We start from the raw sequence: 72,089 nt of genomic DNA on the forward strand, positions 1-72,089 counted from the left end.
TAAGATGAGAGAGCCAGAGTCATGTCAACAAGACATTAGAGATCAAAAGTAGATAGATGGCATGAGTGAAAAAAACAATGCCATGAACCTCAACCGTACATGGTCTATAATGCCAAGACTACGTACCAAAATGTAGTTGGGAGCAAATGGGTAGACATGGTGAATTATAAATCAAATAAAAATATGAAAAGATACAAAACATGGCTTCTAAAAAAAGATAAACTAATATAGTATGGACTATGAGAAACTTCCAATCTTTAACTAGTCACAATGTGTGTGGTTTTATCACTTGCATTATCACTACATTGACCCTTATGTTCACTAAATGGTAAAAATATATTTTTTGCATAGAAAATTGAAGGAAATCGTGGACACCCAAGATTGGAATGAAAGATTTCTGAAAAGATGAGATCCGATCGACTTCCCTTTTTGTTTTTGAAAAATATTTTGAAAATAACTTCTAACTCACCTCCGTTTTGAAACATGAAGGGATCCCGCATGTACAAGCTGGGGCCCTTCCTCCTCCACTAACAAAGGATAGCTCTAGCAAGACTTGGGCTTCAAATTAGATCTGTATCTCAAACTTTTGTGCACCTGGGTGAGCTCTCTGTGGTGTGAGATACACCACCATTACTAAAAGTTGAGAAACATGAAGCATATAGAAATCTAGGGTGAAAAAATATCAAGTGAAACCTAAAAAAATAAAAAACTTAGACTTGATGTTTTAAAAAAGAATTTAAGAAAAACATTTAGGATTTTGAGAGAATTCTAAGAAATGTCAAAAAGACTTGGAAAATTTGGGATAGACAAATTTTAGGCAAATTTGAATTTTAGATCTAAATGAAAAGGCAAATGTTAGAAGATGCTAGAGATCCCTAAGTGCTAAAAAGCCTAAAAGTAGGAACATGAAATATCTTAAATGAGTACTTAGAGAAATGAAAAAGTTAAGCGCTTGGAAAAACATGAAACTACAACTTTAGAAATCTAGAGATTTAGAAAAGCCACATGAAAATCCCAAGACCGTAGGGGAAATGGAAAAAAGATCACAAAATCCTTGAACTTTCAAAATCCAAAGCTAGAGTTTTAGAAGCATGAAAGAAACTATGGTGAAAATTTAGGAAATGTATAAAAAAATTGAAAATTTAGGAACTTGCACTACAAGAAAAACAGCCATTAGTGTCGGCATTATGATCTTTACAGACAGAAATCTCTGTTGATAAAGGCTTTACCGGTATAGATTTACACTGACCAATACTTGATTCTGTTGGTATTGATCTCTATAACGGGGAAGACTGCTGTCAGTATTGATCTCTATACCGCCATTAAGGAGAGGAGAAAGAGGAGGGGAGGAGTTATAAGAAGAGGAAAAAAAAATAAGAGAGGAGGATCACACAGTTGCGAGACAAGCCCAATTGATGGTGCAGGAAGGAGCCCAACAAGTAGAACACCGATGACACAAATAGGAGCCCCAATCGACACCAGGCAAACACATGGAAAGAAGACAAAATGTGGGGTGAGAGCAAAAACTCAACAACACAGAGGGAGGGACTTTCACAGTTTTTTTAGCTTACTTTCTGGCATACTCTGGCGGAGAGTACACCAGTATAGAACACCAAGTCTTCGCCACGTCCTCTCCGTTGGTAAGCATAGTTTAAAAACTCACTGGGTCAACCGAGTAACTCAGTTTACTCAGCCTGGATCGCTCAGTGGTAAAAAATGAGTACAAACTTGTTTTGTACAAAACTCAGCCCAGTCACGGAGTTGACTGGGTTGAGTCATGGATGAGTCAAACGAGTCATGGGCGAGTCAGCTGAGTCATACTCAAGTTATGCATATATACACATATATAATATATTATATATAATGACATATATTATATGAAATCTAATATAAATATTATATATAAAAATATGGTTATACATATATTAATAAAATTATATATTAAATATATTATAAAAATATCATATATATATATATTGATAAAATATTGTAAAATATACAAAATATATACATATATTTATATATTTTATATAAAATATAAAGTAAACGTGACCTGACTGAGTCATGGGTCACTCAAAGATGAGCCAAGAAACCATGTTGGTAAGAGATTTTTTTTACCAGCGGACCCACCTGATCCGCCGGTATAAATTAAAACTAGAAAAAAACTCAAAGAAAATACTAAAATGCTACAATACGAAGAACTTGGAAAATCTTGAATGGCTAAATGAAAATATAAGAACTAGAAAAGAAATGAAAAGAAAATGATGATAGAAGACTTACCGCAGGCTTTGGTAGACCTAACTTGATGGTCTTGACGGGCACACACAAAACCAGTGGTTTCAAACTCTTTTGATACATTGGGATATGAGCCAAACAGGAACAAGGTTTTTCTATATTTTATGAGATTTAAGGGGTTTTATAAAGGTTTTTGAGGTGTGAAAATATGTGGACACAACTCAAGCATCTATAGTACGAAAATTGTGACACTGCTTGAGAAAATCTCTTGCGAATTTCATCAAGAGTTTTACATTGGTAATTGTGAAAGTCTGCCTTTCGATGCATAATTCATAAAAAGTTTGTGAAATTCACCGACTTTGACATGTTAACTTTCAGATATGTAAGATTTTGTTTTGGTGTACGAATTTGCCTGTATATATAGGTGATTAGAATATGAATTTTGTCAAAAGTTTCACGTTGGTGGTTGCAAAAGTTTACTTTTAATGCAAAATTCATAAAAAATTTGTAGAATTCATAGACTTTTGCATGATGTGGATGGACCCACAGAGCATAAGGCGTTCGATAGTGTATGAGAAAGAAAAGAAAAAGGGATTTGAGGTTTAAGGGAGGAAACAAAAAGAAGAAGAGATGGAGCTCTGCCGCGAGAAGATTGGACCCAAAAACATATATTTCCTATAACGGAAGTCTCAAACTGCCACTGTCTATCTATCGTAGATTCAAAATTGCCGCTGTAGGTAAGGGTATACTTAGCGGCAGTTTTGAAGTGCGCTGTAGGTACCTATAGTAGCTTCCCCAAATTGCCACTTTTCGCCCTAGCAGTGGCAATTTTTCCGATTAGCCGCAGTACAAATTGCCGCTGTTTCCTTTTTCGTTGTAGTGAGCATTGAAAAAGTAACATCTCAAGCCCACTTTAGTATGATAATAAATGGATGATATCGGTGAAAAAAAAGTTTGCGTCTTTGTGTGAGTGTCGCCGAGGTCATATTATCATTCGAACATGTCACTAACCATTTATTGCATAAAGTCAAACAAGTTAATAAGACCCCCATTAAGTGCCTTTTTGTAATCTCCCATACGTTTCCAAACTTCGAACCCAATCCGTTTTTATTATATCAAACCGGATCTGACCTGAATATGCAATCGGACATCAAATTTTATACCAAACCTGACCAAATGGATTCAGATCGATCAAATATCTGACCCAAACCCAGACCGTTGACATCCATAGAAGAGAGAGATCAGATGCATCCCACTCATCCGCAAGAACAGAGTAAGTCTGGAACTTTCATTAAGATGCAAAACACCCTTCAAGCGGGGCTAACTCAGGATGTTGTACCAAATGGTGGGATTTGAACCCATGTCAATTTCAAAGATGACCAATGACTTACCCGTTAAGGTAAAATCTTGTTCATATTATGAATATGAACGGAGCTTAATCGAGCTTACCGAACTTATCTGAGTTGGACCACTTGTTCAACCTCCGTTCATTTACGTGTATGGAACCTGGACCCTTATCAAGCTCGGCCCATTTGGTTTTTAGAAAGAGTTGGAGCCGAGCTTAAACGGGTCGAACCCGGACTAGCTGGGGTCGTTGTGCAACCCTACCAGTCCAGACAATTTGACTAAAATACACGACTCAAGGGGACATTTGAAAGATTCTCTCTCTCTTTCACAGAGCATTTTTGCTGGGAGAAGAAAGTAACGTGTGAACTTGGGGAAAATGGGCAGAAAGATAAAAAGCGCCCCATTCATGTCATTTCTGTTTAGGTTACGCCTCCCCTCCCCTCCCAATTTATCAGAATAAAAACAACATAACACCACAACCCCAATCCCCATTCTCGACTCCCAATTCATCAGAATAAAAACAACACCAGAAAAAAGCAAGAGCCCCCACTTTCAAGTTCATGCTCTCATTTCTCTCTCTCTAGGGTTAGGATTCCGACTACCACCCTGCCGGTAAACCGTTTTCCGGTAGGATTTGCCGTCCGAAACCGAAAGACGCCCTAACCCCTCACCCTGCGAGGCCCAAACCACCGACGCCACCAGCCACACTGAGACCCGCGCCGACGAATCCACCGGCCTCGATGAGCAAAAGCACCAAGCTCAGCCTCAACTCGACCGGCGCGTCCCGGCACTCGACCACGAGCACGTTCCGGGCCGCCCTCCCCGAGAAGCCAGTCCTCTACTCGATCGCCGAGCTCAGCCGGGCCACCCGCAACTTCCACTCCCCGAGAATCGGCGGCTACTCGTCTTGGAAATGCACCCTTAGGGACAAGCCCGTCGTCCTCACCCGCCGCGTGGCTTCCGTCGCGGCCGATTTCCCCTCCCTCCTTGCCGATCTCTGCAGCGTGCACCACGCCGGTGTGCTCAAACTCCTCGGTGGGTGCGCCGAGGGGGGCCACGTATACCTCGCCCACGACTTTCAACCCGGGTCCAACCTCGCCGACCTGCTCCGACCCACTCTCAACCCCAGCTACAGCCCGCTCTCGACGTGGCTCTCCCGGGTCCGGGTTGCGGTTGACGTCGCCAAGGCGCTCGAGTACGTCCACCACGACATCCCGATCCACTACGTCCACAAGCACCTCAAGTCCACCAGCATCCTCGTCACGGACCCGGACCTCCGGGCCAAGATCGCGCATTTCGGGTCTACCATTCTCATGGGCGAGACCCCCCTGCGAATCGAGTCGCCGACCCACTCCGAGATCGTCGAGGAGCGCTCCTCGGAGTTAGTCGCCGGGGTGCTCCGGCGATCGGGCTCAAAAAAGATCAGCGGGATCCAGGGGTACATGGCTCCGGAGTACGTATCCGATGGGACCCTGACCCAGAAGTACGACGTGTTCTCGTTCGGGGTGGTGATCTTGGAGATTCTGACCGGGTCGGAGCCGGTGAGATTCCTGGTCGAACCGGAAACCAAGGTTGTCAAGAAGATCTCCTTGGTGGAGGAAGTGAGATCCGTTCTGTCCGATCTGGGTGCGTTGCGGACCTGGATCGATCCGAGATTGAGGGATTCGTATCCGGTAGAATTAGCGGAGAAGATGGTGGAGGTGGCCAACGCATGCGTTGTTTCGGACCCCACAAGGAGGCCGGATATGAGGTGGGTTTCGGGTCAACTGTCTAGGGTCTGGATCAAGTCCAAGAAATGGGGAGACAGTATACAGGGTAGTAAGGGATTGACCGTCTCTTTTGAAGGTCGGTAGTTAGTCTGTCATCGGTGTGACATGCTAATGTTTGATTATTTTCTTGTGTAAAATGTTTAGATTATTGATATACGATTAATGTATTGATTGATATGTAAGCATCTTGATTTTAGCATGAATAAATACAGTCTTAGGAGGTTCCACTTGTATTCAGCTTGCTTTCTTCCGACCAATGTTGTTAAAATCGGTTCACTAGGTGAATCGGTTTCTTAAAAAAAATCTAAAAAACCGAATTGAGATGAATCGATCAACTTTTTATCAATAAATAGCCCGTGTTATTTAAAAATTTTAAAAATATTAATTTTTTTTAACCACCTCAAAAGATATTGAAAAAATGAATTGAATCGGCCCTTTTTGGATTGTCTTTGGGCTGATTTGATCTGAATCACCGATTCAGGCCATTTCATACAGTTTTTAACTACATTGCTTCCGACCCAGTGATCCTCAACTATTCAGTTAACGTAGATTTGATTTGAGCATATGAGATGATGTAACAGGCACAATTGCAATTAAACGGTGAAAAAAGATTTCCAGTTGGGAGCCAAATTAGACCTCAAAGACTTGCTCAGATGGCTTCGGGCTTGAAGATAGGAAGCTTTCTCCTTTCCCCAAGTTCGAACCCTCGTGTAGGAACCCCTTTCCGCAAGGCTCTAAGGGCCGAGAGGGGGCACATCAACGATTCATGAAAAGAAAAGGTTAGGACCAAGATTCAGACTGAGGTATAGCCTCTGAATTAGACTGTAAATAATGATGTAACGGTTTCATATTTGGCAGATATCTGATACGAATCTGATCCCTTTGACATCGAAATTCACTAGTTAGTGATGTAAAATTGAGAGGGCTTGCTTTACCATAAAATATATGCTAGGTTACTCTTATGCATAAAACCCGAGAAAAGCAAGGAAATATTGAAAATACTAAAAGAAATTGCATAAACTCAACAAAAACCATAATCTCATTCATCAACTCTCTTCATTGTTTTCTAAAAATCATTATAATGAGTATTTATAGGGAAACACAACAAACCCTAGGTCTACTTTGGATCTAAGATAAATATAGTACTAAATAAGAAATCCAAATAAAAAGCTCTAAACTGGATTAGATGGAAATGAATATTTATAAACTCGGGTCTTCTACTCGGCTCTTGCATCAGAGGTCCACACATTGAGTTGGATCTTCATGCTGAAAATATAATCCCAACCAGGACTCCTATCTAGATGACTGTACTAAATAAGGACTCCTCTCGCACAAGGCATCTGAAGAAAAGAAAGATTCTTTATCCAAAAAGAAATGTAAAAAGAAAATTTGTAATCACAAAGAGTCTAGTTGTAATTGGGTCTCCTTGTACGTGGAGACACCGATTGGGGTTTAGGGTTTAGGTTTAAGGATTTTGGGTTTTACTTCAATGACACAAATCAAGTTAACTTCTTAAATACAAATCGATTTCATTCACAAAGACATATCATTCTCACCGTAACATCGTAACTACAAATCTACATAATTTACAACCATATTCATGTACAAAAAATATTAGTATTTAGTTACAATACATCATGACCAATGGTTTGACTTAGATACAATACATGACCATCATCAAGAAAGAAAACATATATCATCACCAGTATGAAACCCACGTCCAAAATAGTGATGTGTTTCTAATGCAATCCTTGTGCGGGAATGTAAAAAGCTATTTGTGGGAGGACATTTCTATCAAACACATATCTATCTTTTAGAGACTCCCATTTTTACAGAAGAGATCAAAACATCCATAGCGTTCATCGTCGAGTTCATTTCCTGCTGCAAAGCGATTCTAGCGGATACATCCTTTCCAAGAAAATGAGCTCATTAGTAATGGCAGCCCACTGCACCATTTTCCTCAGACTGAGGCCAATGGAGACTCTAGCAATGGTGACCTTGACAATATGCTTCACAAACTTCAGCTCATGCACTGTCCCCTTGAAGAGCCTATGGGCTACATCATAAATCGCTTTTACGTATTTGTCATGAAGTATATCGAAGACAAATACGTAAAATCGATTTATGATGTAGCTTATCGGCTCCTTCAAGGGGACAACGCCTGAGCTGAAGTATGTGAAGCATATTGTCAAGAGTGTACCAATGCTAGAGTCTCTATCAGCCTCAGTTTGAGAAAAATGGTGCAATGGGCTGCCATTACTAACAAGCTCATTTTCTTGGAGAGGATGTATCCACAGCTGCACATAGAATAACTTTGCAGCAGAAAATAAACTCGTTGATGAACGCTATGGATGTTTTGGTGATCTCTTCTGTAAAAATCAGAGTCTCTAAAAGATAGATATGTGTTTGACGAAAATGTCGAAGAAGGAGAAGAAGAAGAAGAAGAAGAATAAGAATAAGAATAAGAAGAAGAAGAAGAAGAAGAAGAAGAAGAAGAAGAAGAAGAAGAAGAAGAAGACGAAGAAGAAAAAGAAGAAGAAGAAGAAGAAGAAGAAGAAGAAGAAGAAGAAGAAGAAGAGGCTACGCTGCCATAGAAACGAGGAAGAGAGGTTAAATAGACTATGGTTTTACACCTGGACAACGGGTCAGGTCGGGTAGAGTTTTATATATAACTATATTAGGGTTTTATATTTTACAAGGTTTTACACACGTCCCGATAATTACCTACTGGTGATGATATCTGTTTTTTTAATGATGATGGTCATGTATTTTATCTAAGCCAAACCATTGTGGTCAGGTAAAAAAATATGGGTTTTTCGTAATTGATTGTGGTTGTAAATCACATCGATTTATAGTTTTAAAGTTATCGCGGCAATGATATGTCTTTGTTAGTCTTTGTGAAGGAAATCATTTTTTATTTATGAAGTTACCGCAACAACGATATGTCTTTGTTAGTCTTTGTGAATGAAATTGATTTTTATTTATGAAGTTACCGCTACAACGATATGTCTTTGTTAGTCTTTGTGAACGATCGATTTGTATTTATAAAGTTACAGCGACAACGATGTCTTTGTTAGTCTTTATGAACGAAATTGATTTATATTTATGAAGTTACCGCAACAACGATGTCTTTGTTAGTCTTTGTGAACTAAATCGATTTGTATTTATGAAGTTACTGCAACAATGATATATCTTTGTTAGTGTTTATGAATGAAATCAAATTGTATTTATGATGTATTGTAACTAGATACTCATATTTTTGGTAAATGAATATGATTGTAAATAACGTCGTTTTATATTTAAGAAGCTACCGCGATAACGATATATCTTTGTTTGTCATTGTGAACGAAATCGATACTAAAAAACACATAATATCTTACAAATCGATATACATATCACATAATATATTATAAATTGATACAAAAATTCAGGATAATAGCTTACAAATTGACTCTACAAAACACATAAAATATTACAAATCGATGTACCTACGGTATCAAAATTGTAGCTCTGTAGGCTAGATTAGACAATGTTTTATACATGTAAATGATACATATTATAATGATTTATACATGTGAATGATACATATTACAATGATTTATACATGTGAATGATACATATTACAATGATTTATACATTGAATGATACATTATTAAGCAGAATTCACATGTCATTCCTGTGTTCCATAGCTTTTTGGATGAAGCCAAAATATTAATAATTCTATTTTTGTGGCTCATGATTCATGAAAATGGCTTCATTCAAAAACTCTTTCTTAATAGGACCATCCACTGTATAAGCATATTCACCTCCTATTTTGTTAAACTCTTAACAAATCTGACAATGTGGAAATCATGTCATGCAAAGAGGCATAACAACTAACTTTATGGGGAAACTTAAACAGAATCCACACGCAATTCCTGTGTTCTATAGCTCACTTTCGAATTGATCTAAGCATGTCATGAAAATGAACAATATAAAACACTACATTAAGTTTCACAAGAAATATAAACATCATTCCAACATTGATTACATACCAAAAGACTTGTAAAACTGAAATTATTGTTCCAGAAAAACTGGTCGAGAGGATTAAAGGTTAATATGTTGTAGTGCACGTCTGTAGGGTATTATTGTATGTTGGAAATTACACAAGCTAGATATTGATAAGTTGCACGTAATGCAATTTACATGAGAAGCAATATAATGTATTACATATCTGTTCATGCAAAGGGCTTGGTTGCTTTTGCTTAGAGCTTGGTTGTTTCTTAGACCTTTTTTTGCAAATCAATTCTAGTGCACCCTTTGTCCTTCGATGACTACGATCAAACACAAGTTTTCTTTTGATACCCTTCGCTAGGTGAATTTTTCCATCATAATCTACAACGTTCACTCCTGAATTGTTGAAGATGATGTTTATGCTTCGACGCAAATTCTCATTAGTGTCAAGGGAAGCATGATTTTTACCTACGATGTTCGCTCCCATTTTCTTAGATTGGTCTTCATGAGCTACAATAAACTGATGATGAATTAACTACACATTTTCAAGTAGCTTCCTTGACGCTTTTCTAATGCATACATAGGCTTCTTCACTTTTCGAGGCCAAATATGCAACATGCATAAATGACCTACACAGTTGTTGGTAACGAGAGACTATGTAACACTTCTCATCAACACCAGATTGACTGACATTATCTGTATCCAGCAATTCAATCTTTGCTTGTCTCCTCTATCTTCGCATTAAATATGACTCAGGTATTTCTTGTATCTTCTCTTGATTAAGTGTCTTTAATGCATGCTGACATAAAATACCTTTGAATTCATACTTTTTGCACGTGCATTCAACTATTTCGTTGTCAACATTATATGTGACATGTGCTTCTTTTCTTTTCTGATGCTCTTCGCCCTCTCATACAATATGGTATTTGTGCATATTCTTGGTTTGCACGCATCCTATATTGCAATTTATTACTTGTATAACCCCCTTAATCCATTTAAATACAGTTAGTGTATATAGATCTGCAGGTTACATCAATATTTTTATGCCCAAAGTTACAGGGCATGTATTGAAGCATTTCATATCATGTTCAAGCTCATTCTATCTAAGACTCTCTACAAATAATTTATATTGTTCCATGAAGTGAAACATTATTAAACATGAATACAGGGTTTTCTTCAGTGTGGCATACATAGATTCAGTTTTTTGTGTGCTTATCATACCTGCACAAAAGTATTGTCTTCCATATATTAATGCCCACTTCTTTTTTTCTGCATATAAATTTTGTAACCAGACAATCTTCAAGGTCGTATATCTGAATCATTTCCTCTCAATCAGACATAAAGGTGACCTCATCTACGCTCTCAAGTACACACCTTGTAAACTTTTTGTCAAACCCTGTCTTCAGATTAAATATGTGTCCCATGTTCTTTGCTGCATTTTGAAAGATATGCCACAAACATAGGCGATGATGTGCATCTGGCCATACATGAGACACTGCAGTAGCAATTGCATGATCACCATCTGTAAGTACAACTTCAAGTTGCTTCCCATTTATTGCCTATGTAAATACCCTAAACAACCACTCAAAGTTTTTCTTGATCTGGTCATACAAAAAAGCGCCGCCTAATATACAACTCTGTGAGTGATGGTTCACTCTGACAAATTGCGCAAATGGCTACTATTCAGTATTAATCTTTATTATCGTATAAAAAACAAGCATATCGTTGAAGCATTCATAATCTACTCTTGACTTTGAATCTGCCCAAAACATATTCACAACATATCCATCTTCATCCAGTTGCATTGCACTAAAGAAACCAAGGTTAATGCTTGATTTCTTCTGTAAGTAATCAACCAAATAACATATTTCTCTATTCTTCATGTTATCTGTCCTCTTCCTTCTCAAGTGATTTATTAGATTCATAGATGTGAATGATACATTCTCGCGACCACCATCTATGCGCATGCATAAATTATATGTCTTCCTTGGTGCAATGCCGACGCTATCAGCTATTTTAGCAATTGCAGCATGCGCTTCAGTTACTTTACGATGTGACCTTAACATAGGAGTCATAAATGAAGCTGCTAAATCATGGTTATGATCACTGATTAAAGTATGAACTACATATTTTCCATTCGAAAGTCTTCTTAACACCATTCTCGTTGGACATCCATATCTTGAATCTGGCTTGCTTCTTGTGGGATTTCCACTTGACTTCTTCCAACCTTCCTTAGAACAAATATATGTCTTTCTCACCATGACACCCTGTGCATTTTTTAACTAAGAAAACCTTCTAACACTGAAGCCAAGGTTTAAGGCATAATCATTGTAAAATTTATATGCAACTTCCTCATTCTTAAACTGCATTCCTTCTACAGAAACATAGTCAAGTGTACTATCATGTACATTCCTAGTGCTTGCACCTTTATCAAGTGTAGTGTCATGATCGTCTACCTCATTATCGAGTTGCATTTCTTCTACTGGAACATTCAAGTCAAAAGTGAATCCAATCCCTGCACCCTTCTTATCATGTGCATCATTAGTTCACATGTTCACTTCTTCAGGTGCGTCATTTGTACATATGTCCACTTCTCCATAACTTTCCAATGATTAAGATAAATCATTTTCACTATAACCAAATGATAAGCTCACCATTGTGATAAGCAAGATATCAATTTGCGTTAGCCAACACATACGTTTACTATGATTTAATCAAGATGCATATAACAACAGATACCGATAAGGTTAAGCAAGTCAAAGAAATGATTGAATGAATCACAATATAAAAGCAACAACGATTTGTTATTTGCTTATACTATGCATCGAGTTGTTACTTACCATGCCAATAAAAGAAACGATTTGTCGTATATGTGTGTTGACGATAGTGATTTAATTATATCTACAACGTTGTGAAGCAATTTCAATAGAAATCGCTAAATGAGCAGCGATTTGAATACGAAAATCATCACCGCAAGCGCGCAACAATGCATTTCCGCACGCACACATTTTAAAATTCTTTCTATAATATCTTATAAATTGATACTAGAAAACACATAATATTTTACAAATCGATATATATATATATCGCATAATAATATATTACAAATCGATACGGCAATTCAGCATAATAGCTTATAAATCGATATACATATCACAAAATATATTATAAATCGATATGAAATTCAACATTATAGCTTACAAATCGACACTATAAAACACAATATCTTACAAATCGATATACATATCACAAAATATATTTCAAATAGATACAAAAATTCAGCATAATAGCTTACAAATCGATATTAACAAATAAAACAATATCTCATAAATAAGTATTATGTTACTACAACCGCGATTTGCGATACATTGCAAATACTGAGTGAATGGATGATACCGGATGGGGTAGAGTCCCTTTCTCACATATGTAAACAAACATTCTTGTCAACAGGTTTTAGTGCATAAATATCTTTAATTTTCCAACCATCAAAAAGACAAGATCGACCTGCAATAAGAAAACAATGCTTAATGACACTTATGATGACATAGGTTCTTCAACAATAGCATGATGACATGGAAAGGTACTCACGATGCCTTAATGACACTTGTTGGAGTGTCTGTGCGTCATTGCTTTTTTTCATACTGCCTAACGAGAACGAAAAAGAAGAAAAGACTATAAAAAGAGATGGCCGACAATATGACGCCCACCAATGATCGAACTAGTCGATCGATTTATAGTTATCTCCATGAGGTAGAAACGAACCCGAGAATGTTTTATAACACAAGACAACAACGAGAATGTGTCAATGTGTTGTAACACAAGCTAAAAACCAAGGCGGGAACCTGGACTCGAGACGACAACAAAGGGTGCATTGACGACAACAGACGATGACAAAGGATGCTCTGGCGGCAGCAGACGACGACAAAGGGTGCTCCAACGGTAGCAGACGAAGGCAAATGTTGCTCCGGTGACAGCAGGCGATGGCAAAGGAGGGCTCGATGGCAGCAGACGATGACAAAGGGTGCGTCGTCAAAGGGAGCTCCTGTTACAACAGATGGTGCAAAAGTTTACTGCTTAGGGTTAAAACAGAACGTTTGGACTTTGAAGAGTTAACATCATTCTCAAACCGGTGTTTCACTTTTCTAGATGTTCTTTTCTCATACCGTCGTTTCCCTTTTTTGGATGAAGGACATTTTTGTCCTTTTCTTGAACCATTGTTTCATGGCGAGAATAGCAGGAAAGGGTACTTAAATCTTTGCAACTACACCCGGACTCCGATGCTAATTGATGCTGACAAACACGGGAATACAAGCCCCACATGCTTATATACATGGCACTCATTCAGACCCCCGAACACGCACTGTAGCAAACAGTGCGTCTTTGGGGGAGAACACACAACACCCTCCCTGATCCATTCAGAGTAGATTTTGCACGTTTATTGAAAATTGCCTGATTTCATGGAAAACAAAGAAGCAATCAATTGTCTCCCATTCTTCCATTAAAGTAGAATATCGTTCCATGCCATCTGCATGCTCCAAGCTCACATGGCTCAAGTACCTTTTAACGGACCTTGGCATTATGCATAAACAACTGATTAAGTTGTTCTGTAGGTGCCAATCCCATATTCCATGAATGCACTAAACACATTGATATTAACTGCCATGTAGTGCCTGACAAAATTCAAGATGTGACTATCCAAACTCGGTATGTAAAAACTTCTCGGTGTGCAGATATCTTTACCAATTCAGGCTTTAGGTAAAGATCAGTTTTTACAACTCACAAACAAGTTGAGTGTGATAATATAAGTAACCGTTTGTTTGTGTGTGTATATATAAAATGCAAATTAATATTGTGAGTCATCTTACTTGCCATTTTAGTAATCAGAGGAGATTAGGATGAATAGGTTGTTGTTATTGCTAGAAGTTCCATATCTTGGAGATTCAGGAAAGTAGGATAATATATATGTTTTCATGGGATTTGATCTCCCTTAAATTATATCTGTATATATTTTTCTGTATTGGAATGAAACAGACAAGGTTCGCCTTCTTTCATCATGTTTCTTCTCACAACCCCTTTTACCATCAGATGACGTGTTATTAAAAAATAAAAAATGTTAATCTTTTAACCCCTTTAAAAATATAAAAGAAAAGAATTGAATCAACCTTGAATAGACCCTTTTTGAATTGTCTTTGGGCCACTTCGTTCTAAATACGCCAATTCACCGACTTTGACAACATTGGTATGCACTGCACTGGAGTTTCAACTTTCAATACAACCACCGCTGTTGTTACCCATGTGGTCAGCAGATCAAATCCCGGGTGCATGGGGCCGCCATTGCTTTATAATGGTTGGGGCACATAGGGCTTGGTGGTTGTGTCCTCAACCCGGAGTTTTACCTTGCAGGAATGCAGGTCCATTAAGTGAGCCGATTCTCAATGATAGAGCTTGGTGTTTGGTCGTAGATAGGAAGAAACACACAGATAGGCGAAGCAGGTTATGTTCCCCCCCCCCGAACAGGGCCGGTACTCCATCTCATGTTCGGGTGTTCCCAAAGAGCGCCACGTATAAGATGCACCCGAACACAGACGTGGGATTCAGTGAATCATCGGGGGCCAACATACACCACCCTCTCCACATAGGACCCACAAAAGGCTGACCCTCTGTATTAGTTAATTTCAAATTGTTAGGCAAAAACTTTTGTTATTTTCTTACAAAAAATGACATCTTGTTTGCCTGGTCTTTGGGGGCACCAGTCTTGTCATTCCAAATATTCTGTACTGTAAGGTCACGCGACCCTCACTGTACCCTTAGAACCCCTTTTATTTATTTACTTATTTGTCAACACTACTATTTCATGAGGTTTCTACTTCAAGCTTTTAGCTTTGCAAAGTTTGCGTGTGACTCACTTTCCTTACACTCTATTTCATGCTTTCACACCAACAAACAAGGAGTTGAAAAACTATTAATGCACAGAAAAGGTGCCGTTTCAACGTTAGCACCATGGAAGGCCTTGCCATTGTTAGCGCCAACAAGAAAGTATGCGTCACGGTGGCATCATGATATCTTGCTTCCTGACTTGTTAAGCAACTGCTTCAATCAGGATACATTGTCATGGTGTTGGAAATTTTACCAACTTTAGTGGTCAGGCAAATGAGATCAGTGAACTCGGAGGCACGCGTAAATCCGCTGTTTTTCAAGCGATAGTTGTCCCACTTAGGATCAAGTCCTCAGTGCAATGGGTACTCATGCAACTATGCTTTAAGGATACAATCAGGCTTTTGCCTATTCACAAAAATTTGGTCAATACCTTGGGTGAGATCAATAACCTCGACACAAACCACCTAGAACAACCTTTTAACTAGGACAAAAAGATCTAGGTTCAAATTTGATATGGATCCTGGGTTTAGATATGAGTATGAATCTAAACTATCAATGGGTATGAATCCAAACAACAACTGGATTGAGATCTTAGTAACGAATTGGAATATCAACTGGGTCTGGATAGCATATGGATCTGGATCTGAATAATAAATGGATCTAGATTTAAACTGGATCTAGATTCAAACAAAAATGGATCTAAATCTGAACTACATCTGGATCCAAATAATTGAATCTAGATCTGAATCCAAATAACAACTGAATTTAGATTCAAACTGGATCTAGATCCGAACTGAATTGAATCTGAATCTTAGATAGGGATTCGAACTACAACTCCGAAATCAAAGAGAGAGAGAGAAAACACAGTTCGTGGGAAAGCACTAGAGAGAGAAATGAGAGAGAAGAGAGCTGAGGATGGAATGATAGAAATGGGAGAGGGCTGGGGTTTATATAGGCTCTAGCCCAAGGCCACCCATAAAGGCCATAAAAGGCCTTTAAGAGGCAAAAACAATAAAAAATAATGGGCTATGGCTGGCCAAAATGACCATCCATAAAAGCCAGAACCGTTATACATAGAGGGGAATAAAAAAGGGTCTAAAATGACCTTGAAAAAGCTAAGAATGACCTTGATCGAGTCAACATGTCAACGATCAAACCAAGTTGAGGATAAGATGTAAAACCCATGAATTTTAAGGAATTTTCAAAGAAATAAAAACGTGTGTTTATGTGACATAATATGGTTTATGAAATATTCAATGTGATTTTGAGGCTTGCGGGCCAGTAGAGCAAACCCGGTAACGAATACTAGAAAGGGTACTTGGATCCGGATTTTAGCGAGATCCGATGATCCAACCCGGTTCACGTGGCCAAGTAGAGAAATCCGATGGTTTCGAGATAATAGCGTGAGATTCGAAGCACATTTATGGTGAGAGAGTGCAAGTTTAGAACCAACGGGTGAAAAATCTACTTGAAAATGGAAGAAATCCATCAACAAGGAAAAACGTCCAAATATGACATAAAAGGAATTTTCTTGCAAAAGTAAACACCAAGTGATGGTGTGGTGTAGTGGTAGGGCACATAGTTGTTTGGAGCTACAACCCAAGTTCAAAACTCATGGTGTGCCCACATAGAAGTAAAAAACATTATTTTTTTATGAAATCCGGAACGAAATCGAAAGGTTTATATACAAATTAATCCACACACTTTTCAACAAAAAATAATGTAGCACAAGTGGTGGGGCTCTTTATCCCATAGGTTGAAGACCTTGGTTCAAAACCCCTTATGCATGGATTTTTCCTTTTGCACTAGAAAAGTGATGATTTTTACTTAAAAAAAAAACCTCTACCTCATAACCACCTCCAACCAAAAACGTGTTGGAGTGGTTTTAGCTCCTCTTTTTCAAGAAACAAGAAAAAATCCCACCAAATGGGGGAGGGTACCACTAAAAGAAAAAAAAAATTGAAGTTTGAATAATTTTGCTAATAAGAGGGAGGAGTAGTTTTGGAAATTCCAATCACCCACTAAAAAGGTGGGCTAGAAGTTGAGTTTTTGAAAAACCAAAACTCCCCTACGAAGGGAGAGAAAGAATTAAAGGTTGAGGAGGAGAAAACGTTTCAGATTTCTCTCTCTCTCTCTCTCTCTCTCTCTCTCTCTCTCTCTCTGTGGTGGTCGACCATAGTGTTGGACGGGTGGACCTCCGTTGCCGACGTGGGTGCCGTTTCAACAAAGGAAACGAGGTGCGGTTGTGCCGTCTCGGAACTTCAAAAAGGTAAGAAGTATTTTCATTTTTATGTGAGTGATCGACGCTCTGTGGCATAAATAAGCTGCAGCACTGCAGCACCATCGATTTGATATGAGGAGAAAACAAAAAAATAACAAATATAAAAGTTTATAAGTTTTATGATTTTGCTAAGAATAATAGAGATTATGAAAGTATCGATCAGAGTATGGCAGATATGCATATTTATACCATTCACCCATGAACCGGCGTGCTCATGCATTTCCCAAATCTGGTGGTAATGTGTAAAAAAAAAATGATGAATATGCCAATATCTTTCTTTCTTTTCTCTGTATTGTGCGAAAGCCAATGAATAAGGGGGTACAAGTGATTGACCTACCCAACGAAAAAAAAAAAAACTAACTATGAATCTGAGAGTAATGTTGTACGTATGAGTGTTGGATGTGGTTTTTACTCATGTTGGTATTTATAAGAGTTATTTACTAGTTGTAGTCACATAAGCAACGTGATTACATCTTATAAATGTGCAGATTTGTACATACGACCTGCACACCCACCATTTCTAAATGCCCAACAAAATACCCAAACTATGTGCATCTCATTGAAAAAAAACAAACAGTGATTATTGACTGTATGACACTTCTATTGAATCACGAGGAGTGGTTTGTAAATGCTGTTTACTTTTTTTGAACTTGCATACACCAAAAACGTTAGTTATTGATTATTACTAAACCTTATTAACTAGGTGGAAGCATATGTATTGACTCAACATCTTAATGAACCAAGAAGATATTTTGGTAGTATGCAGTTAAACATGTGAAGGGCTATATCTGAGTCGTTAGGTTGTACACACCACTTCAAATGATAAAAAAATCAATACAGCCTATAAAATATATATATATATATATATATATATATATATATATATATATATATATATATATATATATGCTTTATTGCTGATATTACGTTTCTAAGCACAAGTCTGACTATAGGGTTGAGTACATCTCATATAGATAATGGAAAATGTAAGATCCAGCATATAGATGCATAAATATATTTATGCATCTAGCCTCTTATGTGGAGAGTCTGCTGGGAGTATATCTTGGTCTTTACACAGGTGAAGGTCATGCCGCAGCATATGCATACTTATTATTAACGTGGATCTGTCATGTGAATTCATGACAATGATGCAACAATATATGCATATTTGCTATTAACGTAAATCTGTCATTGAATTTCATGTCGGTACCATTGCAGCATATGCAAGTTTGCTATTGTTACGAACCTACCGTTGAGGTCATGTAAGGCATACAACAACATATGTAGGTTTGCGATATATATGATCATGTCATTGTATTGGAGAATTAATACAAAATTGAGTTATGTGTGAGAATCAGTCATAGTACGTCGAGCTGTGAATAATATATATATATATATATATATATATATATATATATATATATATATATATATATATATATAAATTAAACCATGCCATGTGGATGACATAGTTCATGGGTACGCCATAGCTAAAAAAAAATGAATATTCAAATGTGGGCTCTAGGTCGAGCCGAGTTCTGAAGAATATACATAATTGGGCAATGCTTATGAGACGCCTCGAATGGTAAGATGCATAGTATGTGTTTGAACACAGTTGCGAGTTTGGGATTTTGAAAATCCCCGTGGTGCGATGGCTCGCACAAGAAAGCAAACAAAAAAGAAAATGAATGAAAAATCGAAAAAACAATTATGTGGTTCTGGGTATACCTGAAAGACGGTATATGCTACCGGACCACTGGTGCTGCGATAGATCGCACCTGGTTATAAAGAAAATGTAAAATGAAATATAAAACATAAAACTTTCGTGATTCTGGGTATACCTGAAAGGCGGTATATGTTATCGGATTCTCTGGTCTCTAGGTATACCTAAAAGACGATATATGTTACTGGACCCATTGATCTACCTTGGAGAGGGTCGGATACGATGTCGAATGCTTATGCGTACCCATAGGGTAATGGAAAGATAAACATAAAAAGTTTACATTGTTCTCGTAGATGTTTGTGAATAAATGTTGTAATCCTTGTAGTTGATCATGTAAATGATAAAAACACATAGTGCATGTAAGAATGAACACACACCTAGTATTTTCTTGTTTCATAGCAAAGTAGAAAGCATGTCTATTTCAGTAGAATTTTCCTTCTTAGCAAGTTATATTGTCTGAAACTTTACAATTATGATATTTGCAAATGTTGCACATATTTGTACACAAGACACTGAGCACAACATATAAATATAATACTTCTTATGCAGACAAGGGAGTCTGACCCTTTTGCATTAAAATTTTTCAGGTAACGCATAATTGGAGCATCGTGGCGTCACGTATGGAAGTAGTCAAGAGATCTCAGTTTTTCAGTGTTTCATGTTTAAACTCTGAATAGTTAAATTTGTATTTCCATTTATGAGATGTACTTAAAGCTTTAATAAATGAATGAAATGATTTCAGTACCTCTCTGGCTTACCTGTAACTCGCCCGACGCTTGGACTTGTCACTTCCGCTATTTAAAAAAAAAAAAAAATTTACTCCAAAATTTTTACTATGAAAAGTTGGGGTGTTACATAAGAGGTAGCTATAGACCATTTTGAACCTTTAATGTCCATGCAAAGTCATTGGGCAAGGTTGAAATGGATTCAAATAAGATCTAGAAAGATCTGAATATGATTCAATGCTAAGTCAAGGTCCATAAATGTACTGGTCAAAGATAATTTTAGACTTGAGCATTAAATTTGTCTCAAGTACTAAAAAGAAAGTCAAAGCCAAACCAGAACGAATGTAAGTTCAAGGGTTTTGAACCTTTAAAGAATCAAATGTCAAAAGTCAAAGATCAAGATTCAAGATTCAACGTTTAAGGTCCAAGGTCTAAGGTCCAAGAATAAAGTGATGCACAAGCCCAAGATCTAATGTTCTTGAGGGCCTTACCCTTTAAGGCACCACCCCTATATATAATGACAAGAGTTTTCCTAAAAACCTTCAATGTGAGACTAAACTTTTGTAGAGAACCCATTACCTACAAACTTAGGGAAAGATGAAAAAATTGAGGAAAACTTAGTGATAGTTTTGAGCCAAATTCCAGCAATTCCCTACATGGATCAAAACTATAGAAGAGGACTCAAGAGACTCTTTGTGAAGATTCAATGCATAAGTAAAGGTACTTTTTGAGTTTGAACCCGTACGTTAATGTTACTTAGTCTTAGTCAATCTGAGATCTCAATAGTAAGCTTTAAATTGAGAATCCTAATTGACCTTGCAAAGACCACAACACATACTTTCACTTCCGGTGGTCATATTGTGTCTACCAATATATAGAAACTGCACATTAAGGGTCTTGTGCTATATCTCAGTTTCATAAGTACTCTAGAAACAAAAGTCCAAGTCCTATAGAAGACAACCCCCACCTTCACACTCACATAGGTAAGTCTATCAAGGGTGTAAACTTGTTTGGAACACCCTATCCATAAGCCCTACGGATTTATTAAGAGTTTAATTCAAACTCAACCTCGTTACACAGGTTTCGAGAACTTGACATAAGGAATGAGAAAATTATTAAGTGCTAAATCCAATCACTTAGAGACTTGTTCTTCCCATTTAACTACTCGACATAATTTGACTCTTGTCATGTGGTTGGGTTTCCGTCAACGATTATTGCTTTTATAGACTTTAACTCCATTCTCCTCAATGTCTTAAATATGATATCTCGAGAAAGTTTCTTTATCAACAGATTCACTAATTTTTTACAAGATTTCATATATTCAATTGAGATTACTCCTTGCTTGAGTAAAATATTCACATAATTGTGATTTAAATTGATATGTCTAGATTTTTTACCATATATTATTTTTCATTTTGTATATCGCTGCTTGACTATAGCGACACATAATTATTAGGGGTACTGACTTATCGCCTAATGCAATCTCCATTAAGAGATTCTTTAGCCATTCCGCTTCCATACAAGCTGATACTAGCGATATCAACTATGCTTCCATTGTATAATGGGTTATCACAATTTGCTTCTTGGATCCTTAAGCAATTACTCCAGATCCAAGGGTAAATATCCAACCACTTGTGCATAATGGCTCATTGAAATCAGAATTCTAGTTTGCATCATTGTATCCTTTAAGTACAATGGGTTCTTGTAAACACCCCAAATTTTTACCCTCATTCAGTGTTAGCATTTCATATGTCACTGCATATCACTGCATGCATTTGACATATCATTTCATTGCATCGCATAGCAGTACATGTCATTGTATCTCATTATCGAGATCCAGAACTCTCGTTTTCAAAATATTAAATCCAGATTCAAGTTTTAAAAACTTTTCTTTCGAAATTAATTTCAAAACCTGGGTTTTAAATCAACATTTTTGCCATTTGCCAACCCCCAGGATCTTATATTTCGAAATGTTTTCCTCAAAAAATAATCTAGATTCATTTTAAACTCAATTTCAATTAATTCCAATTCTCAGATGAGACCCATTTAGGTGGTGTCGCTTCTGGATCCCTTTATTTATCAAAAATCTAAAAAATTTCAGAGTCTTAGTCAGATTAGGACTCTATATTTTCATCTTTTTGAATCTTTTTAAAACCTCATTCTGATTTTAAACCAGCTGTGGTCATATCCTTGCTCATTCTCATCGTTTTGGCCAAAATTTCAGAATCCCAATCTAATCAGGACTCTTTTTCCAGAATCCTAGTTGGATCAGGACTCTTTTTTCAGAGTTCTAGTCGGATCAGAACTCTACCTTTTACTACCCCTTTTACCTATTTTTGAGAAAGCCTATCAAAATCCTTTGTTTTGGCTAAAATTCTAGAGTCCCAGGTCGAATTAGGACTCTTTCTCAGAGTCCTAATTGAATCAGGACTCTATCCCGATTTTGTCTGTTACTTCTATTCTTCATTTGTTTTCAAAATCTTCTTATATGTCTTTCAAAATTTTCTATTTTAGCCAAAATTTTAGAGTTCTAACCGGATTGGGACTCTTTCTCGGAGTTCTAATCGAATCAGGACTCTATCTTTCATTGGTATTTTGCCTACTTTTAATTAAATCTTTTTAAAATCTTTCAAAATGAGTCAAAAACTCAGAGTTTTAGTTGAACCAGGACTCTGCTTGAAGAGTCTCAGTTAGATCAGGACTCTAACCCTGATTTCAATTTTGAAAGAATCTTTCAAAATTCCTTCTATTTATCTCTTCAAGAATCAAAATTGTTATACCTTTATCATGAACTTTCAAAATTTTAGGGATTTTATCCTAGAGTCCTGATCGAATTAGGATTCTATCCAAAGTTTGTTTTCTCACTTCATTTTCACTGGTTTTCAAAAGCTTTGTTTAAATCTCATCATTTGTTTCTCACAAAATCCAAAATTCTGAGAGTCCTAGTCCAATTAGGACTCTATCCCTAGAGTCCCAGTTGGATCAGAAGTCTATTTGATTTCAATACTTGTCGTTCTTTTTCCTATTTTTGCAAATTATTTCATTTGTTTTTCAGAAAATACCAAAAAAATCTAGAGTTTCAGTCCGATCAGGACTCTGTCTCAGAGTCCTAATCCAGTCAGGAGTCTATTCTTAAGTTTGTTTTACTTTTGTTTTCATTCCTTTTTATTTGCTTTTCAAAAAGTAGGTCATTTTGCAAAGTCTCGGTTGATTCATAACTCTATTTCAGAGTTTTTATTGAGTTAGGACTCTAACCCTGACTGCGTTTTCTGACTTATTTTACCAGTTTTGATGAAATCTTTCAAAAAACTTCTTCATTTAGCTTTTAAAATTCTAAAATCTCAGGGTCCCAATTGGTTCAGGACTCTGGTCCAGAGTTCTAGTTTACTTAGGACTCTATTTTCAAACCTTTGAATTCCATTTGTTGATTTTAACCCTTTTTCAAAGCCTTTTTGAGTCCTTATTTCAAATTTTCAAAACTTCAATGTGAGGCCCACTCAGTTGGCGCCATATTTGAAAGAGTTATGACCCAGTCAGGACTCTGTGCCATTTCAAAACTTTCAATTCCAAGTTTACTTTTGAAACTCTTTTGAAAAGCTGCTCGTTTTGAAGTTTTAAAATTGTTTTTAAAATTCAAGTGGGGCCCACTCGAGGTGGCACCACATTAGATAAAGTCAGGGTTAGACTAGGGTTAGTGAATGCCCTAGTTAGATTAGGAATCTAGAAGAGTCCAAACTTGATTTTAAAAGTCATATTTTTTTACTTTAGATTTTAACCTTGATTTTAAAGTTTTAAATTAGGGTTTTTTGAAAAATGCCAAGTGGAGCCAACTTTAGATTTTTTTTAGGGTTTTTTTAGAGTCTAATTAAGAGTCAATTAGGGTTATTTAATTAGAGTTATAGTTAGGTTAGAATCCTCTAGGAAAATTGTTGCTTCTTAGTGGATTTATTAGAAAGAGTCCGGGAAAAAAGAAAAACCTCTTAATTAACCCTAATTAAGTGACTTTTTGAAAACCTATAAAAGGGGGACTTCAAGAGGTCAAAAGAGGCTCTTTTCTCTCTCAAATTTGCGTGGTCTCTCTCCCTTCTCCATCACCTATTCTTCCTTCATTGAAGTTGCAGCCACCCAAGGTAAGATTTTTATATTTTCTTTCATGTTTTTATTAATTTTTTATGCCTTTTATCATGGATTTAACCATTATCGCCCTTTGTTCATAAATTTCAACCATGAGTTTCTTCCAAGAACACCAAAATCGACCCAAGAAGATGATCTAACTTAGTTGGAGGGTGATTTCTAGGATTTTAATCCATTAGAATCATTCAAGTTGCTGTTTTCTATGTTCTTAACCAATGAAATATGCGATTTACCCGTTAAATGAGTTAAATCTATGCTTTCAAAGGTAAAATTAATTTCAGCCATGGATTCACTGTTTTCTTTTTATTTTTTAGCATATTAGTGTTTATTGTAAATGTTTCAATATTAAAATAGATTTCGTTTTGCTGTTTAGGTATTTTTTTATTGTTTTTCATTGTTAAATCATGCTTTTTTTAAGGTTTTCTTAGATTTTCATGTGTTTGGATTTTAGATCTGTAGAAATCATGCTATTTCCTATTTAACTATTTGATAGAAATTTCTTAATTTTTTATATGTGATTCATGGATATGTCAGTGAATCTCTATAAAAAAATCAGAAGTTTTGGGATTTAGGAACCTTGTCATAAAAATACAAAGTCGAATCAAGATTTTTGTTGATTAAAATCGTTGTTCAAATTCAAGTATAACTTGTAGATGTGATATTTCATCCATACAGTATTCGATTCGAGATTCGTAAATTACAGTGACTTCATGTTAATGTCAACTATTTACTATAAAATTTTCATAATTTTTTATTACTGTTTGATATTTTTTCTTTGTCAAAAAGTCAGATCCATGTTTTAGAACTCGTTATGATTTATTAAAGCCCTAATTCAACTTGTTTTGATCATAGATCCTAAACCGTAGATTCAATTCATGATCTATAAAAAAGGAAGTTCATTATTTATATGTCTGTTATTCACTGCTAAAATCTCAGAATTTTTTGATTAAATCTGCTATTTTTCCTATATTTGCAGCCAGAAATACCTATTTTAATCAATTTTATATTTGTTAAATTCAAGTACAGATTCTCAGAACGATATCTCCCCAACCGGAGATGATTTTTCTGATCTGTAAAAAGAAGATTCTTTGTTTTTCTGTCTATTTTAATTTCAGGAATTTCCATGGTGAATTGACCCTTGATTTCGGTCTGACACCATGACTGATATATACCTGCGGGTAAAAATAACATATTTTAGGGGTTTAATGCAATTTTTGAATTGGAATAATGTCAAAAATACATTTTTCTGATTCCAATCTAATTTTAGGGTGATAATAAGTGCAAGTGCCAATTTGGATTGGAATAATCTATTCATATGTTTTCAACCATGCAAATCACATCCATATTGTTAGATTTGCCACAAAACATATCTAATATATAGATTTTGACCCACCTACATATTAGGGGAAAGTTGACCCCAAAGTCATTGAGAGCTGGCTTGAGGAGATTGAGCAGGCTTTTAGAGTCTTCCCTGTATCAAAGAATAGGCAAACAAATTTTGGCATTTGCTTCCTGAAGGGGATGCAAAAAAATATGGGCCACTACATGGGAGGTGAAGTTTGTCAAGGTCAACTGTATCTCCTAGGAGGCCTTTAGAGAGAGGTTTCTTGAGACCTACTTCTCTCCACACACTGAGGAAAGAAAGCAACAAGAATTCTGGAATGAGTCTATGACAACATGGGCTTGGTGGACTACACTACCAAGTTCAAAAGTCTGAAAAGGTATTGTCCACATTTGTTTACCATATACAAGGCCAGAGCATCCAAGTACGTCTGAGAACTAAAGGATGGGATGAGAGTAGGGGTGATGACAAGCTGCCCCAGTGACTTTCAATGATGCCATCGATGCAACTTCCGTTCTAAATAAAGAATGAGAGAGGTTTAAAGAAGATCGGTCTAAGAAACTTGATGATAGTGGCAATGGTGAAACTCATAAGCAGCTGTTTGCAAGGTGGCAATACATAGTAGATATAATTCAAGAAGCAAAGACCCAACATGGGAACTACCAAAACGGTCAGCAGCAACGGCGGCAGCTGCAACAGCCGAACACCCAACAACACTGTAGATAATGCAACAAGATCCATCCTCTGAGTGCATGCCCTCTTTTTTTAGGGGAAATTATTTTATATGTTGGCAGTAAGAATATATTACATAGTATTGCCGTAGAAACCAGGGACCAACACAAGCAACAACAACAATAACAACAACAACAACAACAACAACAACAATAGAGACCTCCACAACAACAAACATAAAGGAGGAAGAATGAGCGCATGTACGCCACTACAACCATAGAATGGAATGATTAGAATAGTTTGATCGAAGGTATTATTGTTGTCACTGATCACCTTGCTAGAGTTATGTTTGATTCTGGTGCCACACATTCATTTATGTCTATGAAATTCGCTAGTATACTGAATATATCATTGTCTAAGCTAGAAATTGGATTATAAGTTATGTCCTCTTTGCACGTATCATCTCGGTGTTTGAAATTCCTTCTTAAGATTATGGTGGTGATTGGCAGGCATGAGTTGTCTGCTAATCTAATCCTGCTCAATATTGTTGTTCATGTCATCATTTTGGATATGGATTAGCTAGCTCAATATGATGTGACTCTTCAGTGCTGGGGTAAGATGGTTATTTTAGAGTGACCCAACCAAGCAATGTTAGAGTTTCAGGTGATAGGCTCGGTTAGCGAAGTGAAGATCGTCTCAGTAGTGAAGATGGCCATATACTGTAAGCAAGGTTATGTCATGTTTTTGGCAAGTATGACAGCTACAAATATCCAGAAGTCATTGTTGGAGCAATTGTATGTGGTCCAAGAGTTTCCTGACGTGTTTTTGAATGAGTTACCAGGATTGCTGCTATAGTGTGAGATTGAATTCTCGATCGAGTTGATTCCTGGAATGATACCAGTGTCGAAAGCACTGTATCATGGTTGTAGAGTTGAAGAAGCAATTGCAAGAGCTTCTTGACAAGGGGTTTATCAAATTGAGCGTGTCACCATGTGGGGTGTACTAGTTTTGTTTGTCAAGAAGAATGACAGATCTATGAAGCTATGTATTGACTATCGGATGCTAAATTAGGCGACAGTAAAAAATAAGTATCATTTGACCAAGATCAATGATTTGTTCAACCAATTGTATACTGATAAGGTGTTTTTAAAGATCGACCTTCAGTTGGGGTATCATTAGTTACAAATTAAGGAGGAGAACGTCCAAAAGACCACTTTTAGATCTAAATATGGGCTTTGTGAGCTTCTAATGATAATTTTTAGGCTCACAAATGCCCTAGCAAAATTCATGGACTTGATGAATAATGTTTTAGGTCTTGGCTGGTTTAGCTTGTTATTGTTTTTATCGATGATATCTTGGTATTCTTGATGAGCAAAAAAGAACACAGAGCATTTGCAGATGATTTTAAAGACACTAAGGGAACATAAGTTGTATGCTAAATTTTTAAAGTGTGAATTCTCGCTAGACCAGGTCATATTCCTCGATCATGTCATTTCAAGTCAGGGAACTACGATAGATCTGGCTTAGATGGATGTAATTTTATCTTAGGAGTAGCCTAAGAGTGCAACTAAGATCAGGAGTTTCTTGGGATTGGCAGGATATTACTGGAGATTTGTACATGATTTCTCTCATATAGCTGCTCTAATGACCAAGTTATTGTAGAAAGATGCAAAATTTGTATGGATACAACAATATGAGGACAACTTCATGGAGATGAAGAAGAGGTTGATGCCAACTTCAGTGCTGACCCTACCTTCAGGATCAAAAGATTTTATAGTCTACAGTGATGCATCAGGAACCAGATTGGGTTGCGTTATGATACAACATGAGAAGGTGCATGAGAGAAACTATCTGATGGACGACTTGAAACTAACAACGATTGTGTTTGCACCAAAGATTTGGTGCCACTACTTATACGAGAAGAAATTTGGTGTCTTCTCAGATCATAAGAGTCTCAAATATATCTTCTCACAGAAGGACCTGAACTTGAAGCAACGCAGATGGTTAGACTTTCTCAAGGATTATAAATTTTTCATCTCATACCATCTGAGCAAGGCAAACATGGTGGCAGATGCGTTGAACAAAAAGTCATTAGTGACAACCGCCAACTTGATTTGTTAGAGTTGGAACCTCTTAGAAGAATTCATCAGGTGGCGGCTATTTACAGACAAGGCCAAACGAGTGTTTTGTGAAGGACTTAGAGCTCAAGTTAAGATCATAGAGCATATTGAGAGTATGCAAAAAGATGATCTAGAGTTTGAGAGAATGTGCGGGTTAGCATAGAAACTGGACTTCAAGTTTCGCCAAGCAAAAAATGAAACTATTAAGTTATGGGGGTTCCTACAACCCTCAAGGAGGAGTTGCTTGGTAAAGCCCATAGGTCTAAATATTTTTTTCTGTCCAGGAATCACAAAATGTTTGAGGATTTGTAGAGAACCGACTGGTGCAACACGATGTGGCCAACTTCGTAGCTACGTGTCTTACTTGTTGGAAGGTAAAGATTGAGCACTAGAGACCTGGAGGATTATTGCAGCCCTTATAGATTCTCAAATGGAAGTAGAAGGACATAATAATGGATTTCATAGTGGGACTACTGAAGACCCATTGTTAACATGATGCTATTTAGGTAGTAGTAGACCGATTGATAGTGTACACTTTCTACTCATTAGGACAAATCAGACCCTAGAGAGCCAGACAAAATTGATTATTGATGAGATAGTTAGTTGCATGGTGTGCCACTTTTAATGATGTCCGATTGAGATCCTCGGTTCACGTTGTAGTTCTGGAATCAATTGCAGAAGGCATTAGGAACCAAGTTAAAATTCAACACAACATTCCACCCATAGACTGATGGACAATCTGAGAGAACTATTTAGACTCTAAAAGATATGCTCAGAGTATATGCATTGGATTGGGACCAACATGTAAAGCTGCCAGAATTCTCATACAACAACTATCATGCTAGTATTGACATGACACCTTATGAAGCTCTATATGGTAAGCCTTGTAGATCTCATGTATGTTAGGATGATGTGAGTTCCAAAATAATAGAGTCCCTAGAGATAATTCAACACTACTCAAACAAAGTGCGGATGATTCGCTAGCGTTTGACCACAACGCAAAGCAGGCAAAAGAGTTATGCGGATTAGAGGTGCATAGAGCTTAGTTTTGCTGTAGTAGATCATGTCTTCGTTCGGATATCACCATCAAAGAGTGTTTTTATGTTCGGAAAGAAAGGAAAGCTTAGTTCTCGATACGTGAGACATTTTGAGATCTTCAAGTGAATTGGTGAGGCAGTTTATTGAGTGACACTTCTACCTCAATACTCTCACATCCATAATATTTTTTATATCTCGATGTTGAGAAAAGATGTACTAGATCCCTCATATGTTATTTAGTACGAGATGGTCGATGTACAAGAGAATTTGATGACAGATAAGAGACCGATAGAGATTGTGGATCATTGAGAGAAGGTGTTTCATGGTAAGACAATTATGTTGGTAAATGTTTGTTGGCAACATCACGAATTAAAAGAGTACACCTAGTAACCTGAGAACGACATGCACGAATGATATCCATAATTATTCGGTACATTCTAATTTCACAGACGAAATTCTTTTAAAGGGTAGGAATATAATGCCTAGCATTTTCGATATTTTAGAAATTAAATTTTAAATGAATTTAATAAAAGTTTTAATAATTAATTAATAATATTTAATTAATTAAATGGAGTTGAGTATCACATTGGATCATGGACTCTTTTGGATTGGATTCATAGTTCATTCTATTATCCATTACAATTAAGAATTGATTTTTAAAAAAAAAATTAGAAAACCTAACTAAGAGTTAATTAATTAAATATATTAAGATGGATAATATCCAGTGTTTAGAGTTTTCAAGAAGAGAGAGGGTGGGACGTTCTCTTGAGGGAGTCCACTTGGTGTTGGAGTCCCACCCAAGGTGGAATTGAAACTCTATGCAAGAGAGAGGGACGATTTTGGGAAGGAGTCTCCCACCAAGGAGGACTCCAACCCAAAGAACCCTCTCTCCTCTATATAAGAAGAGAAAGGGAACCTCCTACCTCTCACACTATTTTGGGAGAGGGAGCTAAGGAGGAGAAAGAAATAAGAGAAAGAAAAGGGAGAGAGAAAAAGAGAGAAGGAAAGAGAGAGAAGGAAAGGAAGAAGAAGAGGGGGGACAACCAACCTTGGAGGCCAAGATAAGCCTTCCTAAATTTTTAGTTTATTTTTACAATATGGTCTAATGCAAAGTCTGTATTTTGGCCTTAGACAACATTCACTTAAGCTTGGAGAGAGATCTATGGTCTTTTTTCGGGTTTCTATGTTATTTCGGTTGTTTCTGTTGCAATTTAATAATCATTCATGTGTTCATTGTGTTATTCATGAGTTTATGCATCAAAGGTATGATGATTCTCATTATTCAGCATGTTTAAGATTTATTATAGGTTGATCAAGAATAAACTCATGTTCCTATGGTTCGATTTATGTTATATTGATTTTTAAAACTGTAGTTTTTGGTTTTATATATTCATTTTTAATCATAGGCATGATTCAATATGTTCTCTGATGCAAGAACAATAAGGATTAATGTTTAAATTTATGTTTCATGTTAGATTTTATATTTGAAGTATGTTAGATATGTCCATGCCTAGATTTAATATAGTTTTGATGGATTAAAAATTTATTCGAAGGTTTTATAAACCTGATATCTTTTTGGGAATCGGTTTTAGAAAAACATGGATTATCTTACATAAACAAGATGGATATTATTTTTTATTCATGTTATGAATTAGACGTCTATATTTTCAACATATGTGGATGTGTACATGCATGTATATGATATTGTTATATTAAATTTAGATTATGGGATGCATGTTTTTAGTGTTTTATTTAGGAAAAGCATGGTATTATTTATGTATTTCTTAAAAATGCATGTTGTCCTTTTATTTTTGTTCTGACCAGTCTGAAAGAATTTATGGTTCTTCAAAATGATAAACCCAAAAATTCTCAAAATTTTGAAGGATGTTTCAAACATATAGGAGTAGTCACAAAAAAATGGGTTCATTTGAGGTCCAAATTGAGAGATTCGACCTCTATAAGTTCACATAAATTTTGTCCTAACAGAAATTTTGTAAATGTTGTATTTTTTTATTGATTTTATTTCTCTTAATTTATTTGACGTTTATGACCAAGATTTTTTATGTTAGTTTATATATAGAAGAACATACAATAAAAAATTTCAAAGTTTGTTCTAGAACCTAAAATTTCTGTAACATAGTCTGTCCAAAAACAGAAACAAACAATAGTGTATGAATTTTAATTCTCTGCTAGAATAGAGTTTAGATCTGATTTCTTTTGAAACATGTCTCAGACACATCTAACTAACTATAATAAAAATTACAAAATTTATTTCATTCTGTAAATTGGATAGCTGATGTTTTTTCGGAAAGACCAAACCAAACATGTCTATTTTACGAACAAAATATATGTTTTAGTAAAGTTTTTATTATTCTATGATGTAGAATGGGTTTGGATTTAGGTTTTTGCATGTAGATAGCTAACACATGTATCTATCTATAATAAAAATCTTAGAATTTATTTTATTTGATGTGAGGCACAACAAAATTTATATTGACTGAAAAGAATTATGATTTTATAGTTTTGCATCTAAACTGTTTTGGCCTAATTGCATATCATATGTTGATTTGCATGCATGTGAAAGTTTTAAATATGGACCAGACCTTATTTATGTAGCATGGTGGTAATGTACAACATGGTGTGATGTATATATGCTTATGTTGATCATGAGCAGCATGTGGTTATGATTTGTAGCTTGTGAATACCACATGAGGTAAATGCTTGCTTGAATGTGTGAAACGGTTCAAGAGATGAACCAAATTATATTGACTTATGAGTAAACTATATGTAAGCCAATTGATGGTTGTGTGTGCATATGGATGTATTGATTATATTGTGTTGTGATGCATATGATTAATTACACTTATTAACACAGAATAATACACTGTTATGATCGAACTGGGCGGTAGCTTAATCAGATGATGGATGACAATGTGTATGTTGTAGATGTGTGAATCCATTTTGTTCTTTTGGTAAGAACATATGATAATTTAAAAGAGGTAAAGAGACCTGAACAATGTGTTAATTTGATTTTTTGGTTGTTTGCTTATGGGTGAAATCCTTGGATGGTGACCATGGAAGACCGTGAGGATACTAAATGTCATAGAAATTGTTTGCCCCAAGAACCCTATATGCGAGTTCATGTTCCTAGCCATGGTTATAAGAAAATTTCTACCATTTTGCTGGGGGATGGTGAGGCTAGCTCAACTATAGCATATTGATATACCAAATAAGGTGGCGTTGGAGGATGTATACGACTCATCGTCTTGACATTGGGTAAAGGTACCCAAATGTTCCGATGGAAGGTGTGGATGCTCAAAGTTGGTTTTGGAACATGTATGGGATCCTAGTGCATAGTAAAATACAATTGTGTGTAATTAAAATATAGTTGAGATCTACTTTGAACCTTGAGATTTTTTCTGTTTCAATATTCACAATAACTGATCGAGATGAGAACTTAAATTGTATTGCATTAAACATGTACATGCATTCAAAAGCAAGTGTCAAAGATAAAAGCTATTCATACATCATAATTGTATCGGTTCATGCATTGTATATATAGTAGTACATGTATCATATACTTATTGATTACCGGATCATGTGATATTGTAAGTACATTTAAATTGAGTTATGATGCAAGCTTATTTGGATTGTGATGTATGCATAAATGTTTTCTAAATTTGATGTTTTGATGATTTATGCTTTATTCTTTACCTATTGTATAATGTGAGATTTCATACAAAAATTGTGAGTTCTCACCCATTAATTTAACATTTTTCAAATGGTGAGGCTCATGATTAACTTAACTGCGTGATGACGAAATTGGCTTGTTGGAGATGATGTGATTTATAATTGATTGTTGGGTTCTAAACATTTGGGATTGTCTTAAACTTTGTAAACTTATAGTGAAAGTTTATTAAGTTTAATAATGGTTTTAATAATTTCATTTTAAATTATGGTTTGAATGGTGGTATCAAATATGTGATGGACCCTAGATCCTCGATTTATATTCTACATTTCAAAAATAAAATAATGATTTGATTTTTTGACAAAAGATCTTGTCTTTAGTAATTTTATACTAGGAAGCTAAAACATGCTCACGCATACACTCATACGGGCCGTCTAGTGCTTGGTATGGTTGGAGCATGATCATAGATTAGTCCTAGATTCAATTTATTTTATTTTAAAAAATATATATTTCTTGAATTTTTGAAGGTGAATTTGGAGTCGTTTCAGACTATGCTCCAAATTTTATTAATAATGAATAAAATTACAATCGACCACCCTACAGAAGAGAGACAATATGTAGGCTTATCTTACCAAAATAATGAAAAATGATCACGTAATAACATAAAGCCCATTGCCATAGAATGCCCCCTATGAACAACTGAACCAATATCAAACCTAGATGACAAAAGATGGCAGCATGTCTTCCATGCCCTTGCTTCTTTAATACGAGTATACCAATTCCTGTTATTAGAAGCAATCAACACCTTTGATCCCTCTTGAATTACGTAAAAAAACTGACGACATTTATCTTCTAACAGCTGGCAGAACATGGAGCATCTCATACCACCAATGAAAGTAATTTATGCTGGTTAGAAACCACAAATACTACCATACCATGCTGGCCAAAGGAAGAAATGGCAAAGCTGAAAACGAGCATATCATCTTGGGGCTGAATTGGAGATTCGATTATTGGCCACCTTAAGTGAATAATTTAACCACCAAAACCATCTCAGTAGACCTTTTTTAACTTCATAAAGTTTTCTGCACACGCATGCCAAACCACTCTCAAAATCTTGTCCTTCAAACTGGGTACATCTTTAATATCATTTCTAATTTTCCAGGAGTTGCCGCAAAACAATATGAATGGTTGTTTCTCAGCATTTTTGAAGCCATGTCTGATTAAACTTTATTGAGAACCACCATGAGAGCTTCTTGATTCCACCTTCCATCTTAATTTGGCTAAAATAAAACATCCCAAGCTATCAAGTGAGGTCTCTTCTTAGCAACACCATTCTGATAGAAGAAATTATGGAACAAAGTTTCCAACATGTGAATAATCTTCTTAGGTAGCCTGAATGAAAGAAACAAAAACAATGGGATGCTACTTACGTATTCTGAATCAAGAGAATTCTACCCAAATAAGACATGAGCTTTGAGTTCCATGAATCATTTTTTTTTTTTTTTAACTTTAGCAACCACATGTAAGAGCATATCTAACTTCAATTTGCAAACAAATAGAGGTAAGCCCAGGTATTTAATCTGTTACTTGTCATAGTGCCATCTCAAAACCCCTTCAATTGGAAGCAATAAGGACTCACTAACATTTAAAGGAACCACAACAGATTTGTTATTATCTTTATGCCAGATGAAATCTCAAATTCCTTAAGAATTTTCTTGAGATAAGAAAGGCACCTCAAATCAGGTTTCGCAAAAAGCAACATATCATCAACGGAAAAGAAATGAGATATAATCTGATAAACATGCAAACAAGAAAAAGCTTCTAGCTGGTTATCCGTAATACCCATGGCCAGCCTTCTAGAAAGTCACTCGATGAGCACCAACCAAAAATAGGTAAGGAGAAATAGGATCCCCTTGCCTAATACCTCTACAGCATGATTCTCTGAACCCAAGTAGGATGAAAACCAAAATGCAACAACGAGCTCTCCAAGAAATTCCAATTTGATCTATCATAAGCTTTAGAGAGGTCTAGCTTAATAGTGCCATCTCATGCAATTTCATAATAAAGTCAAATATCTCATAAACAAATAATCCCTGATGTCCCTTTCTTTGAGAAAAACTCCTTGATTAAAAGAAATGATTCTAGACAGTATGCTTCTCATACGGTTAACCTTCACAATGATTTTATACAGAAAATTGCATAAAATGGGTCTAAAGTCACGAGCTCCATTGACCTTAGAGATGAGAACCACATAAGTAGAATTAATTTCCTTCACTATCTTACCTTTTACACACAAAAAAAATATTAACAGCTATAGAAACATTCGAACCCACAATAGTCCAAAACTTCTAGAAATAGTGTTACCGTTGATGAGAAGCCAATTAATGGAATTTCTTTGCCTTCTACTTAACTGAAACCATAAAAATCTTGTATTCTGATCACCTTTTTTTAGCCACTGAATTCTAGATTTATGCCTCCAAAACATTTCTTTCTGTGTAAGAAATTTCTCCAGTTGGTGCTTAAGATTAATTTCACTCTTAATATCATGTAGAGATGGCTGCGAAGAATCCATCTTAACTTGGAAGTAGATTTAGTTCCTCACGAATAAGAACCACCTTATCATCAGTGAAATGTGATTGCACACTTTTAGGGATGACGGGGCAAAACCTGGATCTGTTTGGGTGAAAAAAACTTGGTTTTCATGTTTTTGATCACCCAAAATAAAAAATAAAAAAATTAGAAAAAACAGCGATGTCCATTTTTCGTCTGGGAAATGGCCTGGCCGGTGTCACACATGTTCGGCGACACCAGCCAGATCATTTCTCGACCGGTCGCTGGCCGACCCTCATTGTTTTGGAAAAAAATGGTAGGCTGACTATTTTCTGGCCAGCCACCAAAAATAAAAAAAGAAAAGAAAATGGATGGCCATTTCCCGACCACCCACCGGCTGGGAAACAGCCGGATAACAAATTTTCAAACAAAAAACCCACCCATTTTTGACCAAAAAATGGCCAGATGACACCACCCTTGCCAGTCGATACCAGTCCGGCCACTTGCTGGCCGGTGACCGGTTGAAAATGACCGAAAATGGGTGTGGCTGAAGGGGGTGGTGGTGGACAAAATTGGGAAGGGGGTAAAAACACCCTCGATAGACCAGGTTTGCAACCTGAGGGACCTTGGCCTATGTAGCTGAGTCTGCTGGTTAATCGTCGCCCACCAAGCCATCACTAGTAGTCAAGATCCGACCATGAGGTGCGAGTATGCAAAAGTAAAAAAAAAAAAGAGATGAATGAGAAGAAGAAGAGTGGTATGAAGTTGATGGAGAATAAGAAAAGAGAGAGTGTAAAGATCAAAGCTAAGAAGAAGACGATGACGAGGACTCTCACATTGCTCGAGAAGGTGAATAATGAATGATTGCTAGAGTTATTTGTTCTTTTTCAAGAAGATAAAATAAAAATCAAATGAATAATTTGTCATCATAATCTTTCTTTAGGGCAATATAAAAAGTTGCAATTACATATTTGACCAGCCAACAATCTAATGCATGTGCATTAAAATGAGCATGTAATTATGTAATTATGAAAAGATGATAAGACCGACTGCCATAATTACATTTTGGACTAAAGACAGCGTAAAAAAAAAATTGCAATTACACACTGACCCTACCAAATATTATAATGCCCATAGATAAAATGTTATAATAAAAACATTTAATTAAGGTTAAAATCATAATTTTAAAATATTTATTTTCTCAAGAACATGTGTAATACTTACAAATTTTTTATAATTATTAAACAAATAAATGATAAAAATTAAACATCCAAAATCTTATCCATAGATAACCCCAACAAATGATAATGACTATTCTCGTATCGCAGGAGGATTGAGAGTCTTCTAGAAAGACTCAACCTAGGCGTTTCGATAGGTTAAAGAGTAATGAAAACATGACCCAGAGACCCACAGCCGAGTCAAGCAAGGCACTGCCTGCAAAAAAGGCCAAGGTGCAGCATGGTGGGACTAGTCACCCACACCAGACTGCCACAGTGTCCCCTATCTACAAGAAGACGCACGCAAGAATTTACCACATGGCATCAGGAGCGTGCCTAATGTGTAGAGAGATTTGACATTTCATCAAAAAATATCCAAAGAAGCTAGCACAGGAAGGAGCGAACGCCACACCTCATGGGCAGCAGCTGCAGCGACCACAATAGCCCTAGCAATTGCGGCAACAGCAGTCCCAGGCACAAGAACGGAAAAAGGTAACCGACAGAGTTTACGTGACTTCTGGAGAAGAGTTGCAAGAGGATGTTGATGTCATTGAAGGTACAATTTTCATCATCAAATTTGATGCTAGAGTATTGTTTGATACGTACGCTACACATTCTTTTGTGTTCACACGGTTTGCAAACATGATTGATATGACTCCTATCACCTTTGGATATGTTTTGAAAATCATCATACCTTCGAGCGATAAATTCATTGCTCACACTTATTTATCGAATGTGAAGGTAATTATTTCAAGGCAGAACCTCTCTACCAACCTGATAGTATTAGATATGGTTGGGTTTGATGTGATTATCGGTATAAATTGGATGTACGAGCACTATGCTTGTATGGTGTATCGTGAGCAATGAATCTGTTTTTGTAATCTTGATCAGCTTATATTTGAATACATGGCTAGTAAGAAAGAGAGTAAAGGGAGAATGATTTCAGCATTGAAGGCCCAACGTTGTATGGAGAAGGGTTGTGAGGCCTTCTTGGCTAGTGTTTCTTTGGTAGAACCCAACATGACCTCGATGAAGGACCTGAACATGGTTCGTGAATTCGCAGATGTGTTTCTTGATGACTTGTCAAGCCTACCACCTGTAAGGAAAATCAATTTTGCTATAGAGTTGGTGTTTGGTATGACCCCAATCTCTAGAGCTTCTTATCGCATGGCCCTTGCAGAATTGAAATAATTAAAGAAGCAACTTCAAGAGTTGATGGACAAGGGATTCATTAGGCTGAGTGTTTCGTCATGGGGTACTTCAGTGTTGTTCGTCAAGAAGAATGATGGGTCAATACGCTTGTGCATTGATTATCGCATGTTAAACCAGGTGATGAATAAGAATAAGTATCCTCTTCCACAAATCGACGACTTGTTTGATTAACTTCGGGATGCCAAGGTTTTCTCAAAGATAGAACTCTGATCTGAATATCACCAATTGCGGATCAAGGAGTCAGATATGAAGAAGATGACATTCAAGACGCGATATGGTCACTATGAGTTTTTGGTGATGCCTTTTGGGCAAACTAATGCTGCAACGACATTCATGGACTTGATGAACAAAATTTTTCTACCTTATCCGGATTTGTTTGTGATAGTCTTCATCGATGATATTTTGATCTATTCAGAGAGTGAGCAAGATCACATAGAGCACCTGATGATTGTTCTCGAGACACTTAGGCAACATAAGTTGTATGCAAAATTTTCTAAGTGCAAATTCTGGTTGAAGCAGGTGATGTTTTTGAGACGTGATCTTAAAAGACAGGGTGTCAGTGGACCCTGCTAAGGTAAATTCACTTTGATGGTTATGCTTTGAGGAATATTTGCCTTAGGATTTTTATCCCAACTTGTTTAAATCTTGTGTTTTTGAAATTGTATTAGGTGGAAGCAGTCTTAGACTGGAAACAACCAAGGAGTGTGTCAGATATACATAGTTTTCTTGGTCTTGTAGGATATTATATAAGGTTTATTAAGGACTTCTCTAAGATAGTGACACCGATGACCAAGCTACTTCACAAGCGGATAAAGTTCGTAAGAACTCAACAATGCAAAAAAAGCTTTTAGGAGCTAAAGAGAAGGCTTACTTCAGCTCCAGTGTTTACCCTACCTTCAGGCTATGGAGGATTTGTGGTCTATAGCGATGCATCATGTATAGGACTTAGATGCATATTGATGCAACATGACAAGGTCATAGCGTATAATTTACGCCAACTGAAAGTGCATGAACAAAACTATCACACACATGATTTGGAACTGGAAGCTGTAGTTTTTGCACTTGAAGTGTGACAACATTACTTGTATAGAGAGCAGTTCAAGTTTTCTTTAATTATAAAAGTCTCAAGTATATTTTCTCTCAGAAAGATTTAAATATAAGATAGAGACGATGGTTAGAGTTCCTGAAGGATTATGACTTTCTTATATCCTACCACCCAGGAAAAGCCAACATAGTGGCCGATGCATTGAGCAGAAAAGCAGGAAGCCATGCAAGCATGATCAACAGTGAGTGGAGACTACTCGAGGACCTGATTGGAAACCTTTTGACACAAATTCATGTCACATATAGATTGCAAGCCTAGTTGTATGAACCAAACTTATAGATCAGATTATTGCTCAACAAAAGGATGACCCAAGCTTTGCAAAGATGGTTGCAGCATGCAAGCAAAATGAAACTTTCCTACATCTAGAAGAAGATGGTAAGAGAGCTACTTGATAAGGCACATAAAACTAAGTATACTATACATCCAGGTAGCACCAAGATGTATAAGGATATATAGAGGAACTACTGGTAGAATGGCATGAAAAAAGATATCATAGAGTATGTGTTGAGATGTTTAGTATGCCAACAGGTCAAGATAGAACATCAGAGACCTAGAGGAATACTGCAAATGATAGAGATACCTCAGTGGAAGTGGAAAGATATTACCATAGACTTTATGGTAGGTCTACTCAGGACACGACACCAGTATGATACTATATGGGTCATAGTGGATCACCTTATGAAGTCAACACATTTCTTACCGACAAGGGCAAATCAAACTCTAGAGAGTCTAGCAAATTTGTATGTAGATGAGATTGTCAGGTTACATGGAGTACCTATCTCGATTATTTTCGATAGAGATCCGAGATTTACTTTCAAGTTTTGGGGACAACTTCAGAAAGCTTTGGGGACAAAGCTTAAGTTTAGCACAACTTTTTACTCGTAGAAGGATGAACAATCGAAGAGTACGATCCATACACTAGAGGACATGTTGCGCACTTGTGCGTTGGAATGGAAGGACAATTAGAGTAAACATTTGAAGCTAGCCGAGTTCGCCTACAATAACAATTACCATTCGAGCATCGATGTGGCTACATATGAGGCTTTATATAGGTGACCTTGTAGGTCTCCAATTTGTTAGAGTGAGGTTGGTGATCAATCGATCAAGTCACCAATAGTTCTGTCGCACTACACCGACTAAGTGCAGTTGATACGAAAGAGACTTATGACTGCTCAAAGCTATAAGAAAAGTTATGCAGATCCAAAGTGTCATGAAGTCACATTTGAAGTCGGGGATCATGTATTTGTTAAGGTATCACCAACCAAGAGTGTGTTTCGGTTTGGCAAGAAGAGTAAGCTAAGTCCAAAGTATGTAGGATCTTTCCCCATCCTCGAGAAGATTGGAGGCGCAACTTACAGATTGGCACTCATGCTATATTTCTCAAACATCCATGATGTTTTTCATGTGTCGATGTTGAAAAAATATGTGTCAGACCTGACACATATTATCCAACACGATAAAGTAAAAGTGCAAAAAGATCTCATAATCGAGGAGCATCCGATAGAGATTTTAGACCAATGAGAGTAAGTGTTGCGAAATAAAACGATTCCTTTAGTGAAGGTATGATGACAACACCATAGACTCAAAGAATGTTCATTGGAGCCAAAATAGAAGATGAAAGTGAAATATCCAAGCCTATTTGGTATATAACCTTAGCCAAACTTTGAGGACGAAATTTCTTTTAGGGGGTTGGATGTAATGCCCATGATTTTTCGAGGATTTTTCGTAAAATTTTGTGAATATTTCTATAAATGATAATTTGATAATGATAATATGTGTTATACAATATACACACATTAGGTCTTAGATTAGGACATAAAAAAAATAAAATAAAATATATTCAAAACGACAATGGGTCCTGTCGACCCTAGTGAAAATCATTTTCAAAATGCATTTTTAAAAAAATAGCATTTTTAGCAAAGAATTTAAATAAACTAGACAAATTGGTGTTTAAAAAGAATTTCATATGCATTTGAAAATAATTTGGTTTGTATTTAGAGTCATTTAATTTAAACTTAAAATATAGTTTTGAAAGAATTGAAATCCAAAATAATAAATAAAGTTACTTAGTAAAATAATTAAAATAGAATATAAAATTTAATTTAACTAAATTATATTAAATGGTAGAGGTCCATAGGTGAGCCGTCTCATCCTATGTGGCACCTCTTTGTTGACTTAAGAAAAAAAACTAAGTTAAAGTTTTAAATTGAAAGATTTTTTAAAAGTTACCAAAAACCAATTTTAAAAGCCAAAGTCAAAACTTACTAAAGCTAATAGAAAGACCTCCCAAGGGGAGAGCAGTCTCATCCTAGAAGATTCTAGGATGGGTTGGAAATTAAAGAAGAAAAAACAAAATACAATAAGGAAAGAAAGGAGGAAGGAAAGAAAAAATAAGAGAAAAAAAAGGAAAAGACTAAGTCAAACTTGCTTACCAAGCAAGCAAGTTTGCCTAGCCTTGGAATTAGAAAAGAAATACCCCATAAGGGGTGATGTCTAGCCTTGAATGACTATGCTTCATATAATGTACAACATAGTACATTATATGATTTTATAACCTAGGCTAATTAGGTAAAAAATATATATATATATATGGCAAATAAAAAATTTAATTAAGAAATTAAAAAAATTTAATTAAATAAAAATGAAAGAAAGAATGGGAAGATATAGTTCAAGGGATGAGATTTTTTCCAGCCCTTTGATCTAACATAAAGTATTATAAAAAGGGAAGAGGGGCTCATGCCCCCTCTATTTGGTACTTTTTGGTTTTCCTTCTTCTCTATCTTCTTATTTCCCATCCTCTCCTTTCTTCTTCCTCTCCTTCATTTTTTCTGGTTTTTCCTCTTTCACACAACCAAGAGGACTACACCACACGTTGAAAGGGGTTGAGCATCAAGTTGCAGCTACTACACGAAGCAGACAGGTTATTCACTTGAAAAGATTCTATTTTTCTGCTAAGAGGAGCGTTTTCATGAAAAAGATAGGGGGTTCTATTCACTATACGTAGATCAAAACTCATAGACATGAGTTTATTCTTATTTTTAATTAAGTGAACCTTGTACCGAACCTCTCATGCAAAGATTTGGTGTAGGGTTCATCAAAATTAGAATAGAGAGGGTTTTCAGAAGAAAACCCCTCTCAAAAATCGTTTTTTGCTAAAATCGGTTTTCTTAGAACCTATTTAAAAATTTGATTTCAATACCAATATGCGTGCATACACTTTAACTTAGAGTTGTACACATGCATATACATGTGAAGAAAACTATGACTTAAGCCCTAAATATATATATATATATATATATATATATATATATATATATATATATATATATATATATATATATATGTATATATATATATATGTATATATGAAATGACTATTGAGTTCGAATACGGGCACATTGGGCTTAGCCAATTAGCCTAGAATCAAAGTATTAAGATGGTTCAAATAAATAGTCTTCATCAAATTTGAATTAGGTTAGTAAAGAAGGGTTTGAAATGATTTCCCCAGAGGGATCGGTTCAACCCCTAGAGAGAATGTTTTACTTGAAATAAAAATGAAAAAAAAATGTATGCCGTGTGTTATGGTTTTTTTCATAAATAAGAACCGTTCTCGAAATACAATAGGGTAATATATATTGTTTTCTTATGAAAAGTTTAGTTACATTGTTTGATTCAATGTTCTTATTCATGGGTTATGTTGTTAATTGAGATTTTGTTATTTTTATCATAAAAAAATATATAACTCTATGCTTGAAATTGAGAAAACACCAAAAATATTTTTGAGAAAATAGTTTTCGGGAAAACAGATCAATTTTCTTGCCTAAGGATTGCGAAAATGAGATTTGAATATGAAGGAATATGTAAATATCATATATTGGGATTTTTGACATGTTATTGAATGATTTGTTGTTGAAATTTTTTGGAAATATGAATTCGGGTGGCCTATTTTGCTCACCCGAATGCGTATTACCCACTATTTTGTATTTCTGGCTTGATACCCAACCATTAAATCATTCATATCTTCCTCATCAAGAAGAGTTTTTATGAACGGTTTATTGTATTGAAAAGCTAACAAAATTTTGAGTTATGTTATCAGAATGAGCATTGAACTGTGATACTTGGAATAAAAAAGTATAGGCGTGCACTAAACCGATCATATCTCCCTTATGCAGAAGAATTTTTATGAATGATTTGTGGCATCGAAAAACTGACAAAATTTTGTAAGCCCGTCAAAATTTCAGCTCTGTCTGTAGACTGTGCACTTCTCTATAACAGTTGTAACAATTGAACAAATTTGAGGTCCGACAGATCCCGAACTGGCTAAGGGCCCGGTTAGCAATACATGCAATGTTTCTAAGGCATTCGAGTATGCTCTTGCGAATTGTATCACACTGCATATGTACTGCTAAAATAATTTTTATGCAAGGATTGGGTGCCCAACATGGGGCACAAAGTGAATGAGTGATTATGCACGAATTGGTGTTTATTGTCATTTACTATTGGACTGAATGAAATGAACATGTATTGAAATTGATTATGGATGCTTTAATTGTTATGAACCGCTACATGTTCATGGATGAATATTAAAGTTAAAATTTTATTGATGTATTGTTTTTGTCTCTCATTTGAACCACGTGCATTCATGAGCCCTGAAGAGGCCTGAATCTTGTAAATTTATTCAAATTGTGTGTTGCATGAAACCAACCAATTCAAAAGACTTAAACATATAACACTAAACATTGATGCTTATAAGGAGAGGGTAAGCGGTACTTATGGCTTCGTGAATATCGTATTTGAGCACAAAAGGTTGCTCTTTCTTAGCCACGAAGATAGAAAAACCCTCCACATTAGACTGCAATATAGAAGCTAGAATTTCATGAGTAAAGTATGATGCATTGGGATGCTGGAGTCAGGAGCTTCTTTTGCTTTAGCCGTCCCTCACCCGACACTAGTGAATGGTGCCTGGCCGTCCAAAGCCATAATTATTTGAAAACATTGCCTGTGCCATGGCTCTGGTCCAAATTACTGCTTGTTTTAGTATCCACAAGGCTAAGAACTGAAACCTAAAGTGAATATGCATTTAGCTAAGCATGGCAGACATCATTTAAAAAAAAAACTAATTAAAGATGTTAAAGCTACTCATGCATATAGTTCGAATTCAACAACTGTAAGTGCATGCATTATTAACAGTTCATGCATGTTTAAATGTTTAATTGCTTATGATTGAAAGAAATATGCTAATGTGTTTGATTGGGAAGGTTGTAAGCATTGCATCATATTTCGTTTTAAAGTGTTGTTTAAATTAAACATGTGTAATTATTGAAATAATCTCTTGTGTGCATGTTTTAATTTGTGTGTATTAAATAACACTTCTCTACTGAGGACTTATTAGTCTGACCCTATCATTATTAAATATTTTTGAGATAGCAAATAAAGAACCATGCGATGGTGGGAGGTTGCAGTGAAAACCGAGCCAGATCTTTCTCATTTTTTATTGTATTTTAGATTGCAAGCATTCACAAGTGCTCAAAGACTCTGATATTACTCAATTCAAAGTTTGTAATGAACATTTATTTATTTGTGAATGTTTAATTTATTTATCCCATTTGAATTTTTGCTGCAATTTCTAAAATTATTGAAAAAAAAGTTACATGATTTTTGAGACAAATTTTGGGGTGTTATAACATGATTTTTTCTAGTCATTTCAAGTATATTATTAAATTTCAAAGTTATGCAAGAAATCTGAGTGTAATTGCTATGAAAACCCTGCAAAATATCGCAAGAAATTACTTAAAAGTTAAAAACGATATTTTCAAATTTTCATGATTTTTCATTAGAAACATACATATCATGTTTTAGATGTGACATTTATGTTTTTATCGACTACTTATCATAAGAAAACATCATTTTATTTTATATTTTATATTTTATATTTTATATTTTATATTTTTAAGATTCTATTTCTGAAAATCTATTTTTTTTTGTTTTATATTTTTTGGTGTTTTTTTGTTTTAAGTTTTTTTTTAAACTCTATTTCTAAAAAATCTATTTTTTTCTGTTTTTTGGTTTTATATATATATATATATATATATATATATATATATATATATATATATATATATATATATATATATATATATATATATATATATATTATTTTTTTTCATTCCATTTCTGAAAATTATTATTTTTTTGTTTTATATTTTTTGTTGTTTTTCTATTTTTTTGATATTCTATTTTTTGATATTCTATTTTTTTCTATTTTTTATTGTTTTTCTGTTTTTTGCTTTTTTGATATTTCATATTTCTTTTGCCTTTAACCTTTGTAAAAGAAAAATATCATATTCTCATAATTGTTTTAAATATTTGAAAAGACAATTATGAAATTCACAAGTCCTCCCAAACAACTTCAAAATGAATTTGGTAAGTGGTTGTTAGAATTTTGATGGTGCTCCCAAACTTACCAAATTCATTCGACGCCAAAATTCCAAACAGAGATTAGAATATGATTAAGTGAAACTAAGTTTTTGGCATCCAAACATGTCAAAACCTTGCTAATAAGGTTTTCACCCCAAAACGGTACCTTAATGTGTTGTTCTACATAATCATCCACTATCTTTGGGGACGACAGATCAGGTGCAATCACATTGTTGTGCCGCGATCTGCCGTCCATCTTCCGTCGGGCGGCACACCCATAGTGTGTGCAATGTGATTGCACCTGGTGTGCCCTCATCTCGTCTTCGGGAATCACCCTCATTTTCGACGAGGTGGATCAATGTGAACCTTCTTCCTTGATCCCCACGAGCTGCATAAAAATTGTGCGCTATTTATTCAATTAGTTGGGCAAAGAAGTGTGCCGTTCTTATCGGGGTCAGCTCTGGTCAGTCAACAGAAAGCGATAGCGTGTCCCGTGGTGCAGTTCATTCATTGCTCCATAAAATAAAGAGAAGAGAAGAATCAGCCTCAGAGAGCAGGCCATTCAATTCATTCCAAACGGAACCGAAGATCACAGCAGCAAAAGCAATGGCATCCTCCTCCTCCTCCTTCCTATTTCTACTTTTTCTTTCCTGCTGCTGCTGCCTCGTCTTCCTCCCTTCTCCCCATCATGCCCAACAAGTCTATCTCAACAACAAGCAGCTTGATTGCTATAAGAATTACTCAAACACCTTCGGCTACGTCTGCAACGGGCAAGAGACCGCCTGTGACTCATACCTCATCTTCAGATCCCAACCCAACATAAACTCCCCCGCCGAAATTTCCTTTCTTCTGGGAGTTGATGCTAACCAGATCTCCCAGCTGAACAACTTGTCAGGTGCCTTTCAAACCACCCCCACCAACAAAGAGTTGCTAGTTCCCGTGCCTTGCTCCTGCTCCGGTAGATACTACCAGCGCAATTCCTCTTATACCATAAAGAAGGAAGATACTTATTTGAGGATCGCCAACGATACATACGAAGCCCTGACGACATGCCAAGCCCTTATGGCGCAGAATCCATATGACAGCAAGAATCTTACTGATGGTTTGCAGATCGTTGTGCCACTGAGGTGTGCTTGTCCTACTAGAAACCAGTCTCGGAATGGTGTGAAATTCTTGCTGACCTACCCCCTTGCCAAGGGGGATGATGCGTCTATGCTTGCTGCCAAGTTTGGTGTCGATGAACAGAGCATACTCGATGCCAATGAGATCTCGAAAGACACCACCATATATTACTTTACGCCCCTTTTGATCCCCCTCAAGAAGGAACCGTCTCTGTCCCAAATTTTTAGCCCTTCACCGTCCCCCCTTCCTCCATCCGTCGAAATTGGGTCGTCTCCTGCCGGGGCAAAGGGATTTAAGAAATGGGTTTTTGTTGGCGTCGGAATTGGGGTTGGTTTCCTCCTTCTCATCTTCATTTCTGGGTTGCTCATCTACTTGTCCTGCCGTCTTCGTCGTCGTTGTTCTCCTCTACTCACAACTCTGGAGGAGGAGGCGAAGAAGAAACCCGGCGAATCGTCGTCTGTTGCATATGGAGACCTTTCTGGAAAAACATCATCAATCGCCTTATCGGAAAATCTGCTCGACGCCATCCGGTCCTTGACGGTGTACAAGTTCGAAGAATTGAAGATAGCCACAAATGGTTTCAACCAGGAGTCTATCATCAAGGGGTCCGTTTACCGAGCGGTGATCAATGGGGATCAAGCAGCAGTCAAGAGGATGAAGGGAGACTTCTCTAATGAGATAAAAGTGTTGAAACAAATCAACCACTCTAACGTAATCAGGCTCTCTGGTTTCTGCATACGTGAAGGAAACACTTACCTGGTTTACGAGTTTGCAGAGAATGGTTCTCTTAGCGATTGGCTTCACGGTCGGAGGTACCAAGGCGATCAATCCTGGTCGAAGAGCAATCGGTGTCTTAGCTGGAAGCAAAGAGTGCAGATTGCTTGTGATGTCGCAGATGGGCTTCGCTATCTTCACAACTACACTAATCCGGTGCACATTCACAAGGATCTGAAGAGCAGTAACATACTGTTGAATGATAAATTCAGAGCCAAAGTTGCAAATTTTGGCTATGCGAGGTTGATTGGAAACCGAGATGATGGTCTGCAATTGACGCGACATGTTGTTGGTACTCAAGGTTACATGGCGCCAGAGTACCTCGAACATGGGTTGATCACAACGAAGCTTGATGTTTTCGCTTTTGGAGTAGTGCTGCTTGAGCTGCTGTCTGGGAGAGAGGCAGTGGATCAGGATAAAGGGGACTTGCTGATGCTGTCGGCAGCCATCGGCCCGATACTTGACGACGAAGAAGACACGAAGGAGAAGCTGCGGAGCTTCATTGATCCTTCGCTTGGAAGCGATTATCCCTTGGACCTGGCCTTCATTATCGCGCAGCTGGCGAGAAAATGTGTAGCAGATGATCTGAATTCTCGCCCCTCCGTGATCGAAGTCCATATGACTCTGTCAGCTTCTCTGGACTGGGAGCCATCCTCCGGTGCTTCAACATATGGGTCTGCGCTTGATAACAGCAGGTAGGCATTGCCTTCAATTTATGCATGCCGTTTCAGTTCATCAATTTAATGGCCTTCTTTGTTGAGACGCCATTTCCTGTGTGTAGTGTATATCTAGGACCAACTGAAACAATTACAGCATCTATATATGGGTAGTCTATGAAGGTTCTTTCTATTGTTACAGTCCCAGAATAAGCATGCAATTCTATTGTGTATACATGGATCTATGCATCTTTGAATTGCGTTTTGGCATTGACATGGAATCATACCCTGTAGTGAAAAATGGATTTTCATGCTGGTTTAGATAGCTCAAGCAAAACCATTGGTCACATATTTTTCCATGTACATGTGAGGATTTTTTAAATGCTTGAGAATAATTTTTGGATATTTTTCTTGGGTTTCCTAGGGTTTGGTGTTTAACTAAGCCCTTGCTTGGTCCAAACATTATTTCTCCACCAATGTTTGACTTGGTCTAGGTTTAAGGTTCAAATATGATGTGTTCTCACCAAGAAGATGGTTTGAGAAGTTTAGTGACTTCTCAAAATAATTTTTGATAAAAATTTGGGGTGTCTAAGGAAGTTTAGATATATCAACCCTTACCAAGCTAACCCAAGGAAGTCAGTATGCAAACTAAATAGATCCGTCTTTTGGTTAAAGTAGGCTTGCTGCATTTGGCTCCAAAGCTTCCACAATGCCATGAAAGATAAATGTTTCAAAAGATCAATATTAAATAGCTCAACTTTTACATTTCATTGTACTAAGGGCACACTCATCATTTTATTATTTTATTATATCTAGATAACATCATCATCACTGGAGATTCCTACACTAAAAAAAATTAAAATAAAAGATTTGGGGATCTCGAGATATTTTTTTTTATAAAGATTGATAAATATAAGAGAACTATGGGGTTGACACAACATTAGTATGCCTTGGATGTGTACATAGATTCAATTTTAGCAATTGTGAGCCCATTGATACTCCTGTTGCTCCATGCAGACAATTGTTCAAACTTGATGGGAGCAAATATCAAATGCAGAAATACACAGAAGCATAGTTGGGGGGAATTGCAGTATTTATCAGACTAGACATTGATTATTAGTCTTTAAGTGAAAAGGCATGGACTATTTCTGCAGTAATGTTTCCCAGGGTTTTTGTGTCTGATTTGCTGCGGAGCCTTAGTTCATGCAAACACATCTGATTGTTTAATGCCACACGTATTGTAAAGTTTATTTTTGGGGCTCTTTTACAAAATAGTCCCTGCCTTATTGGCAATATACAAAATAGTTTCTGTCTTATGAGATTTTGTAAATGGCCACTGCCTTATTTTTGTATATCGTGGGACAAAACGAGAGTAAATTAGATGAGGAGAAGTAGGGATGTAAACGGGTCGGACTCAGGTCGGATCTAAGCATTACGAAGCTTGATTAATTGGATTCTTTTTAATCAGATTCAAACTCAGAGTAGGTTTCAGGTATGATATTGCGACAACGGAATCTAAATCCCAATAATATCATGAAATTCGAGATCCAATTGAAACCCGAGATCCGACCAGCATTTTTAATGACCGGAATGCGTGAGAATTGGAATTGCAATGTTCAAAAGCAATGAAAAAGTAGATCTCAAGCCTACTTTGGTATGATAATAAATGGATGATATCGTTGAATTTTTTTTTTGCGTCTTTGTGTGAGTGTCGTGGAGGTCATATTATCGTTCGAACATATCACTAACCATTTATTGCATAAAGTCAGACAAGTTAATAAGACCCCGTTAAATGCGATTTTGTAATCTCCCATACGTTTTCAATCTGCATCCTTTTGGAACCCACTATGGGATTAGTATTTAACATCGAATCCGCCTTGGAACCGAATCCGTTTTTGTTATATACCACCGGATCTGACCTGAATATGCAATTGGACATCAATTTTTATACCAAACCCGACCAAATGGATTCAGAGCGATCAAATATCTGACCCAAACCCAGACCGCCGGCATATATAGAAAAGAGAGCTCATCCACAAGAATAGAGAAATCTGGAACTTTCATTAAGATGCAAAACACCCTTCAAGCAGGCTAAATCAAGATGTTGTATCAAATTCTCATTGTATAATAAAAGCGGGATCCCAAATCCAAGTATATCTACTAAAATCATCTATGAATGTGACATGATAGAAATAGGACCCCATACATCCGAATGCACTAATTCAAAATTTTCATTTGTCAAGGAAGATTTATATCCAAACGGCAACGTTTGCATTTTTTCAATTATACAATCCTTACACGGGGGAAGGCAAAAATCTAAACTAGGGTGGACACAGACACATAGTAAAAAAAAAAATTACTAATAAACTAAACTGACAATATATTTTAAAAATAAATAAATAGTTATTTTAAAGCTTACCATCATCAAATCAAATGTCTACATTGCAAAAATAATTGGATGAACAAGCTACCTCCATAAAAAATATAGCTATATGAAAGACAAACAAATTACAAAAAAAACTCGTAAAATTCTAACTAGAAATCAAGCATAAAATACTGCTAATTGAAAAGAAAAATAGACAACCCTTAACACCCTATTTAGACATTCATGTCATTTGAACAACGTAATTCAAAAACCAAAATCCCAACAAAATTCTTATTGATAAAATAAAATTGCTAATATTCTAACCAAAATTAAGCATTCATTATTCAAGGATTCATGCCTAATGGTAATTAAAAAAAAACACAAAGAACCGGTAAAATCATAACTAAACATTTATCTCATTTTCAAAGAACATAATCAAAATTACAAATCTTAACAACCATCATTTATAGATATGTTAATTGAAAAAAAAAACCTAAAATTCTAATTAAAATTAAGCATGCATGCATAAAACCAAGTTTGATGTTTATTGAAAACAAAACTCAAAAAATACCTAGAAACTCTAATTAAATATTCATAGAATTTAAAAAACCAAAATAAAAAACTTAAATCCTAACAAAAGTAAAAAAATTAAGGGTTTGATAACCAAAATAAAGCATTCATTAATGAAATCATCCTTAATTATAATTGAAAATGAAAATAGCATAAAAAACCATGTAACCTTAATTAAATATTCATATCATTTGAAAAATCCAAATAAATACCTTAAATCTTAAAAAATCATTAATTTATGCTAATTAAAAACAAAACAAAACAAAACTCCTAATATTCTAACCAAACTCAAGCATTTATTATTCATGGAGTTATCCCTAATGCCAATTGACAACAAAAAAAACACTAAAACCCTAATTAAACATTCATGCTATTTAAAAAAATTTAAATCAAAACCCTAAATTCTAACAAAGATCTACATTATGCTAATTGAAAACAAAAAAAACTAAAATTAATTGAGCATTCATTCATGTAAAATAAGAAATGATTAATTAAAAAAACAATAAAGAAGAAAGAAAAAGAAGGCAGGGCACTTGGCACAACAGTGGGCATGGACTCATGTCTCAATCCACATGGCCCATGCCTATCCCCTCGATCCAAGATTGAGAGAGAGAGAGAGAGAGAGAGGGCATGCATGGGGGAGGGAGAATCAAAGTGTTGGGGGGGGCATGTGCTTTCACTACAAGAAAAATGTGGATTAGCAACGGACGATATCCATCGCTAATCCATCTCTAATCTGTCGCTAAACAGTTTAGCAACGGATTGACGATGGATTAACGATGGATAGCATCCATCGCATAATCCTTATCGCTAATTAGCGATAGAACTTATTTGTCGCTACTTCCATCGCTAATTTGCGACAGATTAGCGACGAACATGATCCATCGCGAGTACGTCGCTATTTTAAATTAGTGACAGATAATATTTGTTGCGAGTCCGTTTCTATTTTAAATTAGCAACGAATATTATCCAACGCTAATTTTTAAAAAATTTTAAAAAAAAAATTGCTCCTTGCCGGGCAGTATTCCGGCAGCAATAGGCTAGACTTGTACCGCACCACACATGCGTTGCACCCAGCGGCCTGGCCCGCCACTGCGGGGTCTTTTGCACAGAACCGGCATGCTCTTCAGTGCACTCTCCGACACGCTCTCTGGTGCCCTCTCGACCTGGTTCCCTGCTTTTCTGTCCCGGCCCGCCATTGCGGGGTCTTCTACACAATGCAGGAGAGTGCACCTCCGAACCGATGCACTCTCATGCGCGCTCTCCGGCACCCTCTCGAGCTCCAGCTCGGCCTGCCACTGCGGGGTGTTTTGCACAACATAGTGGTTGCACCTCTGAACTGGCGCACTCTTCGACGCCCTCCCGACCTGACTCCCTCGCTTGTCCGTCGACCTGAAACCATAACCCCCAACAAAATCATTAGGTCAGGAACAGAAAGCCACACTCGAAAAAGAAAATGACTTACCAGATCAGAGAGATCGGGCCGGCCTGGTCCTCTAACGTCGACGAGCGACTCTGACTCCTCTTCTTCCTCGCGTTCCTTCGCCACGAAGTCGTCATCGTTCGAGAAGTCATCGGTTTAAATTTTGAACGGGGAGAGAGGGAAAATTTCGCTCCTTAGATGGGACAGTTTAAATAAAAAATTAGCGACAGATTAGTTACAAAATAATTCCCTCGCTAATTATCATTTTTCTTGTAGTGTTTGGCGACGGAAAAAATTTGTTGCTAATTCATCCTTCATTAGCGACGAAATTATGAGGGAAATATTTCCGTCTCTAATTTTGCAAATATTTCGAATGTTAGCAACAGATAGTTTTCTCTCGCTAATCCGTCACACATTTGTGACAAAAAAAATCCGTCGCAAATGTCTGTCGCTAATCCACATTTTTCTTGTAGTGTTTTCACAACCCTGGCCCGAACCCCCTATTGGAGATTCTTGGGTCAGAGTGGGTGTGGGTCCACCCCTGGTGACATCCCAATTAGAGCCAAAACCTAAATGACAAGTGTCCATCAATATATAGTGTTTTGACTGCCCCACTAAAATTTATATCAAGTTGCTGACCAAATTTGACCAAAACCCACGTTGCCTACGAAGAAGATCTACCAAACCACCAACTATAGCTACCAAAAACTACAATTATCTAAAACTATCTAATTTTATCTAAGAAAGAAAGAAAAAAATAGCAAGAAATTCTCTCATATCAATTTGAACTACAAAGCTCCTAGATTTTTCATCTACTTATAGATGAGAAATTTATAATTCTAAAAAACTCTAAATAAGATACACTTTCTACTTACAATCCAATTACTATTCTATTTTGATAACTTTTCTTTAAAAACTAACTTATCCTCATGACATAGATCAAGCACAATGACCTAATATCTAATTAGAATTAGCTAAATCCAAATAAAATAAAGGTGAATCCAAAATGATCCAATGGATCTTGGGTCGCTCTGCTACACTCCTGCATCAAGATTCAACCCATACTTTGTCAGATCTGGGTTGCATCTATCCGAAATTCTGAATCTAGGTTAGATTCACTACATGGATGAGGGTCAATAGCAACGATGAAAGACACCTTTATTGTTCTCTTTGTCATCGTTATAGACCTATAACGACAATAAAAAGTGGTCGTCTAGTTTTGGCCTCAGTGACAATTATAGGTTGTTGTTAAAGAATACATCTCAATAGCGACAACTTAGCCTATAACGGGGATGACCCTATAACGGAGACTAGCCTTTAACACCAACTTTATAGTCACCATTAGAATAAAATGGCAAGAATTAAATTCCATTATAGCCTATAACGGCAAGCATGAAGTCGTCGTTATATGCTATAACAATGACCTCATAATCACCGTTATAGGCTACGAGGGGTTAAGACCTACAACGGCGACACATGAATATTTTCGTGATAGCCCATAACAATGAACTCATAGGCACCGTTATAGGCTATGACAGGTTTAAGACCTATAACGATGACACAGGAATGTCGCCGTTATAGGCCTTAAACTTGCAAAAATAAATTTTTATATTAGTTTAATTTTCTTTTTACAGAATTTGCATATAAAACAATAACAATGCAACAAAATTCAACAATAATAATGCAAATGGAATAACTCAAACAATAACAATTCGAATATTACATTCAACAAAATTCAAACAATAACTATGCGAATGAATCACTCAAACATAACATTAAACAAAATTCAAACAATAACAATGCAAATGAAATCACTGAAACAATAACAATTCAAACAATTATAATTACACAGTCAAATGAAAGTATATGATAGCTTTTAATATTCCTTAACAAAATAGAAGTTCAAGTTGCCTAATCATTGACGTGATTGATTGAAATCTCTCTCATCACTGGCCAATGAAATCACTCAATAGTGAATTAATAAATCAATATGCTTCATGTGCCAACAAACTAATCCTACTTTACTCTGCTTCCCTGCCATAAAAAATAAAACATGTTAATACTTAAGACAATTATTAAGAACATAATGTTTAAAATCACAAACACTCAAGTAAATGTAAAAACACACCAAAATATTATCCACTTGCTATACATTAATAAGAATTTAAGATATACCAGCAAAACATTTAATAGAGGCTTACCTTGTAATTGAAGTTGAACATGCCCTAAGAAAAATAAATAAGTAAATAAGGGTATTTCAAAAAACCAGTTCTATTATCAAATTAGGTAACATTATTTCACACTTAATTATTTTATGAGAAGACAAGGAGCTTAACATGATGGTAAATATAAATATGAAAGCACATTTGATTTATCATATTTTATTTAGCACAGACTCGTTACTATATATATATATATATATATATATATATATATATATATAGAGAGAGAGAGAGAGAGAGAGAGAGAGAGAGAGAGAGAGAGAGAGAGAGAAATGATGAGGGTCATCCTCACCACCGTCAGATAGGGTCATCTCTCTTGACGAGCAAGCAACCAGAGGTGGGTTCATGTATTTTCTGTTCATTTAGAATGGACTTATTACTCTATATATACATATAGTTGTAGATTTTTGGACCTTCCTATGCTTGAAAGGTCCCCCTTCCCTATATATATATATATATATATATATATATATATATATATATATATATATATATATAGAGAGAGAGAGAGAGAGAGAGAGAGAGAGAGAGAGAGAGAGAGAGAGAGAGAGAGAGAGAGAGATGATGAGAAAATGAGGCATACCAAAACTGTGGAGAGATCTAAGATGGGGGGTTCAGTCTGAATGATGCCACTATATTAAGCATATTCTCTCTAAACTTTCTATTTTCTTCTCTCTCTCGCTTTAGTTGTTGTTCGATCGCAACTGGTTCATCTTGTGTTCTCATCTCTCTCACTCTAGTTGTTGTTTGAGTCATTCGAGCTCCAACTGCATCGCCTCCAACTGAGAAGTTAGCTTTGAAACTCAGGTTTTGCCTTTCGATGGAATGACAAATGTACAAATCCCTCTCACATGTCCAAACCTCTCCGCGAAGACCTTTGCAAAGTCTTCTCGCTGCGACATCGACGTGCCTCCTTGTGAAGAATATGTTTCATCATCTTCAATCTCCACAAATTGCAATTTGTTTTGCATGTCGTTGATACATAATTGGTTATCAATAACTAATGATAATGTACAAAATAAAATGAATGAAAGTAACACTACAAAGTATGAGTTACTTACATAGTTCTTTGATGCTTCGCTGCAGACGAATGTCTTGCGATCTGAATGGATGTGTGTCTCTAAGTAAAACTCACTTGCCGTCGATTCTTTCCTTTCCAATTCAAGAGTCTGCAAATAACAAATTTAGAATCTATTATATCAAACATATTTAACACTATACTACTATATGAAAAAAATAAACTTAAAAAATAAGAAACTTATCCTCGTATGAAACTTTTGGAGGTACGAAGATGATCCAGTGGTATGTTGGACTATCTGTTGGGCTTTGTTTGCCGAATTTTTCTTGGACATCTCATGTTAACCAAATGAAGATCTATAAATATTTACTTATAAATATATATCTTTCGGTGAAAAGTTGCAAATATTTTTTCATGCTTCATAGACGATTCCCTCGGGAGAATGTCCTTCTTTGGTGCAGTTTTGAAACGTCTTGTAATACTTATAGGTCGTTTCTCGCGTCCTTTTGTATGATAGTTGAAGTTGCTTATCTACGACAACATGATGCTCAACTATATTCTCGTCTAAAGTAAACTCTACTTGCATTAAATTATCAAAAAATAGTTAGTAACACTTTTTTATAGATTAGTTTGCTTATCAAAATATAGTTAGGCAATATACTTACAAAAATTGTCTCACTCAATAACATCTTCTCATCCTCTGGGACCTTTATCCATGAGTGGTGAGTGAGTCTGGCCTTCTACTTGATGATGCATCTAAGCCTCCTAGAGAGCTGTGAGGCACCTTCGCCCACGACTCCATACGACCTAGGTGCACATGTACATGCACTACATCTATATGGGTTTGGATCACACTTATATGAGACTGAATATATTTCATAGTAGAACTACGTGCAATCAAGTGGGTTTTGAGGTGATCTATGGGTCTATATTTTATATTCTTGCAGTCCTAACATGGGCATCATATCATACCAACTCCATCAACATGAGCACATGCTGCTTCTAGGAATCTATCAATTTCAGATGTATAAGTTTCATAACTTCTGTCGTGAACATGTATCCATGATTGATCCATATTGATAGATGACGACCCCACTATATTTAGCAAGAGAATCTTTCAACAGTGACAGAGCCAGGAATCTAAACTAGAGTGGGCACAAATGCACTGTTTTAAAAGAAAAAATGCCTCTAATTAGTAATTTGGGAAAGATGTAAAATTAAAAATAACATTTAAAAATAAAAATATTCATGGCTTTCTAAAAATAAAAAGTAAATCAAAAACCTAAATCTTAAACAAACATCATTCACATATATATGCTAATTGAAAAAAAACTAAATTTCTAAGTTTCTAACTAAAATTAAGCATTTACATTTGTGCATAATGTTAATTAAAAATAAAAACACTAAAATACCTACTTGATTATTTACCTTATTTAAAAAACCAAAATAAAAAACCTACATGCTAATTGAAAGAAAAAACCTAAAACCTAATTAAATATTCATGCTATTTAAAAAAACTAAATATAAAACCTAAATCCTAACAAACATCATTCATATATATAATAATTAAAAAACCATAAAATTCTAAGTCTATAACTAAAATCACGCATGTGGAATCAAGTTCAAAGTTCATTGACATGAAAAAACACAAAAATACCTAAATGTTAATTGAAAGAAAAATACAAAAACCCTAAAACCTAATGAAACATTCTTAGTTCATGGTATTTAAAAAATAAAAACTAAATCAAAAGCCAAAATCCTAAATAAACATCACACACACACACACACACACACACACACACACACACACACACACACACACACACACACACACACACACACACACACACACACATATATATACTAATTGAAAAAACCCCCTAAAATATCAAGCATGAGATCAAGTTTAATATTGATTGAAATAAGAAAACACAAAAATACCTAAATGCTAATTTAAAAAAAAAAGCACAAAAAACTCTAAAAGCTAACGAAACATTCATGGCTTGTGCTACTTAGAAAATAAAAACTAAATCAAACCCCTAAATCGTAAAAAACACCATTCACATATGTAGGCTATCTAAAAAACTAAAATTTTAAATTTCTAACTAAAATCAAGTGTAGAAGCAGTCCCATCAACATGGTAGCATTACATGTAACATCATCAACAAACTCATGTATTCCTTAAATGTTAATCATAACACACATTATCATGATGAATCACATGCACATCATGCATAGCAGGTATAAATGCATGGCATTCGTGTTGTGCACCCAACATGATAAAAATTCAACACATCATTCATATTATCATGTTCACACAATAGAGCACATGACTTGGTGGTCCATGCCTAAGGGTACTTGCAACATACACACTTCTTATCTCCACTCCTACCTCCCTCGGGCTTAGTATGGCTACACAGTTTATATATATACACTTCATATTCCCAAACAATCTATCCTACACTCACAGGATCTCCTTACTCATTTCAAAATCTGGTACTTACCTAGGGCCTTTTGCCCATTTTTATTAGCATTGGATTTTTATAATGCGCATAGGCTTTTTACCTCATTATTTGGATACTTAGCGTTAAGTATCGTATTTGCTTAATCTGCATAACAAATCACATCTAAACTCATAGGCAAGCACACAATAACCCTAGATATTCATAACTAAGTGATGTGTGTACATTTTTCAATTCAATTAATATAAGTGACCATAACAACCCTAGATATCCACAACTAAGTGGTGTGCACATTTTTCGATTCAATCAATATAAGCAACCATAACAACCCTAAATATCCACAACTAAGTAGTGTGTTAAAATAAACGAGTTTAAACATAATTATAACTAAGTGGTGTATGCACACAAAATCACTAAAAACATGTCATTCACTTTTTTAATTTTCTATTCTCATTTTTGTGTGTTATCCAAAAATGCCTTCAAATTGGCTGATTGGAAAGCATAATGATTTAACTAATGAAATCTTATTAATGAAAAAAAGCCAAACATATAACATTGAGTCATACAATAATGTACTGATCACCAAATTATTGTTTTTCTCTTTTCCCTGCAATCGGTAGAAAATTTTCATATATGTTTGGGATTATGTCAGGGTGACACTGCAAACATATATCTTCCCATCCAAGGCCACTAATAAGGATACTTTGTAAAGCATTGGACATAAATAAGGAACTTGTGAACACCCCAAATTTTTCAAAGATTTGCAAAAATGACCTCTTTGCCCTTAATTCCATTTTCTGAGAAGATAAAAGCAATTTCAAAGCCAAAATTCAGTTATTCTTCAGATTTTTTTGAAATAAATTCCATATTAATGTATCCAACTTGATTTCGTATCCGAATCCAGTGCTTTAAATCCATATTTCCTTAAAATCCGGATCCAAACCCATTTCTGAAGAAATTTTCTCAAAATAGCTTTTAAATTCTCAGAAAAATTCCCTTTTGTAAATATTTTTTGCAAAAACACAAAAAATTAGTTTTAATCTTTGATTTCTCGTAAACTTTAGAATTTTATTCTAAAAATGCAAAAAAATGGAAAAATAACACCAAAAACCAAAAAAATTGAAAAAATTTTGAGAAGAAGGAATGAGTTAAAACTTTTAAAAATCAATTTTGCTAAAAAACTCGGGAGCCCTTTTATTGTAAAAACTTAAAAACCGAAGGAAGGGTCTTTTGCAAAACCCTCTTTTAGGGTTTTCCTTTGTAAGGAAGAAAAGGAAAAAGAGCCGCCCCCTCCATTCTCTCTTTTCCTCTCTCCATCGTCTTCCCCCTCTTCCGCCCATCCTCCTCAGGGCTCTCCGTCGCCGCCCATCTCCAACAAATCCATCTGAAACCCTCCTCAAACCCTCGGATCAGCCACCTTCATCCTCCACCTTCAATCTCCAACGACCCCTTCCCGAATTGTCTTCTCCACCTTTAAAAGGGATGCACAGGGGACTTCATCCGGACTGCCTCTTCACCCCCGCACCCCTCTTTTCTTTACACATCGACTGCTTTCATTCCACCGATTCTCTCCTTCTTCTTGACGATTTTCCTTCTCCGTTTCTTCAGCAGTAAAGGGATTCCCCTCAAGCAACAAGAGATTGACAGCATCAATGAGTTACAACATCAATGTTGATCGATTACCCCAGCAACTAGGAGTCTCTGCAAATCAGGAACCCCCAACAATTGGAAGTCGATCAGCCATTACAGAAGCATCTCTTTCTCCTGACCAGAGTACAAAATGCGATAGCAGAGGATATGGAAAGACCAAATCCATCCATCTGTAATCGGATTTTCATCAAATCACAATAGGTAGCCCCTTTCCTTTCCTGCTGTTTACATTGCTCACTGCTATTTCGATTTTGCATTATTCTTTCTTGAAGTTCCCCTTTTGAGTTTCTTCTGTTTTGTTTTAAAATTCTGCAGAAATTTCACTTTTATCATTTCTTTTATTTTGCTAAAATGCATAAAAGGTGGGGTCGACCTGCATATAGCAGGACCGACCCACCCTACGCGACATCAATGGAGCCCTTCAGTTCCAACACCCTTTTCCTCTCGTTGCAAATTTGGTTTTCTTCAGTTTATTTAACTTTCAGCATTTTTTTTTCTTGTTTCGATTGCAACATCTTATTGTTCGACAATATATTTTCTAATTTTGTGAGGCTTCTTCCTTTACTGTTATCTAATGTTGATTTCAATAATTTATTTGATTTCATCTCCGTTTTAATATATCGATTTCACTAGTTTGTAATTTTCTGCTTCATTTCCTGTTTGCTATCAACTTATATCTATTTTCCTTTTTCTTGTTTGGTTATCGGTTTCTTCTGTTCATATATCTAATACCCTTGGGTTTTAGATCTTATTGTTTCAATTCTGAAGGCCTGCTAACCTTAATCATCTGTTACGTTACTGTTTTCCCATTTCATACCCGTTAATATATAGCACCTTTTTTTTTACTGTGGGAACAATACCGTAATCATAAAACCATCACGAAATGTACCAGATGTATTTCGAGTACCTTGGATGAGATGACTTTTCATCTCAATTTTTTATCTCCTTGTTAACATCTTATTTCTGTGTAAAGGGATCAGTATTGCAAATTTAAGGTTGTGTCAGACATTTTTTTTATGTAAGTCGATCTTTACTGTAAGATAGTTAAAGGCTGAATTCATCCCATCTGGTACAATCTCACTGGGTAAAAGGGAGATCACGGATGTCAAGTATTTTCAAGAGAGACATTTCAAAGTCATGCTTGACAAATCTGTTGTGAGAATCTAATTCTATAGCAACATTTGTTATAAGATCGATTCAACCAATAGCATACACCTTCATAATTCTGTTTACCATGTCTAACCTTGCTGGTAATGGGTCATATAAAGCTAGATGGAAGGATCAATTTGCTGTGCAGGTACCATTAGTACTTGTTCATCATAAGGTATCCCTCTCAACACAGGTATTTCACTTTTTCCATAACACTTTCAGTTTGGATCGTTCTTTATTCAATATTACCCATCCCCTCCATTTCAAATAATGTTGGCATCGCTACATCAGCATCAATTAGAGTATATGATAGTGTCATCCATTTTAGGTACAGTTGGAAATTTCATCTATATATCTCAATTATTTCCTTTTTTTTTTAGGTTTGGCATGGATTAGGTATGTCACCATCATATTTCAGCATGATAAAAGCAACAACACAATTGCCTAATATGATGCGAACCAAGTAAGAGAAATTCAGGAAGCACTCCACGTTGGGCCCTTTTTATATTTTAGTGAATTTCAAATATCATGTGTATTTCTGTTATCTGCATGTATATGGGCTTGGTTTTTCTGTTCCCTTTTCTGTGCTTATATGACAAATTTAGACCATGCTTAGGCCCCAACTTTCTTAAGTATGAAATTGTTTTTGAGCCATTTCAAGCAAATAGTAGGCCTACACATATCCAGCCTCCATCTCACCTTCTTTGCATTTACTGCAAAATTTTCATGTTGTTTGAATATTAACAGGTTTTAATTAGGGTCTGTGGCGGATTGTTTTGCTTCTTCTTACAAAGTTAACTTATGCTCAAATCCGCTAATTGGATAAAGTAAGTTTGTTATTACCCTTGTTTCTTGAATAAATCTGGGGATTAGCAACATCTCCTAGGCAATCAGTTTTCCGACAGTAATTGTCTCCTTAAATGTCTTTCTTTGGTATATACTCATGGAGATTAAGATTCTCAAGGATTTATTTTACTCCCAGGAAATTCCTGCATTTAGATGAGTTTTGGTACTACAGTGAAAGGATAGAGCTGGATGCACTATTGGTAGGAGTCATCCTGATCATTCTATTGTGCTAGTTCTAAAGGACAATCAACAGAAGTCGTGGAGGCTCAGGAAGGACAATCAATGTCATTAGCAAGTTGTAACACCCCAAATTTCAAACTTGCGAACCTTTTCAGAAAAACAGGCAAGAGACTAGAAATATCTCTTTCCTTCAGAGTTTGTTTATGAAATCAGCGGAAGATTTTTCTTTGATAAATCATAAGGCAAGCTGACAACTTTGGGCACGTTAGCTAAAAGAACCAAAACTGACAAGATTCAGATATCCTAAGGGAAATCCGATACAAACCCAAGCGTCCAGGACGCGAGCTAAGAGCAGGAAGAAGAAGTCTTGAAGCCATCTTGCAATCGCGCCATCGCCCGTATGTAAACACCCCAAATTTTCACTCACCTCCCCGACATTTTCACCAAACATCATCATCCAGCCTCTGAAATCGCTGGAAGGCAAAATGGTCATTTTCTGAGCCCAGACCTTACAAAAGTCAAAATTTCATCTGGAACTCGCAAAATTTCTCTATTTTTATCTCAGATGTTCAAAATCTTACTCCTGACAGGAGACAGACGTCTCCAAAGTCTTGGTTCAAGATTCTATTGCATAAGACATGACATTGCATATCATTGCATGAGCATTTCAGATCACCGCACTGCACATCATATCATTTCGAGGTCCAGAACTCCTGATTTCAAAACTTTCAATCCAGATTAGAATTTCAACTCTTTTCAAAATTGATTTCAAAACCCTGGGTCTTCAAAATTATCAATTCTTCCCATTTTACCCCCAGGACTCGGAATTTCAAAATATTTTCTCCGGAAAACGATCTGGATAGTTCTTAATATGGATTTCAGTCACTTCACCTCAGATTTTGCTCTTTTTGACAATTTCAAATATCTTTCTTTTACAAAATCGCCCTACAAGGGCCAACTCTTTCCAAAATTCCTGTTTTGCCCATTAGTCCAGATTTTATGAAAATTCCAAAAAGAAGTTGTTGTTTTATCCTTATTTCAATAAAGAAGCAATGTGGGACCCACACTGAGGTGGTGTCACACAAGCTTTCCTTTTGAAAATTTGAATTTTGAAAAACCCAAAAATATAGGAGCCTTGTCCCCTGGATTGGCGCCACTTGTCATCTCTCTCTCCTCCCATTTCCATGCCAAGTGTCAGTGTGGGGCTACCTTAAGAAGCCGCCACATGTCATCCCATTTATCTACCTTGTGTCACCCTATCCATCCTGCGCCATGTGTCATTTCAAAGAACACCAGGAGATGCCAAGTGTCATAGGTTGTCCTGTCTAGAAAAAGTGGAGCTTGTCTCCTCTGAGGTGGCGCCACTTGAAGTGTGTCTCCTGCAGGGGACACGTGTCAACCTCTCCCTCCTTCTAGAAAAGTAGCCTGACACATGTCTCTCCCTACTTTTCTCAAAAAAGTAGGAGACATGTGTCACTCCTAAACTCCTACAGAAAAGGTAGGCTTGTCTCCTCTGAGGTGGCGCCATCTGGAGTGTGTCTCCTGTAGAGGACACGTGGCAAGCTCTCATTTCCTCAGAAAAAGTAGACGCCATGTGTCGTTTTCTGCTTTCTTCAGAAAAACTAGAATTCAAAAGTTCAAAACTCCTCATAGGTGGCGCAAATCCTAAACTTCTACCTTTTCCAGGTTGTCTGAGATGGCGCCACATGGCTTGGCCCACATTCTCTCCCCTCTGCCACGTGTCATCCTCTGCTTCTTTCAGAAAAAGTAGAGGACACATGTCTTTTCCCTACTTCTTTCAGAAAAGCAAGTGACACATGTCACTTTCTGCCTCCTTCAGAGAAAGCAAACCATTCAAAATTCAAACAAGGCACTAGGTGGCGAAAATCCTGAGCTCTGATTTTTTCAGATGGCCTGAGGTGGCGCCACATGTCCCTTTCCCTCCTTTTCCTCCCTCTTGCCACATGGCATTGTAGGAGCCACCCTGAGGTGGCGCCACATGTCCACCCTTCATTCCTCCAGGGCCAACCTCCATTTGAATTTCAAACTTCCCCCTGAGGTGGCGCCATCTGAAGAACCACACCAGCAGGCTGACACTTGGAACCATCCTGGACTGCCACATGTCCAGATCTCCTTTCACCAAAAAAAAGCAAAATTCAAACTCCTCTGAGGTGGCGCCTTCTGAGCCCACTGCTTTTTCCTCCTGACATGTGTCAAACACCTTTTGAGGTGGCACCATTCCAGGACTCCACTTGGCTCCATTTTTATTTTTTATTTTATTTTTAATAAAGGTAGCCCACCATGAGGTGGCACCACCTGAGGACTCCCTACAAAAGGTGAGTTTGAATTTCAAATTCCAAGAGAGCACCCTCTGAGGTGGCGCCTTCTGGGAGTTCCCTGCAGAGAGAATCAAGCAAATTTTTGAAAAATTCCAAATTCCCCCTGCTGAGGTGTCTCACCCACAAAATTTCCATTTTTTTTTTATTTTTCTCAAAAATTAAAACACCTTTTGAGGTGGCGCCACCTGAGGGCTCCCTGCAAAAGACAAATTTGAATTTCAAACCCCTCAGATGGCACCCCCTGAGATGGCGCCACATGGAGGGCTCAGATCGATCCTGTTCGAATTTCAAAATTTTTCAGAAAATTTATAAAAACAAGGGTTCACGCCCAGCCTAGGGAGATCATTTTTTAGCTCTGGTGAACTTGTAAAATCCGACCTAGCCTTCCTAGAATCAGATTTTGAACTGTGGAAATCGTGCCCCCTTTGGCGCATTGAAGAAGGTGGAGTACAGCTCATGCTGTGGCCAATTCGATTCCAACAGAGGTCGATTTTTTGTGAACCATCTGAAGCCTGGAGCGAAGAACGAAGGAAGTTCGTGATAGCCACCCCTTTCAAGAGCTTCTACGCTGCGTAACGAAACAAGGTGCACTTCTTTTCCCCTTGATTGGATTCCATAATTCGAATCGGGAGTCGTTTGAAGAAAGAGCTCATCCGAGAGATGGATTGAGCTATTCTCATAAAACGACATATATAAAAATGTTTCATTATGCTTCCTTGATGATTTTTAAACATTCATATAGTTAGCTAGGTTTAATTTGCATTTTATTTCATTCATTTAGCATATTTCATGAATTAATTAGGATTAATTTAGCCTTTATTTCAATTCTGCTTATTTTCAGTAGGTCTCTGTTTTTGTCAGTCAGTCCACACGTCATTTCATGCATTTGTTTTTTATTAAAAATCCCCAAAAAATCACTGAATGCGCCCTTAGGTGTTCCTAAAATTTTGCCAAAAATTCAGAGCCATTTGAATTTGTTTACTTTGGTAAACATTCAAAATGACAAGTCGGGTTTTGTTACTCGGGATACGTTTTGAAAATCATTTGCCGAATTGTAAAATCGAGATATCCCCTCATGGGAGATTCGATTTTCAATCCGAAAGATGTTATGAACTCGGGAGAATGTCTAGTTTTTAATATGATTTTTTCAGATTTTTTTGATTTTTTTTATATCTGACAAAAATCCGAGAGTGCGGGACACGTGTCACAGCCTAATTTGGGCCTCTGAGATCTTGGATCGACTTAGGGCTATGGTTTCTCTTTGTGTGTTGATCCAAATCCAAAACTGTAAAAAGTGAAAGTGGTCTCCGAGTTGTCCTCTGTTTGCATCTGAAAGCCTGTAAATTTTAGAACAGTGTTGACCCCTGATTCGGATTTTTCTTGTCATTCTTCTGTTTTTCTACATTTGTCTGTTCTGTTAGTTTAGGCAGGAATAGTTATATTTTTATCTGTGTTTCCGTTGATCAAATGCCGAAGTCATAAACATGAAAGTTGTTCATGTAGGTGTCGTGCGTAGCTTTGATTAATTTCATAATTTCCATGGCTGTTTTATATTTTTTTGGCATTTTACATCAGATTAGGGTGATTTTTACCTCTGTCATAACTAAATCCCTGTTATTGAACTCACCATGGCTCAAATCCCGAGGCTGTAAAAACAAAAAATGTTCCATTTTGAGTCTTTTAGCAGTCTGCAAAATATCAGAAGTTTTCATGGTGTAAATCATGCATTATCATGTTAAGCATTGCATTTGGTTCGGATCCATAGGCAAAATCCACCATTTTAGGACTTTCTTTGAATTGTAGCATTTAAATCATATCATTTCGTAATTTTTAGCATTCTAGGCTGTTTATCAGAGTAAGTAAATGCTTCATACCGAATTTGGTGCAATTTGGAATCCATTTGAGGTTCGGATCATCCATAATACCAAAACAGGGTCCCGCAGGACCCAGATCCAAGCGAAAAACAAGCGAAATTCGTTATTTTGGATAAATTGCAAAATGCCAAATTTTGATTTTACAGTCCTAATGTGTTTAGCAGCATGTCATACTGCATTTCATCATCATTTGATTCAATTTGAACTTCAAAATCTCATTTTTACCAAGTTTTCCTTCAAAAAACCCTGATTTTAAAGGTATAACTTTATAATTAGGGGTATTTTGGTCATTTTGACCACCATTCCGAGTTTCAAACTATTTTCTACTGAATTTCCTGCATTTACATCATTTCAAATATCAAGGAAGCATGAGAATAGGGTTTATATCTAATTAAATCCAATAATTTCATAATATTATTGGGAAATCTTGGAAAAACCCACATAGTTGAGCTAACCCTATTTCAAGTTTGGCAGGAACAATCAAAAGAAGGAGCTGAAGTCTGCAAATTTCTTTTATTTCCTTTATCTAGCGATGTAATAATGTAAATTTTGGAATAAGAGAGTTAATTTCCTGCTTAGACTAGGATGCATATCATATAGTTTGAATTTATGCAATATCCTGATTATATGATTCATGCATTTTATTTTAAAAAAGCACTATGGATGTTCACGAATGGCACGTGCACCAACTCTTAGGGAGTTGATGGACTCGGTGGGATCCATATTTACGGTCCTAGTCGGAGTATGAACGAGACCCAGATCCATCATCTTTCTACTAGTCACATTGAGCCTACACTCTTAGGCTATCTTAAAATGCACATCATATTTCCAAAGTTTTCAAAATCATGTGCATCAAATCAACTAAAATCTGAACATATTCATGGCCACAGTCAGGATATGTGAAGGATTTATCTTGACTTAATGCATATTTTTCCAACAAATCTCTTAGAAAATCTTTTCAAAGTGCATTCATTCACTTATGTCATTTGCATCATAAAATCATTGATTTTCTCAAGATTTTCTTAAGAAAACTTCATTCTCAAGAAATCGATTTCTCAAGAAATTCTAAGGATTTTTCAAAATCGGTTTTCCAAAGACAAGTTTTTCCACAGTTTTCCCAGGAAAATGATATTTTCTTAAGATATTCAAAAGAGTTTTCCAATCTTTCTTCAAGATCCAAAATCGATTTCCAAGTATTTCAAAAGGTAAAATTCCCAGGATTTCGATTCCCCAAGTTTTGAATTTCCTTCTCCAATGAGTTTTCCTATAAATTTTCCATCATTTTCCTAAGAAAACTCTCAAAGTCCAAGTTTTCCTAAGAAGTGTTTCCCTTTTTAAAAGGTTCATCTTTTCTCAAGAATCACTTCCATTTTCCCAGGATTTTCAACCATTCATAATTTTCCCAAGTCTTTATGAACTTTCCTGAGATTTCAAATTTTTTCATCTGAGTTTCCTGAGAAATTGACTTTCAGCTTTTTCCTGAGAAAATCTTTTCAACTCCAAATATTTTCCAAGCATACATCATGTTTTCCCAAGCTGCATTTTCCAAAATCTCATAGCACATGCCTGAATTCTCTGTGCATTTAGGATAGAACATAACTTTGATAATTTCGCTAAGTCAAGCACAATTCGGGTCCTTGGTTCGATTACCCCTGTTAAAGGCGGCAGGAACGGTCGAACCTCGTACCGACAGGTCGAGCCCCATCCCATGGATTTTCCCGCAATTTTCAAAACGGAGGCGAGTATTTCAAAACCATTTCCAAAACCCGATCAAAGTTTGAATCGCGAAATCGTTTCTCTCTTTTTCTCTTCCGCAAGGAAGGGAAGACGGGGGAAAAATTTCGCGACGAGAACAGGTTTGGCGACCGTGATGGGACCTGTCCTTGTCTGACCTAAATTATGCTTGACTTAGTTCAATTATGAAAATTGTGTTCACAAAATGTCAGCTCTTTACTTTCAATATCATGCGAACCTAGGAGCCTAGATTTGGACCTAGCTGACATTGAATGCATATAGCTTAGGCATGGTTTGGTAGGACCATATTGAGGAGATATTTTCATGCTCACATAGACTTAGGTCTAAATACAATCCTCCTCAATTTAGGATCTGAATGCAAACAATGTATGCTTCTTCAAAATTTTCAAAATCTATCTCTCTAGGACTTAGAGCCTTCTATTTCTTGCATGTGATCATTTTTTCAAATCTCCATTACCTATCATTACCCGGTCTTCACGTTGCTGGGCTCTCTTCCAGAACCATAGTTCGGGACAGAGCCTCACAACTAGGCCAACTATTTGGGTTAACACCCCCTACCACGTACCGCGGGCCACAGTCCGAAGTATATCGGTAGGCGCTCAAAGATGTTGGAAAACCTTGCCTTAGAACCGGAGTTGAAATTCTATGCCACGTACCTCGGATTTCGATTCGGGTATATCAGCATAACTAGATTGGACAAAGATGATCTGAACTTAGAGTTAGGATTAAGGTCCTACAACTGTTTTCAAATTGATGCATCTAGAGTCAGCCTTTTAGGGAGTGCTGAATATGCATAAATGTTTGTGCAGGATGTGATTGTCTCAATTCTTTATATTTCCCAATGTTTTTCAACTCATTAGGTCTTTTTCCAAATATCCTTATTTTCCACAAGGTCTTTTTCTCAAACCCTGGATGATTTTCAAATATCCCATTTCTTCCAAAACTCCAGGCGATTTTATATTCTACCTTTCTACTGGATCTCGAATTTCTAGCTGCATTTTCATCCTGCCTGCAAAATTTTTCAAAATTTCTCACATTTTCCTAAGTCTCATTCTGAGTCTTTCTCTGTTTTTAGTTCGATGGCATCCAGTCAAGTCGATCCTATCTTTCCTGAAGGTCACATCTCCTTCGAGGTGCGACAAGGTCGTCCTGAACATCGAGCCCTTAGCACCGGAACTTTCATTCCCCGGTGGTATTATTCTTGGCTAAAGAGCTTTTCCCGAATGTTCCCGGACCATTTGAGCGAGTGCGGATTGGAGCTGGCATCAGCAGTCGGAAAACAGACCATCAATGGCAACCTGATCCATGCAATGGCAGAGCGATGGAATCCTCGAACGTGTACCTTCTGGTTCCCGTGGGGAGAGATGACCGTTTTAATGGATGAATTTTCAGAAATCATGGGGTTACCAGAACCAGCCGGTCAACCAGGAGACCCATTAAAGCATCAATTCCTTATCAATGTCAAGGGTTTGGACCCCCGAGACTCCTTAGCTCGTATGACAGGCCGCCGATCTTGGCCCCTAATCCAGTTAGAAGGAAATGAATATGTTAACCTACTTGAGTTGTACCGCCAGTACGGGACCTTCGTCGAAGTCAGCTCGCTATCAAGAACAACCAAAGAAAAGATTCAAAATGCAATGGTTCTATGCACCGTAGGACTGTCCCTTTTCCCAGATGGACAGAACTACATGGACATCAGGATAATCCAGCTTATGAGGAGATGGGGAAGTCGGCAAACCAATCGCCTCTCTATAGCCATGGCAGCGCTCGCCTTCCTATATCGAGGTCTGACTCGATTCTCACTTGGAGAATCCATTTTAGTTGAAGGATACATCTACGCACTTCAGTCCTAGTTTTTCCAGCATGTTCCAGCCCGAGCAAGCTCTTTCAGATACAATGGTCAAGAACTCCTTCCAGTGGCGCAGTACCGGTCCATGATCAACAACATTCAAGAGGATGACGTTGTTTGGGACTATTTTGATCGGCAAATATCTCCTCCCAGATATACCTACGCTTATGGCAAGCGGTTCAAGTTGCTAGGACTATTCTTCTGCACTTACTACCAACCAGAGAGATGTGTTCGGCAGTTCTACCAGAGGCAGCAGTATGTCGAAGCCTGACTGTTATCAGGAGTTATGGCAGAGTTTGATCTCACTTCCGCACAATGGTCCGGGGCATATCACTCTGCCCGCTACAGCTGGGATTCTTTTGTTTCTCTTAAAATCTTTCCTGGTCCTAGAGTGTCTGCCGACTATCGTGAATGGTGGCAAATCGTCTGTCCTCCACCTCTTTGTCAAGATCAATAAAATCTTATTCTTCTCTTTTTAAATAAAATTCTCTTTCTTTCTATTGTGGTTTGACGACCTCGCCTAGGTAACAAGGCATATTTTCGTTGTTTATTTCTTTTGCAGAAGGAATGACAACACAATTGTCGTGATTCCCATGACGACTTAGTCCCTAGTAATGGGACATCTTTTCCAAATTGTCTACCATATTTTCAGCAAATATTTCTTCCAAAAGCTAATTCCTTCAAAATCTAATCAGGTCTTTGCCCTGCAGAGAGCATCCATATCATTTGATGGTTGAGACAAGATCAGGCAAAAGAACCACGGCATCCCAGTACTCGTCAGCCTCAGAAGAAGAAATGGGTTTCCCTCGATCCGAGAAGAGTCAAGAGCAGCAGCAAGAAGACGATGGCATAGACCCTCAAATGTATGCCATGTTCAGAAAAATGATGAATAAGATGATGAATGAGCAACCCGGGACCAACTCAGAAAGGAATCCATTTAGAGAAAAGTTCCATAGTCGTAGGAGTAAGAAGGCTCCCAAGAAGCAGATCCAGCCAGAAGAGATTTTAGATGAATCAGATTCAACTGAAAACACAGATGAAGAATATGAGGTGCCTCCGGCATTTCATAAGCGTGGCCAAAGTAAAAGCCGCAGATCAAAGAGCAGAGATAAAGAAGAGCCTTTGCAAGCGCAGTTCAAGGAAATGGCCCGAGTTGTCAAGGATCTGCAAGCCCGCGACAAGGGCAAGAAAGTCTTCACCAACGAGGACTTCTATGACGGCTTAGAAGGGGATGATGATCTGGAGAATCTCCCCCGTAAATTCATCAAATTCGATGGTTCTGGCGACCCAAAAGCTCATCTCGCCACTTTCTTTGCTGAATGCTCTCGGTTTAAGAGGGATAACCGAGCATTGTTTCTATGTTTCCCCCGCAGCTTGGAAGGAGTTACAGCCAAGTGGTATGCTGAGCATATCAACCCCATCGAGCTCAAGGAGTTCGACAAAGTTGTGAATCTCTTTATTGAACGCTTCTTGTTCAACACAGAAGCGCTGCCTACACTGAGTCATCTCTGCAATTTAAGGCAGAATGAGAATGAAAAAGCACGGGACTTCATTCACAGATGGAGATCAGCCTGTAACAAGATGAGAGATCCTATCTCGGAAAGGCATGCATTGTCCCTGATCCTCAACAATTTCTCGCAGCCATTAAGAGGATTAATCTCCACAGCGCCGTCCAGGACCTTCATTGAGTTGACTGAACGAGCCGAATGACTTGAACTAAGTGTGGAAAATGGAGTCTATGAAGGCTTCACCTTTTCCAAGAACAACTCCCAAGGTGAGCAGAAGAAGAAAGCTCACTTCACTTATTCTGCTAACAACAATAACAAAGGCCGAAATCAGCACAAAGGGCAGAAGAAAGATTACTGCTACAGCTCAGGCAGTTCGAACCACAAAGATCAGAAAGCAAAGCCTGCTCCTCAGTTCAGCAAGCCTCCTCAGCAGGATCAAGGGCCAAAACTGCGTGAGAAGACCAAACATGAAGGATGGAATTACGACAGAAAGTTTACTCTTCTTGACCAATCACTCGAGGATGTGCTCGAGTACATGCTATCGAAAGAGATGGTCAAATTGCCCAGATTGGCCGATCCCCCTGTGCCCATGGGAAAATGGAAAGATCAGTTCTGCAAGTTCCACAGGACAGTGGGACACAATACCGAGAACTGCTTTGTTCTCAAAAACATCGTGCAAGATCTCATTGAAAAGAATCTATTGGTAGAAGGAGAAGAAGAAGAGAAGATGGACATTCTCAACCACCCCTTCCCTTCGCACACCACAGCAGTAGTGTCTGCACAACCCTTTCTACCGCATGAACATATCAAGCCATGTTCTGCGCAAGATCTCCAAGTTCAGCATCAGGTGACGATGCTACGACAAGCAGCTCCAGATTCTAA

At 36.7% G+C, this 72,089-nt stretch overlaps 3 protein-coding genes across 3 annotated transcripts; all 3 read left to right on the forward strand.

Annotated features, from left to right (window-relative positions):
* The first annotated feature begins 4,322 nt into the window (after nt 1-4,322).
* Nucleotides 4,323-5,435, forward strand: LOC149828850 (lysM domain receptor-like kinase 3). The gene has a single exon (XM_090017152.1). The coding sequence runs from the start codon at nt 4,323-4,325 to the stop codon at nt 5,433-5,435; it is 1,113 nt and encodes a 370-aa protein (XP_089873278.1).
* A 30,794-nt stretch (nt 5,436-36,229) lies between these two features.
* On the forward strand, nt 36,230-37,902 carry LOC149828851 (uncharacterized). The gene is made up of 3 exons (XM_090017153.1): nt 36,230-36,343; nt 37,177-37,452; nt 37,603-37,902. The coding sequence occupies exons 1-3, from the start codon at nt 36,230-36,232 to the stop codon at nt 37,900-37,902; spliced, it is 690 nt and encodes a 229-aa protein (XP_089873279.1).
* Nucleotides 37,903-46,051: 8,149 nt separating this feature from the next.
* On the forward strand, nt 46,052-48,227 carry LOC149828852 (protein LYK5-like). Its single transcript, XM_090017154.1, has one exon. It carries the CDS (start codon nt 46,052-46,054, stop codon nt 48,038-48,040), a length of 1,989 nt encoding a protein of 662 aa, XP_089873280.1. The 3' UTR covers nt 48,041-48,227.
* Nucleotides 48,228-72,089: the final 23,862 nt, after the last annotated feature.

This window comes from Nuphar pumila, chromosome 9, assembly GCF_984573655.1.
Source record: "Nuphar pumila chromosome 9, dmNupPumi1.hap1.1, whole genome shotgun sequence".
NCBI classification, from domain to species: Eukaryota; Viridiplantae; Streptophyta; class Magnoliopsida; order Nymphaeales; family Nymphaeaceae; genus Nuphar; species Nuphar pumila.

What these genes read in the sequence shown, in the direction of transcription:
- LOC149828851 (XM_090017153.1), top strand. Translation starts at nt 36,230, where the DNA reads ATGAATGAGAAGAAGAAGAGTGGTATGAAGTTGATGGAGAATAAGAAA. An exon ending in CTCTCACATTGCTCGAGAAG is followed by an intron (nt 36,344 to 37,176) that starts GTGAATAATGAA and finishes TTGCGGCAACAG; the next exon opens with CAGTCCCAGGCACAAGAACG. An exon ending in CTTATTTATCGAATGTGAAG is followed by an intron (nt 37,453 to 37,602) that starts GTAATTATTTCA and finishes AATCTTGATCAG; the next exon opens with CTTATATTTGAATACATGGC.
- LOC149828852 (XM_090017154.1), top strand. Translation starts at nt 46,052, where the DNA reads ATGGCATCCTCCTCCTCCTCCTTCCTATTTCTACTTTTTCTTTCCTGC.
- LOC149828850 (XM_090017152.1), top strand. Translation starts at nt 4,323, where the DNA reads ATGAGCAAAAGCACCAAGCTCAGCCTCAACTCGACCGGCGCGTCCCGG.